At 43.8% G+C, this 72089-nt stretch overlaps 2 protein-coding genes across 3 annotated transcripts; both read right to left on the bottom strand.

The window, feature by feature from the left end:
- Positions 1-25318: 25318 nt before the first annotated feature.
- LOC123190259 (uncharacterized) lies at positions 25319-31121 on the bottom strand. Of its 2 annotated transcripts, XM_044602870.1 has the most exons (9): positions 30849-31121; positions 29870-30032; positions 28670-29707; positions 28482-28570; positions 27380-27553; positions 27187-27303; positions 26881-27060; positions 26735-26781; positions 25319-25895 (listed from the first exon to the last, which is right to left on the bottom strand). In XM_044602870.1, exons 1-9 carry the CDS (start codon positions 30894-30896, stop codon positions 25658-25660), a joined length of 2094 nt encoding a protein of 697 aa, XP_044458805.1. In that variant the 5' UTR covers positions 30897-31121; the 3' UTR covers positions 25319-25657. The 2 variants fall into 2 exon arrangements, with proteins under 2 accessions (XP_044458805.1, XP_044458804.1); XM_044602869.1 differs by having other exon boundaries at positions 28482-29707.
- Positions 31122-31703: 582 nt separating this feature from the next.
- Positions 31704-40820, bottom strand: LOC123190257 (putative DNA ligase 4). Its single transcript, XM_044602868.1, has 27 exons — positions 40389-40820; positions 39808-39899; positions 39643-39728; positions 39406-39542; positions 39119-39193; positions 38894-38985; positions 38716-38787; positions 38265-38344; positions 38143-38180; positions 38042-38048; positions 37499-37654; positions 37184-37259; positions 36957-37081; positions 36823-36857; positions 36534-36592; positions 36152-36235; positions 35944-36030; positions 35804-35852; positions 35571-35658; positions 35235-35438; positions 34986-35111; positions 34800-34899; positions 34620-34725; positions 33380-33510; positions 33137-33295; positions 32902-33057; positions 31704-32801 (listed from the first exon to the last, which is right to left on the bottom strand). The coding sequence occupies exons 1-27, from the start codon at positions 40722-40724 to the stop codon at positions 31853-31855; spliced, it is 3705 nt and encodes a 1234-aa protein (XP_044458803.1). The 5' UTR covers positions 40725-40820; the 3' UTR covers positions 31704-31852.
- Positions 40821-72089: the final 31269 nt, after the last annotated feature.

Genomic DNA, 72089 nt, shown 5'->3' with positions numbered 1-72089 from the left:
TAAAGAATACTTCATCTATTTCCCTTCTTTCATTCATAAACATATCATTTTCATGGTCGAGCAAATATTGTTTTAAAGGATCATTAGGAGGCATGACAATAGAAGAAAGACCAATAATTTCATCTTTACTATGCAATTCTTTATCATGGGGTTGTCTACGAAATTTAGCAAAATTAAACTCATGAGACATATCCCCCAAACCAATAGTAACAACATCCTTTTTGCAGTCTATCTTAGCATTAACAGTATTCAAGAAGGGTCTACCAAATATAATAGGACAAAAGTCATCTTGTGGGGAACCATGAACAAGAAAATCAGCAGGATATTTAACTTTCCCACACAAGACTTCAACATCTCTAACAATCCCAATCGGTGAAATAGTATCTCTATTGGCAAGATTAATTGTAACATCTATCTCTTCAATCTCATCAGGTGCAATATCATGCATAATTTCTTTGTATAAGGAATGAGGTATTGCACTTGCACTAGCACCCATATCACATAAGCCATGATAGCAATGATCTCCTATTTTAACAGAAATAACAGGCATGCCTACAATAGGTCTATGTTTATTTTTATTGTCAGGTGTAGCAATTCTAGCAGCTTCATCACAGAAGTAAATAACATACCCATCGATATTATCGGCCAAGAGATCTTTAACCATAGCAATACTAGGTTCAACTTTAATTTGCTCAGGGGGTGCAGGTGTTCTAGTATTACTCTTACGAACCATAGTTGAAGCTTTAGCATGATCCTTTATTCTAACAGGGAAAGGTGGTTTCTCAATATATGAACAACGGGATCAACATTATAAGTGATAGTCTTTTCTTCAACTTTAATAGGTGCAACTACTTTTACTTCAATGGGAGGATTATATTTAAACCACTTCTCCTTAGGGAGATCAGCATGGGTAGCAAAGGATTCACAGAAAGAAGCTACTATCTCAGAGTCAAGTCCATATTTAGTGCTAAATTCATGGAAAACATCGGTGTCCATAAAAGATTTAACACAATCAAACTTAGGTGTTATACCTGACTCCTTACCTTTGTCGAGATCCCAATCTTCAGAGTTGCGTTTAATTCTTTCCAATAAATCCCATTTGAATTCAATAGTCTTCGTCATAAAAGAGCCAGTACAAGAAGTATCGAGCATGGAGCGATTATTGAGAGAAAGCCGAGCATAAATTTTTTTAATAATAATTTCTCCTGAGAGCTCATGATTGGGGCATGAATATAACATTGACTTAAGCCTCCCCCAATCTTGAGCATGCTTTCTCCTTCGCGAGGCCAAAAATTATATATATAATTACGATCACGATGAACCAGATGCATAGGATAAAACTTCTGATGAAATTCCAATTTCAATCGGTTGTAGTTCCATGATCCCATATCATTACATAGCCTAAACCATGTCAATGCCTTTACCTTCAAAGATAAAGGGAAGACCCTCTTCTTGATAACATCCTCAGGCATACCTGCAAGCTTAAATAATCCACAAACTTCATCCACATAGATTAGGTGCAAATCGGGATGTAATGTTCCATCACCTGTGAAAGGATTAGCTAGCAGTTTCTCTATCATACCCGAAGGAATTTCAAAGTAAAAATTTTTAGTAGGTTCAGTAGGTTGAGGAGCAACTCTTTGCTCTACTGGTCGGGGTGAAGATACCCCGAACAAGCCCCTCAAAGGATTATGTTCCATAGTAACAAGTGACAGTAAATTTCAGCACACTATATAAATTTTTCCTTACCAAATTCTACCTACCAAAGGCACTTCACTCCCCTGCAACGGCGCCAGGAAAGAGTCTTGATGACCCACAAGTATAGGGGATCTATCGTAGTCCTTTCAATAAGTAAGAGTATCGAACCCAACGAGGAGTAGAAGGAAATGATAAGCAGTTTTCAGTAAGGTATTCTCTGCAAGCACTGAAATTATCGGTAACAGGTAGTTTTGTGATAAGGTAATCTATAAAGGGTAACAAGTAATAAAAGTAAATAAGGCGCAGCAAGATGGCCCAATCCTTTTTGTAGAAAAGGACAAGCCTGGACAAACTCTTATATAAAGGAAAGCGCTCCCGAGGACACATGGGAATTATCGTCAAGCTAGTTTTCATCATGTTCATATGATTCGCATTCGGTACTTTGATAATTTGATATGTGGGTGGACCGGTGCTTGGGTACTACCCTTCCTTGGACAAGCATACCATTTATGATTAACCCCTCTTGCAAGCATCCACAACTACAAAAGAAGTATTAAGGTAAACTTAACCATAGCATGAAGCATATGGATCCAAATTAGCCCCTTACGAAGCAACTCATAAACTAGGGTTTAAGCTTCTCTCACTCTAGCAACCCATCATCTACTTATTACTTCCCAATGCCTTCACCTAGGCCCAAACAATGGTGAAGTGTCATGTAGTCGACGTTCACATGACACCACTAGAGGAGAGACAACATACATCTCATCAAAATATCGAACGAATACCAAATTGTCAGGACCCTGATTCCAAGTCACATCGATCTAGCCGGTAACACCTCATATCACTTTGTGGCCTCACGCACAGTATTCCCACGGGTGTCACCTTACCATGGCACGGGACCGTTTGCGCCTTTTGGCTCACGTATATGATAGTGGCGCTAGCATCCATATGACAGAGAACCCAGGACGACATGACTAGTCGTGAACCCAAAGTGGCACTAACTTACGGGGACATGCATACATGAATCAACATCGAGCATGTCGGTCAGCAGCGTGCGAATCCGGGCTGTAGCACTGGGCTAACAGGACTTCCGTGAACCGGGCTGTAGCAGGCTAGGCAGGACTCCGGATGTCACCGCGTGACATTTCCCGAAAGGACAGACATAGGAACGAAGTGAATCACATGCCGGCCAGTCAAGTGTCTTGAGCAGTAGTGCTGGGCTAGCAGGACTCCAATGAACCGGGCTGTAGCGGACTACTATGGCTCATGGAAGCACTAGACTACATTTCCGCATAAGAGAGGCTGCCAAGGATAAACAACTAGATTGTCGGATCCCACACATACCAAGCATTTCAATCATACACACAATATACTCGATATGTGTAAATACAACATGGCATCACAACATAACTCTACGAATCAAGTATTTATTCATTAGGCTCCGAGGAGCGAGATATTAAAAACATGGGTCTCATGACCCAACATACAAAGCATACAAGCAACAAGCACATGCAGAAGCTTAATTTTCTGAGTATAGACAACTACAAATGAAAATGGTTGAGAAGCCTGACTATCTACAAGACCCTCCCAAGGGTACAAGATCGTAGCTGAGGTAACAAGCTAAACGTCGAAGTCCACGTGGAACTACTAGCTAGACTGAAATCTCTCTACAAAAACATAAATTAAGCAAACGTGAGTACAAATGTACCCAGCAAGACTTACATCAGAACTAACTACATATGCATCAGTATCAATAAAGGGGTGGTGGAGTTTAACTGCAGCAAGCCAGCTTTGACTCGGTGGCTATCCTGAACTACGACTTCAAGTAACTCTTTTGAGGTGGTGCACACGAGTCCACATATTCACCATATCAATACTCCACTATGGATCCGCTCCCATATCCCTACGAGAAGGCCATCCATAGCACTCACGCTTATCTTGCGCATTTTAGAGTATCCACTTTCACTTGTCTATGAACTATGCAAGGGGTCCAAGTTTCCATATCTGAGGAATCCGGCTATTCGAATAGATAATGATAACCCTGCAGGGGTGTACTTCTTCACACATGCTCTCGCCACTTATCGCCATGTACACGTCATGTACCTCGGCAACCTTCAAGCAGAAGCTGGGCGAGGGAGTCGACCACGACCTGACTAACCAACAAGTCTCTAGTCCAGGTTTATCGCCTATTTGGGTTCCATCCGCAAGGAGATCCGGCCGGGGTGTCGCTCACGGCCCCAAACGATGTGAGCGGGGTTCCCAAGCCCACCATCCGGGTGCCACTTGGTACACCGTGCCATTGTGCCTAGTCTGTCCCAAGCCCACCTGTACCGGGTGCCACTTGGTAGACTACTAACACTACCTACAAACACCAGAAACTAGTTGCAACTCCTGGACAGAGATCAGGTTGATTAATAAGTCGAGAGGGGCACTTAAGCATTCCAATGTGTGGTAGTAGCTGTTCATGGATCACAAACACAGAACTCAGTTCCTAAGGACGGCTGCAATGAGACAACCCACCATGTACTCCTACATGGCCTCTCACCGCTACCTTTACCAAATCATGTTCACACACTTAGCTCTCAACAGTAGGACATGTTCACCACATTCCAATTCATCCCCGATGAATCAGACCTGACTCAACCCTAAGTAGTAGCAGGCATGACAAACAAACATGAATGAGTAGGCACATAAGGGCTCAAACAACTCCTACTCATGCTAGTGGGTTTCATCTATTTACTGTGGCAATGACAGGTCATGCAGAGGAAAGGGGTTCAGCTACCGCAGCGTGTAACAGTTGAAACATTGTTGTCCTAATGCAGTAAAAGAGAGCAGGAGCGAAAGAGTGGGATTGTATCGGAATGAACAACGGGGTTTTGCTTGCCTTGCACTTCTGAAGATAACATTGAGTCAGCAGGTCAACAGGCGCCGTCCAGGCCAAACCTGACCAGTGGGGACCACTGGTCAGTGACACATCTAACTAACAGCGTTAGTTAGTGTTAGATCAAGCACTAATCTAGGTTAATTAGCTCTAAGTAAACCTAACTAAGAATTAACAGGGGCGGGCCCATGCATCAGTGACCCTGGGGGGTCAAACAAGGGTCAAACCCGGGTCAACTCGCTGGAGTTGACCCATGGCTCGTCGCCGGCGGAGCCAGAGACGCTGGAGGGCGCCGGGTTTTGCCCTCTGGCGACCAAAAGAGCGGCGGAGGGGCTCAACGAGACGCCCAGGCTCGCGCGCATCCATTGTGGCCAGCGGCAGCAGCTGGGGTGCACTACAATGACAGCGGCGATGGCAACTGCGGTGGCCGGAGCTACGGGTTCAAGCAGGGCGAGGCCACAGAGGACGGGAGGGCTGGCTAAGGGGCTCACTGAGCTCCTGAAGATGCTAGGAGCACGGTGCCGTGCTTGGTTTCGAGCCTCAGTGGCTGCAGTGACGGCGGCGGCATCGCCGGTGGCGTGGAATTCTCGGCCAAGACAGGGCTATGGCCTAGAGGTCGAAAGCGACCAGGGGAGAAGGGGGAGATGACTCAGGGGCTCACCGTGAGTCCGTTTGGAGGGTCAGTGGGCTCGAGGGCTGCCGGAGTGCAGCGAATCGACAGCGAGGGGCTCGGGTTCCCGAGGTTGAAGATGACCGCGATGACGATGAAGCAGGGCCTCCTGGCATCTATTAGCACGATTGGGAGGACTAGGAGGTTCTGGCGGTTCTTCTGGACTCGGCGGAAGGGTGAGGGGTGCCTGGTGGCCGCGGTGGTGCTCGTCGGCGGCGGCGGGTGTGTTCGGTGGTGCTGCACGGAGAAAGCAGAGGAGGGGAAGAGGTCCAGGGGGAGAGGGAAGAAGTGTAGGGGGTGCCGGGCGTCTCCAGGCGAGCAGCTGGACTCGCGGGGACGCTGTCAGCGCGAAGCAGAAGGTGGAGGCCTCCCAGCGCGCGCGTGCGTCTTCGCCTCTGCCTACTGGCAGAGGAAGACGACGAGCGAGGAGGTAAGTGGGCTGGGCCTAGCTGGGCCGGTCCTGTTGGGCCACCAGGTCAGTGGACCAGGTGAGTTCTGTTCTTTTTAATTTTTCTATTATGTTTCCCTTTTCATTTTATTTTTCCACTGTTTTCAAATTCAAAATAATTTCAAACAGTGTCAAAACATTCTGAGATATTTTATGTTACCTCTCTGGACTATTCCAAAAGTACATAAAACATTTCAAAGCATTTGAAAATATATTAATTATATATTATGAATATATCCCCAAATTCAAATAGATTATTGATTTAAATTCAGAGACCAAATAATTCCTTAAAAATGTTCCAGAATTTTGGTTTGATATATAACTCTTGCCAAAATTCACAAAACTATTTTTAGGGCATTTTGGATTCACAGAATGCAATTTAAAGGGTGCTTGCCCTTCTTTTAATCAGATTTCTGAGGTTTCAACAATCCTCAATTCAAGTTTCAGAAATTTAGACATGATGCAGGATGCTTATGAAACTAATTGCAATCAAATTCTAGGGCTGTGACACAAATTCACATGACTACTTATAGCAAGACTTCTCCCATGTCCTCAGGAACAAACGTAACTACACACAAATCATATTCATGTTCATAATCAGAGGGGTATTAATATGCATAAAGGATCTGAACATATGATCTTCCACCAAATAAACCAACTAGCATCAACTACAAGGAGTAATCAACACTACTAGTAACCCACAGGTATCAATCTCAGGTTTTGAGACAAAGATTGGATACAAGAGATGAACTAGGGTTTGAGATGAGATGGTGTTGGTGAAGATGTTGATGTAGATTCACCCCCTCCCGATGAGAGGATTGATGGTGATGACGATGGTGATGATTTCCCCCTCTCGAAGAGATGTTTCCCCGGTAGAACAGCTCCGTCGGAGCCCTAGATTGGTTCCGCCAAGGTTCCGCCTTGTGGCGCCGGAGTTTTGTCCCGTAAGCTTGCTTACGATTTTTTCTCAGACGAAAGACTTCATATAGCAGAAGATGGGCACCGGAGGCCTGCCAGGGGACCCACAAGACAGGGGGCACGCCCCCCACCCTCGTGGCCAGGGTGTGGGCCCCCTCTGGTTAATTCTTTTGGCAGTATTTTTTATATATTCCAAAACGTGCTCCCCTGAAGTTTCAGGACTTTTGGAGTTGTGCAGAATAGGTCTCTAATATTTGCTCCTTTTCTAGCCCAGAATTCCAGTTGCCGGCATTCTCCCTCCTCATGTAAAGCTTATAAAATAAGAGAGAATAGGCATAAGTATTGTGACATTACGTGTAATAACAACCCATAATGCAATAAATATTGATATAAAAGCATGATGCAAAATGGACGTATCAACCTGTAGTGCACCTTTATAGCCACCCAGTTACGTTGTGACGTTTGGTACACCCAAAGCATTCCTACGGTATCCGGGAGTTGCACAATCTCATGGTCTAAGGAAATGATACTTGACATTAGAAAAGCTTTAGCAAACGAACTACACGATCTTGTGCTACGCTTAGGATTGGGTCTTGTCCATCACATCATTCTCCTAATGATGTGATCTCATTATCAATGACATCCAATGTCCATGGTCAGGAAACCATGGTCAGGAAACCATGACCATCTATTGATCAATGAGCTAGTCAACTAGAGGCTTACTAGGGACATATTACGATATATGTATTCACACATGTATTATGGTTTCTGGTTAATACAATTATAGCATGAACAATATACAATTATCATGAACACGGAAATATAATAATAACCACTTTATTATTGCCTCTAGGGCATATTTCCAACAGTCTCCCACTTGCACTAGAGTCAATAATCTAGTTACATTGTGATGAATCGAACACCCATAGAGTTCTGGTGTTGATCATGTTTTGCTCGCGGAAGAGGTTTAGTCAACGGATCTGCGACATTCAGATCCGTATGCACTTTACAAATATCTATGTCTCCATCCTGAATATATTAACGAATGGAGTTGAAGCGACGCTTGATATGCCTGGTCTTCTTGTGAAACCTGGGCTCCTTGGCAAGGGCAATAGCTCCAGTGTTGTCACAGAAGAGAGTCATCGGGCCCGACACATTGGGAATAACTCCTAGGTCGGTGATGAACTCCTTCATCCAGACTGCTTCCTGTGCTGCCTTCGAGGCTGCTATGTACTCCGCTTCACATGTAGATCCCGCCGCGACGCTTTGCTTACAACTGCACCAGCTGACTGCCCCACCATTCAAAATGTACATATATCCGGTTTGTGACTTGGGGTCATCCAGATCTGTGTCGAAGCTAGCATCGACGTAACCCTTTACGATGAGCTCTTCGTCACCTCCATAAACGAGAAACATATCATTAGTACTTTTCAGGTACTTTAGGATATTCTTGACCATTGTCCAGTGTTCCATACTGGGATTACTTTGGTACCTCCCTACCAAACTCACGGCAAAGTTCACATCAGGTCTGGTACACAGCATGGCATACATAATAGACCCTATGGCTGAGGCATAGGGGATGAAACTCATCTTTTCTCTATCTTCTGCCGAGGTTAGGCATTGAGCCGTGCTCAATTTCACACGTTGCAATACATGCAAGAACCCCTTCTTGGACTGATCCATATTGAACTTCTTCAATATCTTGTCAATGTATGTGCTTTGTGAAAGACCAATGAGGCGTCTCGATCTATCTCTATAGATCTTGATGCCTAATATGTAAGCAGCTTCTCCAAGGTCCATCATTGAAAAACACTTATTCAAGTAGGCCTTTATGCTTTCCAAAAGTTTCTCTATAGATCTTGATGCCTGATATGTAAGAAGCTTCCCCAAGGTCCTTCATTGAAAAACACTTATTCAAGTAGGCCTTTACGCTTTCCAAAAGTTCTATATCATTTCCCATCAATAGTATGTCATCCACATATAATATGGGAAATGCTACAGAGCTCCCACTCACTTTCTCATAAACACAGGCTTCTCCATAAGTCTGCGTAAACCCAAACGCTTTGATCATCTCATCAAAGTGAATGTTCCAACTCTGAGATGCTTGCACCAGCCCATAGATTGAGCGCTGGAGCTTGCATACCTTGTCAGCATTCTTAGGATCAACAAAACCTTCCGGATGCATCATATACAATTCTTCCTTAAGGAAACCATTAAGGAATACCGTTTTGATGTCCATTTGCCATATCTCATAATCATAGAATGCGGCAATTGCTAACATGATTCGAACGGACTTCAGCTTCGCTATGGGTGAGAAGGTCTCATCGTAGTCAACCCCTTGAACTTGTCGATAACCCTTAGCGACAAGCCGAGCCTTATAGATGGTCACATTACCATCCGCGCCAGTCTTCTTCTTAAAGATTCGTTTATTCTCTATGGCTTGCCGATCATCGGGCAAGTCTGTCAAAGTCCATACTTCGTTTTCATACATGGATCCTATCTCGGATTTCATGGCTTCAAGCCATTTGTTGGAGTCCGGGCCCGCCATCGCTTCTTCATAGTTCGAAGGTTCACCGTTGTCTAACAACATGATTTCCAGGACAGGGTTGTTGTACCACTCTGGTGCAGAACGTGTCCTCGTGGACCTACGAAGTTCAGTAGCTTGATCCAAAGACTCATGATCAGCATCATTATCTTCCTCTCTAGTTGGTGTAGACACCATAGAAACATCTTCCTGAGTTGCGCTACTCTCTGGTTCAAGAGGTAGTACATCATCAAGTTCTACTTTCCTCCCACTTACTTCTTTCGAGAGAAACTCTTTCTCTAGAAAGGATCCATTCTTCGCAACAAAGATCTTGCCTTCGGATCTGAGGTAGAAGGTATACCCGATAGTTTCCTTAGGATATCCTATGAAGACGCATTTTTCCGACTTGGGTTCGAGCTTTTCAGGTTGAAGTTTCTTGACATAAGCATTGCATTCCCAAACTTTCAAAAACGATAGCTTAGGTTTCTTTCCAAACCATAATTCATACGGTGTCGTCTCAACGGATTTCGACGGAGCCCTATTTAAAGTGAATGTGACAGTCTCTAAAGCATAACGCCAAAATGATAGTGGTAGATCGATAAGAGACATCATAGATCACACCATATCCAACAAAGTGCGATTACAACGTTCGGACACACCATTTCGCTGAGGTGTTCCAGGCGGCGTGAGTTGTGAAACAATTCCACATTTTCTTAAGTGTGTGCCAAACTCGTGACTCAAATATTCCCCTTCACGATCTGAATGTAAGAACTTTATTTTTCTGTCACGTTGATTCTCTACCTCACTCTGAAATTCCTTGAACTTTTCAAAGGTCTCGGACTTGTGTTTCATTAAGTAGACATACCCATATCTACTTAAGTCATCAGTGAGGGTGAAAACATAACGATAGCCACCGCGAGCCTCAATGCTCATTGGACCGCACACATCAGTATGTATGATTTCCAATAAGTTGGTTGCTCGCTCCATTGTTCCGGAGAACGGAGTCTTGGTCATCTTGCCCATGAGGCATGGTTCGCACGTGTCAAATGATTCATAATCAAGAGACTCCAAAAGTCCATCTGCATGGAGTTTCCTCATGCGTTTGACACCAATGTGACCAAGGCGGCAGTGCCACAAGTATGTGGGACTATCATTATCAACCTTACATCTTTTGGCATTCACACTATGAATATGTGTAACATCACGTTCGAGATTAAACAAAAATAAACCATTGACCAGCGGGGCATGACCATAAAACATATCTCTCATATAAATGGAACAACCATTATTCTCGGATTTAAATGAGTAGCCATCTCGCATTAAACGAGATCCAGATACAATGTTCATGCTCAAAGATGGTACTAAATAACAATTATTGAGGTTTAAAACTAATCCCGTAGGTAGATGTAGAGGGAGCGTGCCGACGGCGATCACATCGACCTTGGAACCATTCCTGACGCGCATCGTCACCTCGTTCTTCGCCAGTCTCCGCTTATTCCACAGCTCCTGTTTTGAGTTACAAATATGAGCAACCGCACCGGTATCAAATACCCAGGAGCTACTACAAGTGCTGGTAAGGTACACATCAATAACATGTATATCACATATACCTTTGGCGTTGCCGGCCTTCTTATCCGCTAAGTACTTGGGGCAGTTCCGCTTCCAGTGACCATTTCCCTTATAATAAAAGCACCGAGTCTCGGGCTTGGGTCCATTCTTTGGCTTCTTCCCAACAACTGTTTTACCGGGCAAGGCAACTCCCTTGTCGTCCTTCTTGAAGTTCTTCTTACCCTTGCCTTTCTTGAAACTAGTGGTTTTATTCACCATCAACACTTGATGTTCCTTTTTGATTTCCACCTCCGCTGATTTCAGCATTGAATATAACTCAGGAATGGACTTCTCCATCCCTTGCATATTGTAGTTCATCACAAAGCTCTTGTAGCTAGGTGGAAGCAATAGGAGGATCCTGTCAATGACCAAGTCATCTGGAAGATTAACTCCCAGCTGAGACAAGCGGTTGTGCAACCCAGACATTTTGAGTATATGCTTGCTGACAGAATTGTTTTCCTCCATCTTACAACTGTAGAACTTGTCGGAGACTTCATATCTGTTGACCCGGGCATGAGCTTGGAAAACCATTTTTAGCTCTTGGAACATCTCATATGCTCCGTGCTGCTCAAAACGCTTTTGGAGCCCCGGTTCTAAGCTGTAAAGCATGCCGCACTGAACCAGGGAGTAATCATCACTATGCGACTGTCGGGCGTTCATAACGTCTTGAGTTGCTGGGAAAATGGGTGTGTCACCTAGCGGTGCTTCAAGGACATATGCTTTCTTGGCAGCTATGAGGATGATCCTCAAGTTATGGACCTAATCCGTATAGTTTCTACCATCGTCTTTCGGCTTGGTTTTCTCTAGGAACGCGTTGAAGATGAGGGCAACATTAGCGTGGGCCATTTGATCTACAAGACATATTGTAAAGACATTTTAGATTAAGTTCATGATAATTAAGTTCATCTAATTAAATTATTTAATGAACTCCCACTCAGATAGACATCCTTCTAGTCATCTAAGTGATACATGATCCGAATCAACTAGGCCGTGTCCGATCATCATGTGAGACAGACTAGTCATCAATGGTGAACATCTCCATGTTGATCATATCTACTATATGATTCATGTTCGACCTTTCGGTCTCTCGTGTTCCGAGGCCATGTCTGTACATGCTAGGCTCGTCAAGTCAACCTAAGTGTTTTGCATGTGTAAATCTGGCTTACACCCGTTGTATGCGAACATTAGAATCTATCACACCCGATCATCACGTGGTGCTTCGAAACAACGAACCTTCGCAATGGTGCACAGTTAGGGGGAACACTTTTCTTGAAATTTTAGTGAGGGATCATCTTATTTATGCTACCGTCGTTCTAAGCAAATAAGATGTAAACATGACAAACATCACATGCAAATCATAAAGTGACATGATATGGCCAATGTCATCTTGCGCCTTTGATCTCCATCTTCGAGGCACGACATGATCACCATCGTCACCGGCATGACACCATGATCTCCATCATCATGTCTTCATGAAGTTGTCTCGCCAACTATTACTTCTACTACTATGGCTAACAATTAGCAATAAAGTAAAGTAATTACATGGCGTTTTCATTGACACGCATGTCATACAATAAATTAAGACAACTCCTATGGCTCTTGTCGGTTGTCATACTCATCGACATGCAAGTCGTGATTCCTATTACAAGAACATGATCAATCTCATACATCACATATATCATTCATCACATACTTTTGGCCATATCACATCACATCGCATACCCTGCAAAAACAAGTTAGACGTCCTCTAATTGTTGTTGCATGTTTTACGTGGCTGCTATGGGTTTCTAGCAAGAACGTTTCTTACCTACGCAAAAACCACAACGGTGATATGCCAATTGCTATTTACCCTTCATAAGGACCCTTTTCATCGAATCCGATCCGACTAAAGTGGGAGAGATAGACACCCGGTAGCCACCTTATGCATCAAGTGCATGTCAGTCGATGGAACCAGTCTTACGTATGCGTACGTGTAAGGTCGGTCCTGGCTGCTTCATCCCACAATGCCGCCGAATCAAGATAAGACTAGTAACGGTAAGCAAATTGAACAAATCATCGCCCACAACTACTTTGTGTTCTACTCGTGCATAGAATCTACGCATAGACCTAGCTCATGATGCCACTGTTGGGGAACGTAGTAATAATTCAAAATTTTCCTACGTGTCACCAAGATCAATCTAGGATATGCTAGCAATGAGAGATAGAGAGAGAGAGTACATCTTCATACCCTTGAATATCGCTAAGCGGAAGCGTTACAAGGAACGCGGATGATGGAGTCGTACTCACGGCGATTCAAATCACGGAAGATCCGATCCAGCGCCGAACGGACGGCGCCTCCGCGTTCAACACACATACAGCCCGGGGATGTCTCCTCCTTCTTGATCCAGCAAGGGGAGAGGAGAAGTTGAGGGAGAGCTCCGGCAGCACGACGACGTGGTGGTGGAGCTTGCAGTTCTTCGGCAGGGCTTCGCCAAGCACTACGGAGGAGGAGAAGGAAGTGTTGGAGAGGGAGAGGGGCTGCGCCAGGGGAAGGGTGTGGCAGCCCTCCCACCCCCACTATTTATAGGGGAAGGGGAGAGCCCCCCCAGATCCCATCTACAAGGGGGGCGGCGGCCAAGGGGTGAACTTGCCCCCCAAGTCAGGTGGGAGGCGCCCCCACCCCTAGGGTTTCTAACCCTAGGCGCCTAGGGCCCCTTGGGAGGCGCACCAGCCCACCAGGGGCTGGTTCCCTCCCTTGTTCAGCCCACTTGGCCCACCGGGGCAGGTGGCCCCACCCGGTGGACCCCCGGACACCTTCCGGTGGTCCCGCTACAATACAGATAACCCCCGAAACCATTCCGGCGACTGAAACTGGACTTCCCATATATAAATCTTCACCTTCAGACCATTCAGGCACTCCTCGTGACATCCGGGATCTCATCTGGGACTCCGAACAACCTTTGGTAACCACATAATATTTCCCATAACAACTCTAGCGTCACCGAACCTAAAGTGTGTAGACCCAACGGGTTCGGGAACCATGCAGACATGACCGAGATATCTCTCCGGCCAATAACCAACAGTGGGATCTGGATACCCATGTTGGCTCCCACATGTTCCACGATGATCTCATCGGATGAACCATGATGTTGAGGATTCAATCAATCCCGTATACAATTCCCTTTGTCTATCGGCATGTTACTTGCCCAAGATTCGATCGTCGGTATCTCTATACCTCGTTCAATCTCGTTACCGGCAAGTCTCTTTACTCGTTCCGTAACACATGATTCCATGGCTAACTCCTTAGTCACATTGAGCTCATTATGATGATGCATTATCGAGTGGGCCCAGAGATACCTCTCTGTCATACGGAGTGACAAATCCCAGTCTCGATTTGTGCCAACCCAACAGATACTTTCGAAGATACCTATAGTGCACCTTTATAGCTACCCAGTTATGTTGTGACGTTTGTGAAGGAAATATGCCCTAGAGGCAATAATAAAGTTATTATTTATTTCCTTATATCATGATAAATGTTTGTTATTCATGCTAGAATTGTATTAACCGGAAACATAATACATGTGTGAATACATAGACAAACAGAGTGTCACTAGTATGCCTCTACTTGACTAGCTCGTTGATCGAAGATGGTTATGTTTCCTAACCATAGACATGAGTTGTCATTTTATTAACGGGATCACATCATTAGGAGAATGATGTGATTGACTTGACCCATTTCGTTAGCTTAGCACTTGATCGTTTATTTTGTTGCTATTGCTTTCTTCATAACTTATACATGTTCCTATAACTATGAGATTATGCAACTCCCGTTTACCGGAGGAACACTTTGTGTGCTACCTAACGTCACAACGTAACTGGGTGATTATAAAGGTGCTCTACAGGTGTCTCCAAAGGTACTTGTTGGGTTGGCAAATTTCGAGATTAGGATTTGTCACTCCAATTGTCGGAGAGGTATCTCTGGGCCCTCTCGGTAATGCACATCACTTAAAGCCTTGCAAGCATTGCAACTAATGAGTTAGTTGCAGAATGATGTATTACGGAATGAGTAAAGAGACTTGCCGGTAACGAGATTGAACTAGGTATTGAGATACCGACGGTCGAATCTCGGGCAAGTAACATACCGATGACAAAGGGAACAACGTATGTTGTTATGCGGTCTGACCGATAAAGATCTTCGTAGAATATGTGGGAGCCAATATGAGCATCCAGGTTCCGCTATTGGTTATTGACCGGAGACATGTCTCGGTCATGTCTACATAGTTCTCGAACCCGTAGGGTCCACACGCTTAACGTTTCGATGTCGGTTATATTATGAGTTTATGAGTTTTGATGTACCGAAGATTGTTCGGAGTCCCGGATGTGATCACGGACATGAAAAGGAGTCTCGAAATGGTCGAGACATGAAGATTGATATATTGGACGACTATATTCAGACACCGGAATGGTTCCGGGGGTTATCGGATATATACCGGAGTACCAGGGGGTTACCGGAACCCCCCAGGGGTTATTGGGCCTCATGGGCCCAAAGTAGTGGAAGAGGAGAGGCAGCAGGAGGTGGTGCACAGCCCCCCTTGCCCCAATCCGAATTGGGAAAGGGAAGGGGGTGCGGCCCCCCTTCTGCTTCCTTCTCTCCACCTCCTCCTTCCCCCTTCTCCTAGTTGGAATAGGAAAGGGGGGCAAAACCTACTTGGAGTAGGATTGCCCCCCCCCCTTGGGCGCGCCTCCTCCTCTTGGCCAGCCCCCTCCTCCTCCACTCCTTTATATACGTGGCCAGGGGGCACCCCATAGACACAACAATTGATCTCTTGATCTCTTAGCCGTGTGCGGTGCCCCCTTCCACCATAATCCACCTCGATCATATCGTAGCGGTGCTTAGGCGAAGCCCTGCGATGGTAGAACATCATCATCGTCACCACGCCGTCGTGCTGACGGAACTCTCCCGTGAAGCTCTACTGGATTGGAGTTCGCGGGACGTCATCGAGCTGAACGTGTGCTGAACTCGGAGGTGTCGTGCGTTCGGTACTTGGATCGATCGGATCGTGAAGACGTACGACTACATCAACCGCGTTGTGCTAACGCTTCCACTTTCGGTCTACAAGGGTACGTAGACAACACTCTCCCCTCTTGTTGCTATGCATCACCATGATCTTGCGTGTGTGTAGGAATTTTTTTGAAATTACTACGTTCCCCAACAGTGGCATCCGAGCCAGGTTTTATGCGTTGATGTTATATGCACGAGTAGAACACAAGTGAGTTGTGGGCCATATAAGTCATACTGCTTAGCAGCATGTCATACTTTGGTTCGGCGGTATTGTTGGATGAAGCGGCCCGGACCAACATTACATGTACGCTTACGCGAGACTGGTTCTACCGACGTGCTTTGCACATAGGTGGCTGGCGGGTGTCAGTTTCTCCAACTTTAGTTGAACCGAGTGTGACTACGCCCGGTCCTTGCGAAGGTTAAAACAGCACCAACTTGACAAACTATCGTTGTGGTTCTGATGCGTAGGTAAGAACGGTTCTTGCTAAGCCCGTAGCAGCCACGTAAAACTTGCAACAACAAAGTAGAGGACGTCTAACTTGTTTTTGCAGGGCATGTTGTGATGTGATATGGTCAAGACGTGATGCTATATTTTATTGTATGATATGATCATGTTTTGTAACCAAGTTATCGGCAACTGGCAGGAGCCATATGGTTGTCGCTTTATTGTATGCAATGCAATCGCCCTGTAATGCTTTACTTTATCACTAAGAGGTAGCGATAGTCGTAGAAGCATAAGATTGGCGAGACGACGACGATGCTACGATGGAGATCAAGGTGTCGCACCGGTGAAGATGGTGATCATGATGGTGCTTCGGAGATGGAGATCACAATCACAAGATGATGATGGCCATATCATATCACTTATATTGATTGCATGTGATGTTTATCTTTTATGCATCTTATCTTGCTTTGATTGACGGTAGCATTATAAGATGATCTCTCACTAAATTTCAAGATAAAAGTGTTCTCCCTAAGTATGCACCCTTGCCAAAGTTCGTCGTGCCCAGACACCACGTGATGATCGGGTGTGATAACCTCTACGTCCATCTACAACGGGTGCAAGCCAGTTTTGCACATGCAGAATACTCAGGTTAAACTTGACGAGCCTAGCATATGCAGATATGACCTCGGAACATTGAGACCGAAAGGTCGAGCGTGAATCATATAGTAGATATGATCAACATATTGATGTTCACTATTGAAAGCTAATCCATTTCACGTGATGATCGGTTATGGTTTAGTTGATTTGGATCACGTGATCACTTAGAAGATTAGAGGGATGTCTTTCTAAGTGGGAGTTCTTAAGTAATATGATTAATTGAACTTAAATTTATCATGAACTTAGTACCTGATAGTATCTTGCTTGTCTATGTTTGATTGTAGATAGATGGCCCGTGCTGTTGTTTCGTTGAATTTTAATGTGTTCCTTGAGAAAGCAAAGTTGAAAGATGATGGTAGCAATTACACGGACTGGGTCCGTAACTTGAGGATTATCCTCATTGCTGCATAGAAGAATTACGTCCTGGAAGCACCGCTGGGTGCCAGGCCTACCGCAGGAGCAACACCAGATGTTATGAACATCTGGCAGAGCAAAGCTGATGACTACTCAATAGTTCAGTGTGCCATGCTTTACGGCTTAGAATCGGGACTTCAACGACGTTTTGAACGTCATGGAGCATATGAGATGTTCCAGGAGTTGAAGTTAATATTTCAAGCAAATGCCCGATTGAGAGATATGAAGTCTCCAATAAGTTCTATAGCTGCAAGATGGAGGAGAATAGTTCTGTCAGTGAACATATACTCAAAATGTCTGGGTATCATAATCACTTGACTCAACTGGGAGTTAATCTTCCTGTTGATAGTGTCATTGACAGAGTTCTTCAATCACTGCCACCAAGCTACAAGAGCTTCGTGATGAACTATAACATGCAAGGGATGGATAAGACGATTCCCGAGCTCTTCGCAATGCTAAAGGCTGCGGAGGTAGAAATCAAGAAGGAGCATCAAGTGTTGATGGTCAATAAGACCGCCAGTTTCAAGAAAAAGGGCAAAGGGAAGAAGAAGGGGAACTTCAAGAAGAACAGCAAACAAGTTGCTGCTCAGGAGAAGAAACCCAAGTCTGGACCTAAGCCTGAAACTGAGTGCTTCTACTGCAAGCAGACTGGTCACTGGAAGCGGAACTGCCCCAAGTATTTGGCGGATAAGAAGGATGGCAAGGTGAACAAAGGTATATGTGATATACATGTTATTGATGTGTACCTTACTAGAGCTCGCAGTAGCACCTGGGTATTTGATACTGGTTCTGTTGCTAATATTTGCAACTCGAAACAGGGACTACGGATTAAGCGAACACTGGCCAAGGACGAGGTGACGATGCGCGTGGGAAATGGTTCCAAAGTCGATGTGATCGCGGTCGGCACGCTACCTCTACATCTACCTTCGGGATTAGTTTTAGACCTAAATAATTGTTATTTGGTGCCAGCGTTGAGCATGAACATTATATCTGGATCTTGTTTGATGTGAGACGGTTATTCATTTAAATCAGAGAATAATGGTTGTTCTATTTATATGAGTAATATCTTTTATGGTCATGCACCCTTGAAGAGTGGTCTATTTTTGATGAATCTCGATAGTAGTGATACACATATTCATAATGTTGAAGCCAAAAGATGCAGAGTTGATAATGATAGTGCAATTTATTTGTGGCACTGCCGTTTAGGTCATATCGGTGTAAAGCGCATGAAGAAACACCATAATTATGGACTTTTGGAACCACTTGATTATGAATCACTTGGTACTTGTGAACCGTGCCTCATGGGCAAGATGACTAAAACGTCGTTCTCCGGTACTATGGAGAGAGCAACAGATTTGTTGGAAATCATACATACAGATGTATGTGGTCCGATGAATGTTGAGGCTCGTGGCGGATATCGTTATTTTCTCACCTTCACAGATGATTTAAGCAGATATGGGTATATCTACTTGATGAAACATAAGTCTGAAACATTTGAAAAGTTCAAAGAATTTCAGAGTGAAATTGAAAATCATCGTAACAAGAAAATAAAGTTTCTACGATCTGATCGTGGAGGAGAATATTTGAGTTACGAGTTTGGTCTACATTTGAAACAAAGCGGAATAGTTTCGCAACTCATGCCACCCGGAACACCACAGCGTAATGGTGTGTCCGAACGTCGTAATCGTACTTTACTAGATATGGTGCGATCTATGATGTCTCTTACTGATTTACCGCTATCGTTTTGGGGTTATGCTTTAGAGACGGCCGCATTCACGTTAAATAGGGCACCATCAAAATCCGTTGAGACGACGCCTTATGAACTGTGGTTTGGCAAGAAACCAAAGTTGTCGTTTCTTAAAGTTTGGGGCTGCGATGCTTATGTGAAAAAGCTTCAACCTGATAAGCTCGAACCCAAATCGGAGAAATGTGTCTTCATAGGATACCCAAAGGAGACTGTTGGGTACACCTTCTATCACAGATCCGAAGGCAAGACATTCGTTGCTAAGAATGGATCCTTTCTAGAGAAGGAGTTTCTCTCGAAAGAAGTGAGTGGGAGGAAAGTAGAACTTGATGAGGTAACCGTACCTGCTCCCTTATTGGAAAGTAGCTCATCACAGAAACCGGTTCCTGTGACGACTATACCAATTAGTGAGGAAGTTAATGATGATGATCATGAAACTTCAGATCGAGTTATTACTGAACCTCGTAGATCAACCAGAGTAAGATCCGCGCCAGAGTGGTATAGTAATCCTGTTCTGGAAGTCATGCTACTGGATCATGATGAACCTACGAACTATGAAGAAGCGATGGTGAGCCCAGATTCCGCAAAATGGCTTGAAGCCATGAAATCTGAGATGGGATCCATGTATGAGAACAAAGTGTGGACTTTGGTTGACTTGCCCAATGATCGGCAAGCAATTGAGAATAAATGGATCTTCAAGAAGAAGACTGACGCTGATGGTAATGTTACTGTCTACAAAGCTCGACTTGTTGTGAAAGGGTTTCGACAAGTTCAAGGGATTGACTATGATGAGACCTTCTCACCCGTAGCGATGCTTAAGTCTGTCCGAATCATGTTAGCGATTGCCGCATTTTATGATTATGAAATTTGGCAGATGGATGTCAAAACTGCATTCCTGAATGGATTTCTGGAAGAAGAGTTGTATATGATGCAACCAGAAGGTTTTGTCGATCCAAAGGGAGCTAACAAAGTGTGCAAGCTCCAGCGATCCATTTATGGACTGGTGCGAGCCTCTCGGAGTTGGAATAAATGCTTTGATAGTGTGATCAAAGCATTTGGTTTTATACAGACTTTTGGAGAAGCATGTATTTACAAGAAAGTGAGTGGGAGCTCTGTAGCATTTCTGATATTATATGTGGATGACATATTACTGATTGGAAATTATATAGAATTTCTGGATAGCATAAAGGGATACTTGAATAATAGTTTTTCAATGAAAGACCTCGGTGAAGCTGCTTACATATTGGGCATTAAGATCTATAGAGATAGATCAAGACGCTAAATTGGACTTTCACAAAGCACATACCTTGACAAAGTTTTGAAAAAGTTCAAAATGGATCAAGCAAAGAAAGGGTTCTTGCCTGTGTTACAAGGTGTGAAGTTGAGTAAGACTCAATGTCCGACCGCTGCAGAAGATAGAGAGAAAATGAAAGATGTTCCCTATGCTTCATCCATAGGCTCTATCATGTATGCAATGTTGTGTACCAGACCTGGTGTGTGCCTTGCTATAAGTCTAGTAGGGAGGTACCAAAGTAATCCAGGAGTGGATCACTGGACAGCGGTCAAGAACATCCTGAAGTACCTGAAAAGGACTAAGGATATGTTTCTCGTTTATGGAGGTGACAAAGAGCTCATCGTAAATGGTTACGTTGATGCAAGCTTTGACACTGATCCGGACGATTCTAAATCGCAAACCGGATACGTGTTTACATTGAACGGTGGAGCTGTCAGTTGGTGCAGTTCTAAACAAAGCGTCGTGGCGGGATCTACATGTGAAGCGGAGTACATAGCTACTTCGAAAGCAGCAAATGAAGGAGTCTGGATGAAGGAGTTCATATCCGATCTAGGTGTCATACCTAGTGCATCGGGTCCAATGAAAATCTTTTGTGACAATACTGGAGCAATTGCCTTAGCGAAGGAATCCAGATTTCACAAGAGAACCAAGCACATCAAGAGACGCTTCAATTCCATCCGGGATTTAGTCCAGGTGGGAGACATAGAAATTTGCAAGATACATACGGATCTAAATGTTGCAGACCCGTTGACTAAGCCTCTTCCACGAGCAAAACATGATCAACACCAAGGCTCCATGGGTGTTAGGATCATCATAGTGTAATCTAGATTATTGACTCTAGTGCAAGTGGGAGACTGAAGGAAATATGCCCTAGAGGCAATAATAAAGTTATTATTTATTTCCTTATATCATGATAAATGTTTATTATTCATGCTATAATTGTATTAACCGGAAACATAATACATGTGTGAATACATAGACAAACAGAGTGTCACTAGTATGCCTCTACTTGACTAGCTCGTTGATCGAAGATGGTTATGTTTCCTAACCATAGACATGAGTTGTCATTTGATTAACGGGATCACATCATTAGGAGAATGATGTGATTGACTTGACCCATTCTGTTAGCTTAGCACTTGATCGTTTAGTTTGTTGCTATTGCTTTCTTCATAACTTATACATGTTCCTATGACTATGAGATTATGCAACTCCCATTTACCGGAGGAACACTTTGTGTGCTACCAAACGTCACAACGTAACTGGGTGATTATAAAGGTGCTCTACAGGTGTCTCCAAAGGTACTTGTTGGGTTGGCGTATTTCGAGATTAGGATTTGTCACTCCGATTGTCAGAGAGGTATCTCTGGGCCCTCTCGGTAATGCACATCACTTAAAGCCTTGCAAGGATTGCAACTAATGAGTTAGTTGCAGAATGATGTATTACGGAATGAGTAAAGAGACTTGTCGGTAACGAGATTGAACTAGGTATTGAGATACCGACGATCGAATCTCGGGCAAGTAACATACCGATGACAAAGGGAACAACGTATGTTGTTATGCGGTCTGACCGATAAAGATCTTCGTAGAATATGTGGGAGCCAATATGAGCATCCAGGTTCCACTATTGGTTATTGACCGGAGACATGTCTCGGTCATGTCTACATAGTTCTCGAACCCGTAGGGTCCGCACGCTTAACGTTTCGATGTCGGTTATATTATGAGTTTATGAGTTTTGATGTACCGAAGGTTGTTCGGAGTCTCGGATGTGATCACGGACATGACGAGGAGTCTCGAAATGGTCGAGACATGAAGATTGATATATTGGACGACTATATTTGGACACCGGAATGGTTCCGGGGGTTATCGGATATATACCGGAGTACCGGGGGGTTACCGGAACCCCCCCGGGGGTTATTGGGCCTCATGGGCCCAAAGTAGTGGAAGAGGAGAGGCAGCAGGAGGTGGCGTGCAGCCCCCCTTGCCCCAATCTGAATTGGGAAAGGGAAGGGGGCGCGGCCCCCCTTCTCCTTCCTTCTCTCCACCTCCTCCTCCCCCCTTCTCCTAGTTGGAATAGGAAAGGGGGGCAAAACCTACTTGGAGTAGGATTGCCCCCCCTTGGGCGCGCCTCCTCCTCTTGGCCGGCCCCCTCCTCCTCCACTCCTTTATATACATGGCCAGGGGGCACCCCATAGACACAACAATTGATCTCTTAATCTCTTAGCCGTGTGCGGTGCCCCCTTCCACCATAATCCACCTCGATCATATCGTAGTGGTGCTTAGGCGAAGCCCTGCGACGGTAGAACATCATCATCGTCACCACGTCATCATGCTGACGGAACTCTCCCGTGAAGCTCTACTGGATTGGAGTTCGCGGGACGTCATCGAGCTGAACGTGTGCTGAACTCGGAGGTGCCGTGCGTTCGCTACTTGGATCGGTCAGATCATGAAGACGTACGACTACATCAATCGCGTTGTGCTAACACTTCCGCTTTCGGTCTACAAGGGTACGTAGACAACACTCTCCCCGCTCGTTGCTATGCATCACCATGATCTTGCGTGTGCGTAGGAATTTTTTTGAAATTACTACGTTCCCCAACAGTTTGGTACACCCAAAGCATTCCTACAGTATCCGGGAGTTGCGCAATCTCATGGTCTAAGGAAATGATACTACATTAGAAAAGCTTTAGCAAACGAACTACACGATCTTGTGCTACGTTTAGGATTGGGTCTTGTCCATCACATCATTCTCCTAATGATGTGATCCCGTTATCAATGACATCCAATGTCCATGGTCAGGAAACCATGACCATCTATTGATCAACGAGCTAGTCAACTAGAGGCTTACTAGGGACATATTACGATCTACGTATTCACACATGTATTACGGTTTCTGGTTAATACAATTATAGCATGAACAATAGACAATTATCATGAACACGAAAATATAATAATAACCACTTTATTATTGCCTCTAGGGCATATTTCCAACATCTGGGACGGTGACACCATCCTCCTTCGTCCCTCGGAGATACGCACTCACGTAGACGGCTTCTATAAGGCCTTATTCTCCGCCAACCCTCGGGGTGGCGCCTCGCTGGCCCTGGACACTTGGTCGGGCTGCCAGCTGGTCTCGGACACGGATAATAACGCCCTTATGGCCCCTTTCGGTGAGGAGGAAGTCCTCGCCACGATTAAGGGTATGAACCCGTCTTCAGCTTCGGGATCGGATGGCCTCCCAGTGAAGTTCTTTCAAACCTTCTGGCAAATTATCAAGCCCGAGGTTATGGCACTATTTGATGAGTTTTATGTGGGGCCATGGGCCTGCCAAAAATCCCACCCGAACAATTAAATATCTTCAGGGACTGAATTTTTTTTGCCCACTCGGATTCTTTGTCCAGGTACTGCAGAAGTCTTGAAAACAGCATTTCTTCTGACTGCTCTGATGTACATCGTCCTAGATGTAGCAAAAACATGGTAACTCTCCCAAGATGCCCATGAGTCAGTTTCTTATATGTTGGCCTGAGATTTGCGCTAAGGGAATCAGTTATCAGATCATATGCAGTTGGTGATTCAGGCATACACAAGAGGGGCTTCACGGTCCCATCCCTCCAAACATGAGAAACAAACTCTAAGAAGCGCCTTTCGCACCAAACAAAGAAGCTTCTTAACTTTATGGTGCTTATGGGAAAACCAAACTCTGGCTCCTTCAGAAACATTGCAATTTCGTACATGATAAGGATACTTCTCCCAAGGGCGTATGAAGATGCCTGCTGTGGAGAGAACTGAAGGCAAGATAACTTTTTGAGTACAGCCAAACTAATTGAAAATAGCTCCTTTATCCAGAAATTCTGAACAAATGAATGAAATTGAATAGAATCCAGCCAACGTATGTTGTCATCTTGCTGCAAAGAGCTTCTGTCTAGGTTAGAAAGCACCCTTGAATTCATGTTAAGAACCACATATCGGTCATTGTCACCATCTTTTCTCAACCTAAAGTATCTAGCACAAAGATCATCATACCTAACTGCACAATCATTTGATTCTTGGCCAACGGAGTGACGAAGATGAGATAGGACTTTAACTCTTATTGACCTCCAATTGTTCCAGACATACAATATAGTTTCAGGTGATATCTGGTTACAGGCCAGCATAGCATCACAAGACGATTCATCTTCTGATCCTCCCGCTAATCCCAAGTTGTACCCAGAAGCTTGAGGCTGGAGATAAGCATTAAGAAGAAAATGGGAAGCAACAAGTTCTATTAACAACTTTCCACATTTTCTGCCCACAAGGAAGGCACAACTTAAAATGGCAAGGGATTTTGGCACACATTTCAGTGCATGTGCTCCTAAGGGCATGTACAATGGTGCTATCTTAGGAGTGCCACCTAAGATAAATGATGAGGTGGAGGAGAGAGAACTCATAAGAAAAGACTTGTCTTCTCTTATTTAAGAGAAGGCAAGAGATGATCTCTTAGCACAATTTGTCTCACCATGTTTTTAGGAATAGCTAGTTTTTGAAGATAAGACTAAGAGATGACCCATTGTAGACATTCTTTTTTTGTCATCTCTAAATTACATGCAAAATTTAAGATAAGACTATCTTATCAACCACTGTACATGCCCTAAGTAATCAAAGAGGAAGCAGCAACCGCCGACTTCATTTGTCGTTTCATTGGTTTTTTCATAAAGTCGATTTGCCACTGCCGTCTACCGCCCCGCCATAGGCCTCCCCTGCTCTCACCCTTCTTATTCTATGCTAGCTTTACTCAAGTTTTCAAACAAAAATATCAACCAAATAAACCAATAACCAGCTCAAGCACGGGCGCGGCGTTGCGCTGCGCCTTCGCCTACTAGTCATAATCATATGTCGGGTGTGTGCTCATGATGTTTTTATTCTCTTGATCCGACATTGTGAGTTAATAAAAAGCGCCCTGTATCGGGGAAAAGGTAACATGCATACATTTGAATCACATTCTTTGCCAATATATATGTATAAACTTGACTACGAACAAACATAGGCACATAACTTCATGTTTATTTACATGATAGATAGATTACAACCAAGTTTAATTACAACAGTAAACACTGATATATGTCCATCGGCACATCTGCATATTTACAAAGCACGAGAGCCAAACACCTGAATTGTTTGGAGGTTCAGTCTTCCGACAGTAGCAGTTTGGTGCATGAATCTGCCGTGTGCACTAGTGGGGCTGTACATTCTGCTGCTTGGCACATAAATTTTGGATGAGCCAAAATGATGTCCTCTTATTGACCAAGACATATTTGAACAGTGAACTGAATCACTCTAGGCTTAATTTGCTTCCAGCACCTCCCATTCGTCATCGTCATCATCCGAAGACGTCGTATGGTCCTTAGCATGGTTCCTCTGAGGCAGATCATCTCTGTTTTCATTGCTCCCCAAGGGCCGGTCTGTGTCAACTGACGCACTCTTGCAGTCATTCTTGTGGGAAGAATTAGCTGAGCTGCTAGTCGTCACCAAGGCTGATTTAAGCTTGCTTACACGGGCCTGGATGCTTGCTATTTCTCCCCTACGAAAGTAAAACAAGGGCATTCATATTCAGAGGTTGTATCGATAATACAAGAGCTAACTATGGTTGGCCAAAGAGCTAGAAGACAGTATACAGCTCAATTGAAAGCATGGCTTAGTAATCTTCACTAGTTACGAATTTTCTCCTTTTTAGCTCTGTTTTTTTTTACTTTGTTTGACACTTGTTAATCATATAGTATTGATTTATGTTAACAATATAAAAATTGCAGTGGGGAATTCCTCACTGTTATGCTAAAAAAAAGTGTCATCTCGCATGCAGCACCAAGCTCAATTTCTACAGGTTCTTGATGCCGAGGCCCCCCAGCTCGACCGGCCTGCAGTCATCGTACCATGCTACTGAGCAGTTGCCACCATTAGCATCGAGGTGATCAGTTCAGAAGAACTTGCGCAACCACTTATCGATGGCCTCGAGCAGTCACTTGGGCATCTCTGTTGCCATCATGGTGTGGATGGAATCGCGGGCAGAATCGTTTTCACCATGACGAGCCACCCTCCTTTGATGATCATCCCGCTCAACAGCCACAAACTTGTTACCAGTTTTGTCCAACAAAGGTTGGTAGTCAGCTACCAGATGGAAAGGCAAGGTTGTTAACAAGATTTTTCACTACGAAGAAGACACAAGTCACCCAAGTTTTGGATGAAGAGTTGGGTGGTTGGGGAGTGCACCCACCCTCCTATCGAGATAGGCTCCAAAACAAAAGGATGTACACGACATAGTATGGCAGAGCCTCATTTTAAAATTATACACACTAACACCGGTCAAATAAATGCATGTATGAATGAGCAGTAAGCCTATATTAGTGGGAGAGTGTAACATACTGCATGATATCAATGATGTGACCCTGGTCCAGCAATTGTTCTCTCAGCTGCAACGAGAAATTTTTGAATCCATTAATACAAGGTATGCAAGAAGAGCAACAATTGAAAGAAACAGTAAAATCTACAAACTAAATTTTGCCTATTACCAAAATGTTCTCTTCGGCTTCCTTTTGGAGCTTTCTTGACTCCTCCATTATGCTCCCCATTGTAGCTTCCTTCTCTTTACGTAACAATAGAGCTAATTTATCTTCTTGAATAATTTGCTCCATTGCTGCAGCCTCTTCCTCCATCGAAGTTGCTAGACGTGCATCTAGTTGAAATTTAATCTGTGCACTCGAATTGGGCATGAACATAAAACATTACTATCAATTTCTTACTCACAAAATAACAGCATCCTTGTTCAATGTTATTCTGTTGGCACTTCGCTCTTAATTAAGTTTAGCTGTTGTTACCTCCTGAACAGCTGTAAGCGCTTCATTTCTTTGAGCAGCCAATTTGGTAAGCTTAGACTGAAGGTCCTGAGTTAGAGCCACCAACGAACAATTTTCTCCACACAATACTTGAGCTTGCTATTTATGAATGAATGAATAGTAAGCCTCATTTTTCAATACATATGAAGATACCAGAGCATTAAGAACATGGTACCTTATCATTTGACTCTTTCGAATTCTCAATGAGCTGGTTAAAGTGCTCTGCCATGGCAAGAAAATTTTGATGTGCCTTGTCAGCATTTTGTTTTGCTAGTCGAGACTTTTCCTCCTGAAGCTCAACCTCTTTCATTTTCATGATTGTTGATTCATACAAACAGCTCAATGATTCCTGCAACGAGCTTTATGTGAACTTTCTACAAAATTCATGATCAAACTATTGTGTTCTGTATATTTAACCAAATTTTCTTATGTATATTACAGAATAGTTTAAATTTTATTACAAAATTCGGTACCATAATTTGGCAAGTGTTGGCATGCAAAATCTTGGCTTACCAATGACTAATCTGGAAAATTCAGGCCTTAAACAAAGCAAAAAATTCAATAAACATTGGCTTGGAAATTTTTGGTGCCAATCAAGCAGGACCCATTTTATTAAGATAATGGAAGCTTTTTAACCCCGGCCTCTGCATCATAGATGCATGCAGCCACACTTATTACAGAGTTTATTACATCAACAAGAAAAATAATCTCGACTAAAGAAGAAGAGACCAAAATATCCTGGCCAATAACAACCAAGAGCTATTATACCCACAGCAAGACTACTCTATAAACTAAGAAGTCTATCAGTGGCACGCCATCCAAATCGGGACATAAAGCAGGACCCATATGTTTCTCAATTTTTTTGAGAATCAGAACATATGTTTCTCAATTTGTTTCAGTGTATTGTCCTAATGCTTTCAAGTGAGAAAAAAGAGAAATTACTGGCTGCATGCATGCCAATGACTGATAAAAGATTAAACTTCACAGTTTACAAAAACATAACTAGGTAACTGATAATTTGTGATTTCATAATTAAGAGTAAGGATTGAATCAAAAGCAATCCCATTGACTTGGCTTTGTACCGTATTTTTAGACTAATAAGCATGTTTTTTTTCGATAAAGGGTAATATATTAAAATCAAACTGATATAAAAAACACCTGGCCTGAGACTAATAAGAAGATACGAAAAAACATACTGAGCTTTTAAAGTGGTTTATTGACAAGTAGGATTAAAAATATTGTTTCTAAGGAGAAAGCCTTAGTCGTACAACAGTTACCTTGCTTTTAGTGATATCAGAAATATTCTTGTTTATTTCAGTGATATGAAATGACTGAGTGGAGTTATCAAGAAATCCCTCACTTTTATCTGCACCAGGCATCATCCATTCTTCATTAGGCTGATCTGCATCAAGCTCAACCATCGGGCATAAGGAGTAGTACTTATCACCATCGAAATTGCACGTACTAGTAAAAGTTCGGCGATTATTGAAATTGAGATGTATTGAAGGTAGCTCCTCATTATGAACTGTCTCGGAACCACCCTTTTCTTGAAAGGGTTGTAATGAATTATCTACGATTTTGGATGAGGCAAATAAGTCAAATAGCTTGTGTTGATTGTCTAGCTTAACAAAAGACTGCTCATTTTTCTCCTCAGTAAAATTCAATGGTACTTTTGTTGTCTCGTCAACTGTGCATAGATCGCCAAATAAATTGTAGAAGTTGCCATCATTTGCTGACTTGTGGAGCTCGGGGGTATTTTCTGCAGTACAGAGTGCACCCAACTCTTCTCCAGCATTATCTTTGTTTTCAAACAGAACTTGTAAGTCATTATTATCCTTTGGGTTGGAGAGCGTATGGACAGTTGGAGCATTTGGCAAATTCTTTGATGTCTGTTTGTCTTCCTTTGAGTGAAAATTCACAAGTAAGGTTTCCAAGTAACAGTTATCTTCTGACTTGTCGAAATCATGTTTACTTACCTCATCAGAAAGTTTCAGAGGCACTTGCCCTCCATGTTTCACTGCACAATCTGAAGGGCTCTCCTTAAATAATGGCAACATATTCCCAGAAGAGGCAAGCAAATCTGATAGCTCATAATTATCATTACAGTGTTTGTGGTTGCCTATTTCAGTCTCTGGAGTCACTTCATCTTTTTCAGCTGCACAATGATCATTACATCCTCCTGAATCAGACTGCTCATACTCCATCATATGTGGCTCCGCTGCAGATGTCGATGACGATCCAAGCAGAGCATAATGCTCCTGAAGAAGGCTGTTCATTACTGTTGTAGGAATTCTTGTTTCATTTATCACCACTTTATCCTCGATCTGGGAACATTTTTCTATTTTGTTCTTACTCTGGAATGGTCCATCATAATCTGAAAACGGATCACATTCACCAACAGTGCCACTGCTCTCAGCTGACGTACCAAATAGGGCACTGGTATCCTCTCGAGCTCCTAGATCCACCAATGATATCCCTCCAGAGTGCAAGTTAGATTTCCTGGCTAACATTTGGAAACAAACAAGCATGAGACTGAAGGCCCCATTGAATAAACAACTAGCAGATGCACATATTTGATTGCTACAAGTATTTCCATGTAATGGATGAAAACAAACAACAGGAATGAAAAAAAACGGTGCAAAACACAGTGCACAAAGTTACTTACAATCAGTATGGTCGTGTTCTGCATAATCAACATCTTGGAGTGTAAAAACTGTTTCAGTAGGTTCGCTTACTGCTGGAATGACATCGGAAAGAACAAATCCAACAGCTGCATCAACATCAGAGGAATACTGACTGGCTACAGCCTTCAATATTCGAAGATCAACCTGTAACACAAATACAAAGGGGAAAAAATAACCTTAAATATGCCATGTTTTCTTTATCTTGATGTACAGTTGCACATATATTAGAATTGGTCGCGTAAATACAGTAGGAGGTGGTTCATGTTAATGAATCCAGTCTCCAGGATGAAGTAAACCATGTTTGGCATTGGTTGACAGGGAAATCCATAATCCAGCAAGGCCGCACAATGAATGTCAGAATTTTATATTTATTTTTTGGAAAGGTTGAATAATGTCAGCATAAATGACTTGATACTTGTGCATTTTATTTGGCTGTTGGCTCCTTGCATCTTCTGTCACTATTTTTTACTGTATTTCCCTATAATTACTTGGCTGGACTTATATTATGCACGTGCAGACCTACTACTGATGTCCCTTCCATATATGATTGTACATACTGAGCAGAGCATTCTCTCTCAATAGTATTATAAATTATCCTTTATTGGCCTAAAGCAGAAATTTACCTCCCTCCAAGAAACACTGAAATGCTCCCGGGAGTCTATCAACAGATCTTTTGAATTGTCCTATTAATAGATTTCATCAAACAGTTCGTCGGCAACCCATACGGTGGTGCCTTGTAGGAGCTAGAGCACGCCCAGGAAAATCCAAAATGCAGAGGACCGAAAATAAGATTCTCCAAATAGAATCTTCGCGTGTAAGCTAGATGAATTACTCCATTTTTTATTTTATTTTTGCTAAATAGGACTATTACATATTTACATAGAAGAAATTGACCTTGAGGTATTCCAAACAAAAACATGAACAAATCTTGTGGAGCCAGCCAGCCGGACCAATCCATACCTGCGGGAAGACCTCTCGCAGGGCGCAGAAGACCTGCTTGAATGCCATCGCCGACGCCTCCAGAAGTGGAAAGGGGCTGGATTTTTGGTCAAGGAGAAGGGGGCTGACATGAAGGTTGGGGGAGTGGAGAAAACCAGTGAGACAGAGAGAGGGGTGACGGATGGAAAGAAAGAAGTCGAGGGAGACGACAGGTGAGGAGGAAAAGCTCGGATGGGGACGCGCCAGTTACTCGCGAATATTCATGGCGTATAGAATGGCAACTGGGGCCGCATTAGCCGTGGGGGCCATACGGTCAGTGAGTGCCACGGGGGGCTGCGCTTGGCTCCAACCTTCCTGGGAGGCTGGGGCGCGAGGAGACCGGCTTGTCAGTGACACGGATAGTGTGGCTCGTTGTCTCACGGTGGGTCGACTAGGACGGCAACCAGAGGACCTTTTTTTTAGAAAAAATACTAGACCTGTCCGGTGTTGCCGACACGGAGGCCGTTGGCACGTCAAGTTTCAATGTGGTCCACCCGTCACACATCGTGTGCATTTCTTTCACAGTGCTGCCGACCACCCGTCACGCCCACCGTGAGCCCGTGGTGTCGCGTCGTGCGTCTTCCGCTACACGAGGCCTCATCTGAGACCTGGACAGGCGGGCCGTCCTGGTGCGTAAGCGGTTCTGTAGTTGGCCGCCGGCTGAAGCGCACGACGGCATCGGCAATGGACGCGTCGACGCCTGACGGAAAACCAACCAATCCATAGGGCCGAACCAGGCTACCGACGCGGCTACGGTACACACTGCAGGCCACCGAGTGCTGGAAGCCATCACAGTTTGGTCCAGCATCAATTTTTTCAGGCACAACTCACAGTCTCTGCTATGCTCTCACTCCACGAGATAACTAGGGCCATGGTACGGACAAGGTTGATGGTTACAAGCATCTGTCATATTTACAGGACCGTGGAAACGGTGAAAAAGACGTACGGCGTACGTGCTACCCCGAGCCCACAGAGCCGAAGCACTCTCACCAATCTTTCAGAAACTCGTCGGCCAGATCTTTGTAGCTCACCTTTTTCTTCTTGGGAGCCGCGGGATTTGGATCTGGGGCTGGAACCCCCGCACTGTATGACGAACTTCCTGCCGGCGGTGCCGGAGCCACGGGATTGGATGCAGAACCACCTGTCTCAGGCACCGGAGCCCTGTTATCCGACATGGAACTTCTCACACGCGGCGGATCATGCTCGACTTTGGCTGGGGGATCGCTGCTCGCTTCTTCCCTAAGCGACGGTATCATGTCGAGGAGCATCGCGTGCAGAGGATCAACCATCTGTTCTATCTTCTCACCTGCCATGCTCTCTCCTTCACCAGCGTCTGTTCTTTGGGAAGTTCCTTTGCTTTCGAACTTTGGACTGCCTGTCTTCTCCTCTGCGGCACTCAGTTTGACGACTGTGGGCTCTCGATCGTCCAATGTGATGAACTGGGCCCCTGCAGGCGGTCCTTGGTTTTCATCCAGGCTATCTTCTTCCATCTTTACGACAGCATCTGTGCCAACCTTTTGATCTTCTTCACCTGTTTCACCAGGGCCGCTTTCGTCAGATTCACGATAGTCTATTTTCGCTTGCCGGGTTCCTCTTCTAGCACTTGTTCTTCGAACTGGTCTAGGAGCAGCTCGAGGTGGTCGTTGGTGCTTGTCACTGCTATCTTCTTCCATCCTGGAGATGGGATCTGTGTTCGACTTTTCATCATCTTGACCTGTTTCACCAGGACCGTCTTCTTCAGGTTCACCATCATCTATTTTTGCCTGCTTATTTCCTCTTCTAGCCCTTGTTGTTCGGACTGGCCTAGGAGCAGCCCGTACAGTTCTCGAACTACTGCTTGTCGCCCTGCCCCTTTTCCTTGCATGTTTAACATGAGATATTTCAACCTCCTCATTTTCAGCAGTCTTGTCATTAGAGGGCTGGGCCTTTTCCTCACTGAAATAAAACATCAACAATCAAAAGGTAAATAGTTGTTTTCAGAGATGATGAAATGGTGGATACGTTGAACCTTCAAATGTGAACATTCAACATATACCTCCTTTCGATTTGTATTTCTTCTAATGTATCCGGTTTAAGGTTGTAGGCGGTTTCAGGCAATTTCATTTGTTTCTCCACTGAATCTTCTAACCACTTGTTACTGACAACATGCAATCTTTTGTCGTGTAGGTAACGCCTCTCAGCTGGAGAGAAGCTGCATAAACAATAGACTCATTACTGTTCCTATTCCCTGTCACTCACATAATATACAAAAAAAAGCATTAAATCATCACCTCTTGTACAATATGTCAAAATTGTACACCTCAAGAACTGAAACTATAACCAAATGGGTAGCAGGAGCAAGGCTGCTGCAATACTGACCACCATGCATTGTAAGGTCCTGCTTCACCCTCTTTAGTGCAAGATCAGATATTACATTGTAGTCCTCGTTCCTTCAGGAAGAAAACAAAAAAAGGAGAAACAAATAAGTATTGACATTACATGGAAGATGATATTTGGCAGTAAATGAGACTTACACTAAAGGTGCATGATACAAGTAAACGCAGCAACCCTGGAAGAAGCAGAATCTTTCATCTGCATAATACTTCTTTTTGTACCGGTGTACCATGCTTGGATCGACAGTAACTTTGTCCATGTTGATGAATATCTGAACAATGAATCAATGAAAGAACTGAAACTATAACCATAAACTAGCCCTTATAAAAAGGGCAAAAAGCAACAATATTTCAAGTCACAGCCAGCAACACCTTTCCTGCCACTTGCTAGTCAGAGCAACCTTCTCAGCACAAGCTAAGAATTTTATGTGATAAAACCACTTTAACAACAAAATTACAATGCCAGGGGATGCGACAATACGTGGATCTATGGCGAAGTAACAATCCAAAATTATGTTTGTGCTGTCATTCAAACTCTAACAGTGCTCGCTGGGTGAGTTGTTTGATGGCCATTATTAGGGAGATTTAAATTGGTGAAATCTGTCGAAGATTTATGTGTCTGAAAGGGATATCGCAACATGATTTCTCTAGCAAAGAGATACTATCAAATAGTGCTTTCTCTATCTGAGGCTTTATTCACGGGATGTACATAAATGTGGCCTTCAGATATCCCTAAAGCTATAGCCTATTTCAGATTCATCTGTCCCAAGGCTCATGTTGAGGGGTTTGCAAATTGCTCATATATGTACTGTAGCAATCCCATGTAGCTTCCAGCTAGCTACAGGGTGTACTGTAGTATGTGGCTATGTGCACCTTCTACTATATAGCTGACTGAGAGAACTGAGCACCACTCAGTTTGTGGGGCCGCGTGAACATCAACCCACCCAGGGGCAGATCTAGGCCAAACAAGGCCAAGGTGCACAGCTCATGGGCTAAGGAGCATACACCAAATTGTGCAGAGCCCATGAAATACCAGGGTGCACACACCAACTTTTATGGGCTGATTGCAAGGAAAAAAGATGTTGGACCCTGGTGCATGTGCACCCTGGTAGCCCAACGTGGCTCCGCCCCTGAACCCACCCATTGGGGTTCAACTGTCATGGTATTGGTGCCTGGTGTCTAGGTCGTTCTTCTATAAACAATGCCATCAGCTTCTATAGCCTGCTGTCTACGTCATTCTTCTATAAACAATGCTATCAGCCATACTATAGCTGGTAGCATGATTAATTCAGACCCCCGTAACACATCTTGATTTTTGAAAAATTGTCACATGTGTTTAAGGAGATAAAGCATTTGCCGCATACAAAAATAAGCTCTGTACCTGCTTCAGGTCAGAAACATCGATGTCCCAGTAGTAAAAATCTGCATACGAGTCGATCTCTTCAGGAAATTTGTGCCTGGCAAAATCTGCAAGAAAGAGGATATACCTGCACAGCAAAATGCATTAGAATATGTTGGGTAAAAAGATTAGAGGAATATGTGATATAAGCAAAGGACGAACTTGGGTTGCAAACGAAGAAGTATTTTTTGCTTGCAACAGTCCAAGATCCAGGAATAATGAATGATCCTTCCGTGGCGTATGGCCGCCTGATATTTGATACCTGAGAGTGCAGCAAATAGCCTCAAACTGTATGTACTCAGCACCCAGGATAAGGAAAAGTAGCCCTGCACAACAAAAGTGGAATACCTTTCTTCTCCGCTGCTATGCAGTGAGTAACAGAGTCATTAAGATTCATCGAGAAAGATCCTCCATTCTCCACAACCAGTTTATGGAAATAGTCGAGGTTATATGACGGAGGGGTGTTGACAAAATCTAAGTATGATAAGGAATGTACCAGTCCGAATATATGGTGTGCTTTAAAAAGATGCAGATATAGTTGCTTGACCTTCTACACAAATGTGTAGGTAGTGGCATATATGCCAAAAAAAAGGATACAGAACATCGTGTTTGCAAATATCAGGGTTTCGCCCTTTAAGCCTGATATGTCAGTCTTCATAAGATGTGAAGGGATGATTGATACATTCTTCTTCTCCCCCCTTTTGTTTATTTTTGGGTTCTGTAAGTTGTCATTTTTCAGACTCTTATCATCTTCTGCCTTGTGCATTGACCCATTACTTGAGTGCACGATCTCCACAAATGCTGCAATGATCAATATTCCAGAGTTCATCTTTCAGATATATAATCAATATGCATGGCATCAGAAGCAATGTGCCTTACTGTGAGATATTCAAATTGAAATGAGGATATTGATACAGCGCAAAAAAGAATTACATTGCACATCAAGGCACTCGTGCCATGGCTTATCATATCTCACTCGTTGAATGCGGGGGAACCTCAAGCAGTATGGGGCAGCAAAAACCTTCAATATATTGGAAGCAATTGTCAAAAACCAACTGGAGAGCAAATCAGTGATTGGCTAAATTGGACAAGAAGAAATATTTCTTGAGCATAACTTTTTTGAAGACTGCAATACAACAAGTATTCGATTCTTTAAAATGAATTACCTCGGATTTAATTGTTCGAATATCACTTGTTATAGATAGTATGACTGACCTGCAATTCGTGATTTAGCAGATCAGATGCTTGCTACAGCTGAGGCTGGCTAGTAAGAAGCCAAGAACCCAAATGATTAAAGAAAGCTTACTTATCAGGGCTTTCTATCCAAACATCTGGCCGCTCCTTCGAATTGTTTGTTACTTCATAAAATCTGGGTGTTTTTTTGGGGGTTCCACTTTTGATGATTAAAAAAATAGCCATTCATGAGACGGAAATGGGGTGCCTTAACAAATAAATTCAAACATGTAGCATACTAAACTAATAATAATGCAAAAGCAGAAACAAAGACAATATACCTAAAGTGGGGCTTCAGTTTCGCGACTAGAGTGGCAAGTTCTTCATCGGAGAGACCAGTACCGACTCGACAAAATGAAAGAAATCTTGCAAGGATAGCAAAATACATAAAGGTAGGAAACAAAAACTTTGACAATCTGACCATATCAAAAACTCATAAGAAACACTCTGAGAACTATTAGAACATGAAAAACTGAATGATCAAAATGCTATAATTTTTTTACTTGCTTTTTTTCCTTTTGAGACCAGAACTTAGCTATTAAGAACGTCAATATAGTATTAGGAGAACCGAATTCCCTCTCTTAACCATATATCCACCTACTTTCCCCCACATTGGTAGATATAAAGGTACACAAACTACTGTAGGAGAAAAGGTTTGCTTACCTTTTGGGGTGACTATTATCATCTGAAGACACTGCAAGACCAACTAAAAACTGTGCAACCTATAAATCGGTTTCGAATGATCAGAATTCCTTCATAGCATCCACTTGGAAGAACAAAGATAATTTAAGTATAGTCTTAGCATTACAAGAAAATTGCAGTTGGTAAGTCATGAGTTGTTATGTAAGAATCAAGAGTACACATTCAAAACTTTGCACCTCAGCTAGTGTTAATGTTGAAACCAGAACAGTGAAAGAAGTATGTGAAATTCAAAACAAGCACATGTACACACCTCTCCTCCTCGACGCCCTGATCCATAATATCCACCTAAAAAATAAAGGAATGGACATACACTCAATCACTGCACTCAATCAACAGGTGGAAAAGTTTACTGTTAATACTTCAAGTAAGCATGATGATGCTGACCTATAATAATAACATCCAGATCAGCACCAGCATGTATATAATCAGGCTTTAGTTTAAGCCACTTTCCAGTTCGATCACCAGGTTCCCATTTGGAATCAAGGTCCTTTAGTACAATTCCCTCATCTCTAATCACAAACAATGGATTGAAAAATCAAGAGACCACATTTAGTTATTAGTGTTACAAACAGATTGCTACGTTGTTTTGTGTTTAGGAAGTGGAAACAAACCTGTTTTCGACAGTCTCCTTGAAGAATTTCTCAACGTCTTCAATATTGGGAGCAAAAATGGACCAGCATGGTTCATCTACAATTTGCAAGCATAACTACTGTTACATATTACTGAAAGGAAAAAAAAGATATAGCAAAAAAATCAAGCTCGTTATGCACTGCAGAAAATAAATTTGTAAACATAAAAAAAAACATGTCAAAGCAAAAGGACAGTTCTGTTAACACCCCTGTGGCAAATTTTTTGAAGATGCCATCTAGATTTATTTATTTGAATCAGATGTCAAGTTGAGACAGCATATAACTTTCAGGAGCTACCTGGGGGGCGATGGGTGTTTAGACCACCTGTTGGGACCAAAATCTCAAGACGACCCTTTAAAGGTTTGACAACCTTCCGCAGAATTTCGTGCCGCTCCGACAAACTTTGGTGGATAACACTAGTGTCTCCAGAATAAAGAATGTCAAAAGCAATATCTGTACATTCCTAGCGTCAAGCAAAACATGGCCAGCATGAAAAGAAAAAGTGATATGAAAAACTGAAGGGTGAAATAATGTTCCTCATAATTAAGTATTTGCGAACCAAAGGAAAATAAATTTCAGGTCATGTGTTAAATGCATATAGATCTACCCAAGCGAGAAACAAATGTCCTAGTGTTTTCAGGACACTGAAACCCAAAAGGTGTTTCATTACCAATTTGCCAGTTACTCCCTCCGTTCGGAATTACTTGTCGCAGAAATGGATGTATCTAGACGTATTTTAGTTCTAGGTACATCCGTTTCCGAGACAAGTAATTCCGAACAGAGGGAGTAGGTATCAATACAGAAAGCAAGATGCAAGAAGCAGTTAAAAGTGAAGGATACAGCACAACTGCAAGGGGAAAAAGGTAATTTCAGTTAGATAGGGACTGCCATACCAGGGTGAATCTAAAATGAACCTATAGTGAACAAGTTAATGATAAAACCTGTCGATTTGTCTCCAGCCCCTCACTAGCAGCCTTTGCTGTGAATAAAATAGTTTGAGTTCACTGTAAAATATTCAACAGAACACGCAAAATATTACTAATTCCAATGAAAGTTTAAAAACCTATTTCCTGGTTTGAGCCAAATTCAGCAAACCGATTAAGCGCAGTATCCCAAACAAGCATCTCCCCATCCAAAATACACCTGAGGATTCAGTTGAATTCATATCAGAGTTAAGAATGAGTGACCAAGTTGTATTGTGAAATAATCTACACAAAACATTGATATCATTCCCACAGAGAGCTTATATTGTCAAGGAAATAATATAAGGGGCAAGATGATCCCATAATAACTCAGCACATTCGGGTTTGTCTATCTAGCTAACTAGCCAAATAAGACCAACAAACTGACTACATGTTCCAATAATCACTGGAAAGATTTTGTCCATTTGTTTATTATGATAGGACTAAGCCCTGAGATGGACTTCTTTCATGCAAAGTCTAGCATCATTCTTATTAATGCTACAGTACCCCCAAAAAAAGAGGATACTACTGCTTAGTAATAATAAACAATACCTGTCAACCAGGATATTTTCCTTAATAAATTTGGACATCCCAGATGTATATTCAGAATGATCAAGAAAGGTCCTGACATACAGAAAACATTAGTGGGCCAAGATGAGGCTCTCTGTAAACTCAAAAACATATACGTTTCAGAAGAATGTGCAAGTAAATATGGAACAATTTAATTTACCGTGAGAAGAAATGAATCTCTTCCCCATTCTTGTGAATTTGGATACGATCGCCATCAAATTTGCACTCAGCAACCACTGGTTTGCCATGAAGCTGGAGACAGGGAGGTGGCAGTTTGACGAAGCAGATTCAGGTGATGCCAAAGAGAAATACAGAGAGGGTATTTCCTTGGCAATAGTTACAACATGCAGTGTCACACTAGGAGCTAGAAAAAACAAGGAAATACCTTCTTCCATGCAGATGAAGCGTTACCGACTCTCATAGCTAGCTGAGGCCTCACAGCCTTTCCGACTTCTATATCCTGATCATACAACATAGGAGTAACAGAAGTAATGAGAAAATTGTGTGTGCCTGAAAGATATTCAATGACCTATCCATCCAAAAGATGGCTCCATGCATAGACAAAAGAGCAAAAGGTAAGAGCTACGAAATAATACTACATTTTGAAGACTTTGACCGTTGAACCACGAATAGTATGTGTCAGAAAAAAAGTACAAGCAACAGCATAATCACCTGACGTTTATGCCTTTGACTTCGATCATTAAGCTTTTCACAGACCCATTTTAAGTCACAAGTGACATTGAATAAGTCCTCAGCGTCAGGATGAAATTCATGGAATATGCTCTTCTCACTGATCCCCAATTTCAAGTCTATGATGGTACAGGAACATCAAAAGAAATTCAGAAGTACTGTTGGAATGTGCATCAATTATTAAGCATAAAGAAACAATAGTCTGTAGAACAAGTTCACCTTTAATAATGATCATGAGAAGCCACTTCATTTCAAGGGCATTGGTTTTCTTGATCATACTTGAAAGAACCGAAGCCTTCTCAGACCTATATAAAATGAGGAGGAACTTCTGATTTCTGACTTTCAGTCATACACGAATGCGAAGGAAATAGATGCATAAGCTACCTAGTATCACTTGCAGATAGACGATCAAGTGCGTCATTAACCTCCTTTATTGTCAACCCACCAGAAGTCATTCCTTGCCTCCGCTGCAGCACCTGAGTAGAAAAAGGAAATTATGTCAAAAGCGGCCTGAAAAAAAAAAGGCAAGATAAGCTGCTACAACAAGCAGCATCTTGATAAATCAATACAGCCACATGCATTTTGAATTGAATCGGCGTTTCTTTATACATTTATAGTATCAAACCAATGACACCATATACAACTACCAATAAGGCTTCCAGCCTTCTACTTTCGAGCCATTAGACCATTTTTCGTTACAAGTTGTGCACCCGAATCACAGAGAACACACTGACGATAGCCAGTGGTACATTGCTAAGCATATGAAGAACATCATGTCAAGCACACAGCTGAAAGGTCAAACCCCTAAGTCAACCTCTAATCCTCAACGGCTAAACCCTACACAATTCAATCAGTTGGCACAATCCATCGAACCCCATACAACAATCCATCAACGGCGAGGCGACGCTGTGATTACGGAGAACGACAATGCTGAATGGTGGGGAAAAAAATGGTCCCGACTGTACCTCGGCGGCGACGAGGGAGAAGTTGCCCGCGTTGCGGCCGCCGCCCCCGCGGCGCCAGTTGGTGAGGCGGACGGCGTCGGGGGAGTCCTTGGCGATTCCGAGCGCTTCGACGAGCGCGGCGGCGAGGGCGGCCTCCTTGAGGCCGTAGGAGCCGCGCTCGCGGTCGAGGGACGGGAGGATGAGGCGGAGCGCGCTGAAGTAGTCGTCCCTGCCGCTGGCCCCGTAGGCGCGGTCGAGGAACGTGCGGAGGCGGCCCCGCTTCTTCGCGGACGTGCGGTCCCGCGTCATGGCCTGGAACATCGCCACCAGGAGCCCGAACCGCACCGTCGCCGCCATCGCCGGCGTCGTGGGTGCGGGGTGGGGACGGCAGAGGGTCGAACCAGGGGCCTCTCTGCAAAACTGCGCCGCCGCTATATTGTTTTTTTTTCCTTGGTTCCTTCTCCCGCACGAGCTCCAGAGGGTTCGGAGGAAATGACGTGGTTTACTTTTGTGTACAACAAGGCCCAACAGACAAACTACACTCGTTCGTTGGCCCACCTTTGCTTTCGTCCGTCACCGTACAAGGCCCGAAACAAAGGAGTGAGAGATATTTTTTATTGTCAAAAAAAAAGGAGTAAGAGATTTTTGTGTTTCAGTGTCTAGTTTATTTCACATTGTTGATTCTAGTCCAAAGCATCCCCGTTTTGTGCAGTCTGTTATTTGCTTAGAATAATACAATTTTTCTATTGATAATTGTATTAAAATACATGGATTATTTAGCAAGTACGTAGTTATGCATAGCATCTAACGACTTTGGGATATTTGACGACTGAGCATAGTTCCAACACTGGATTGGTCTCTAAATGCCAGGCAGCTAAACATAGCATTTGACAACTTGGATGTAGACACTTGCTCATAGGTCATACCATTGTGATTAGAGTTAAAATGGTCCCACTTTATCTTTTCCTTTGCATGTTCAAATGGATGAACATTATTCATGTTTTCCCATCTGGACATCATTGTCCGATATATGGCTCTAAATCTTATTTTGTCCGGAACACATATAGGTCCGCACCTCGTATATCCAGGAATTTTACTACCATACCACAACAAGACCTTTTCCCACGAAGTCATGTTTGTCTTTTATAAGTTTAGTGTGACCATTTTTTCTCTCCCGCACGAGCTCGAGAGGGTTCCGAGGAATGCCGTCGTTCAATTTTGGGTAGAAGGACCGAAGGGCGCGTCTATAGCTCACGTGTAGCGAGCGTGAGCCAAACAGTATTTGGAAAAATGTTCTGGATGTATCAAAAAAAGTTCCAGATGTATAAAGAAAATTGATAATGTGTATGAGTAACATAGACATGTATTGAAAAATTATGAAGGCCATAAAATTAAAAACTGGTAAAGAAACACATAAAACTGAAGCCTAGATACAAAAGCCATTGAAAACTTACACAGAAACACACACATGAAAAAAAAGAACCTGATTTTCATGCTTCTAAAACCCGCTTCCTAGGAACCCAAATAGGGTTGGACCATATAGCGATTGCCTACTGTATTGTAGTAGCCGAGATACAACCTTGGCGAGGCATGAAAGGTCGAACAACTAAGGATGTATTTGATTTGAGAATGAAGTGGAACGCAACGCCATGGTTCCGTTCCACTGGAATGGGTTGGTTTCGTTCTCGAGTTCGGTAAGAGCAATTCCGAGAAATGGAATGGTTACATTTTGGTGTTTGGTTTGAGAGATGGAATGAAATGGAATTGTTCATCTCATACACTGAATGCATATTGAATTGGATTTGGACAGAAAACTAAACTGACAGCTACATTAGTTCATGGGGGGTGTAAGTGCATCTAGTGCCACCCCTAGTTGGTTTTGGAGTATTGACGACAAACCTAGTTGAGGGACTAATGTGTTTGTGAGAATTGCAGGATAACACAGGTAGAAGTCCCTCATTGATTCGGTTTTCCTACCAGAGATGACCCCTAAAAATGTAAGAAGACATTGAAGTCAAAGGTGGTATGTGAAGACATTCACATTGAAGACTATGACAAGAGAAGACATCGCATGAAGACTATGGAGCGCGAAGACTTAGTTCTTTCGTTGTTCTTTTTCTTCTTTGTTGAGTCATAGGAACCACCATACTGTTAAGTGGGGTCCAAGTGAACCAGTTAGAATGACTGAAGTGATGCTTAACCAAAATCCTATGTCTTCGAGTGAAGACTATGAGAGCAAATCTTGTCCAGAGTTGGATAAGTCAGCTTTGCTTGTAGCTCAAGTAAAGCTGCCGTGTGTGTTTGAAATCTGACCATTGGAACACGTGTTAGTTCCTTAGTGACCAAGTGTCATTTCGGACAAATCAGGTCGGGTTGCCTAGTGGCTATAAATAGCTCACCCCCTACAACCACAAACGGTTGGCTGCTCAGAGTTAGTGCACGGCTTTTGTCGTTTGAGAGCAACCCACCTCGAAGCCTTTGAGAGAGAATTCCTTGCGAGGATAAAGCCCTAAACTCGCAGAGCCAAAGAGTGTTAGGCATCACTTAAGCCTTCCTGTCTGTGTGATCCGGAGACTTATTACACTTGAGGACTGTGAATCCTCCAGCCGGTTAGGCGCCGCGTTCTGAGCATCCAAGAGTCATTGTGGATCGCCGGTGAACGAAGTCTGTGAAGGTTTGGAAGTCTACCTTAAAGACTTACCAGAGTGATTGGGCGAGGACTGGGTGTCCTTAGCTCAAGGGGAATAAGGTGAAGACGAGGTCTTCTGAGTTGAATCTCAGCCTCCCTAACCAGACGTACAGTTGTCACAGCAACTAGAACTGGTCCAACAAATCATTGTCTTCAACGAGTCACTGGTTTCATCCTTCCCTTCCCTTTACTTACTGTTGGTCCTTGTGAAGTCATTGTATGATTGCTTTATCTTTTGTCTTCACTGAGTGACTGCTTGTTCTGATTGGCTTCACAATATCTTCCTACCTGATCTTTACTGCCTAGCTGCTATTAGTCATTGTGCTTTCACTCCATTGAATACTTGACTATGGTTTGCCTAGTGTAGTCTACCTTCCACTACATGGTAATAGGTTTATTTCTATCGTTTGTCTTCGAAACTTCCATGTTTTGAGGACTTTCATAAAAATCGCCTATTCACCCCCCCCCCTTTAGTCGATCACTAGCACTTTCAATTGGTATTAGAGTAAGGTACTCCCTTGTTCTGTGTGATTCGATTTAACCACCTGGAGTTTTAGCTATGTCGACTGCAGGGATAATCAAAGTCTCCGTTGCGTGCCCAGTCTTCGATGGAACTGAATATCACTACTGGAAGAATAAGATGCGCATGCATCTTGAAGCCATTGATGTCGACCTATGGTATGTCGTCGAGAATGGAGTTCCCAAGGCTGGTGAAGGTGTCACCGCTGCTGATGTCAAGAAGTTTGTTCAACTGGACTTCACTGCCAAGAACATCATCTGTGGTCATCTGACCAAAGGACAGTATGGCCGCGTGAGTGCTTTGGAAACATCTAAGCTAGTCTGGGACTGGCTCTCCAAGGTCAACGAAGGCGTTTCAACCCAGAGAGATCAGAGAATCAGTGTCCTTCGCAACCTCTTGTGAAGAAGTTCCAAAAATTCACCAAGAAGAAAGGCTTCAGAAATTCCTCACGGTCAAGCTCAAGGAATGATGAAGTTTCTGCTCATGACTACAAGAAGAGAACATGCCACAAGTGCAAGAAACCTGGCCACTACATCTCTGAGTGTCCGCAGTGGGACAATGAGAACAAGAAGAAAAAAGAAGAACAAGGAGTATGATTCTGATGACAAGAAGAAGAAGAAATACTCAAAGTCTTCTTCTAAGTCCTCCTCAAAGTCTTCATCACACAAGAAGAGCTCATCTGGCAAGGCACGTGCGTTTGTTGGCAAGGAAATGGATTCAAAGGAGGAGTCCACTTCTGAGGAGGTGGAGGTGGAGTCTGAGGACGAGTCCGATTCTGGCGTTGCGAGTCTGGCTACAGCATACGTTGCCAAGTCCATCTTCAACACTGAAGACAATGACTCCGTCACCGACACCGATGCAAATGACAAGGACTACTCCGCTCCTACCTACTGCTTCATGGCACGCGGTGCCAAGGTAAACACACGCACTACTCACTATCAAACTTCCAGTGAAGATACTTTGATTGTGGTTCCAAACCCAGCTACAAAACACTAGCTAAAATTGCAACTGAACAACAGAAAGCTATGGAACATATACAAAACCTGTTAGACAAAAGCGATGACCTGTTAGACGCTGAAATGACTCGATCTCAGTCCTTAATTGAAGACATAAAAAATCTTCACGTTAAGTATGAGGAACTTGAAAGTCGTCATGAAACGCTCTCAACAACTCATGAAAAGCTTTCCTATGATTATCTTCAAAGGAAGCAAGATCTTGAGAAATTGAGAGCGGCTCATGAAGATCTTCAAAAGGAAAACGAGTCACTTCGCGCCAAACAGATCAGTTCCGCTCAGGAAGGTTTTGAACCACCATGTCTTAAATGCATTGAGCGTGATAACGCTACTTCTGTTGCTGAATGTTCTACTGCTGCTACTGTTGCAATATCTTCAACTGTTGATGCGATAACTAACCCCTCTGCTGAGGATGCCACTGCTATTGCTGATGAGAATGCTAGGTTGAAGACATTGCTTGAAACAGGGATGTTCAAAAGTCTCAAAGGGCATCAAACACTATGTGATGTCCTCAAAAGGCAGATCCTGAACCGAAACCCTAGGAAAGAGGGTGTTGGGTTCGAAAGGAAAATGAATGCTGATGGCTCTTACTGGAAACCTGAGCAGTACCCCAAAACCACATGGGTTGCTGCAAAGGGACCTTTAGTGGATCCATCCACCCTATCTGGCTTCACTTGTGCTAATCCCATTGTTATTGATGAATCCTTTGATGCAAACTATAAACTATTTAAGAATCAGAACGGTGAAGTGTTTGCCAGGTATATTGGTACTAACTACAGGAATGGGCCGCCTATGAAGAAGGTCTGGGTGCCGAAAAGGTGTTTGGAAAATCTTCCTGTGAATGTCGTCATGACACCACAAGTGAAGAAGACAAGCCCCATACCACAGGCTTCATACGGCCCAAAGGCTTCATATAGACAGAGGACTCACCTGAGTCGCACTAATGCAAATGTTTTGCAGGGAAGCCATACTCAGGCCTATGAATATGAGCACGGTTCATCAAACCACCATGTTCATAAGACCAAGAACTATTCTGCTTATCCTTATGAGTACTATTGTCCACCTACAAGACTTTTTGCTAGGGCTCCAAAGCCAAAGTTCTCAAATGCTGCACTTAGACTCATTGCTTCGAAGCCACCCTTGAAGATGTGGGTGGCTAAGAAAGCTTAACTCTCTTTTGCAGGGAAAGGTCTCCATCCAAAAACCAAAATCGTCTGAAGCTATTGCTGGGGACCTTAAACATCTTGTAGGGCACAACATCAAATGCCCAAATGGTCTTATTATGTACTTTGTTCCTGAGTCGCTTGATACTTGCCCTATCAGTCCTAATCTCGATCTAAGCTTTCATAATTCACTGGCTCGTCAAATGTTTTTGCTTCACAATTCTCTTCGTGAAGCCTATCCCCCTAACTACACTGTAGGGTACGACACCAACTACTTCAGAATGGATTATTGATAGTGGGTGTATCAATCACATGACTGGCAAGCGAAGCCTTCTTATGGACTCAACCTTATGTCCATCTGACAAAAGTCACATCACATTTGCTGACACTGGTAAAAGTAAGGTATTGGGTCTAGGTAGAGTTGCAATCTCAAAGGATCAACACATGGATAAAGTCATGCTTATTGAATCCCTTGGTTTCAACTTAATGTCTGCATCAATGCTTTGTGATTTAAACATGATTGTGATGTTTGGAAAATATCGTTGCCTTGTTCTAATGGAATCTGACAAGTCTCTAGTGTTTGAAGGGTATCGGAAAGATGATTTGTACGTGGTAGATTTCTCAGCAGGACCACAGCTTGCCGTATGTCTTCTAGCAAAAGCTTCAGAATGCTGGCTCTGGCATCGGAGGCTAGGGCATGCTGGCATGAGGAACTTGCACACTCTTGCAAGAAAGAAGCATGTCATAGGCATCGAGGGCATCAAGTTCAAGAAGGATCACTTATGCGGTGCCTGTGAAGCAGGAAAGATGACGAGGGCCAAGCATCTCTCGAAGACAATCATGACAACGACTCAACTCGTCGAACTGCTCCACATGAATCTTTTCGGTCCCACTCATTACTCAACTCTTACTACTACTGCTTGTCTCTATGGCATTGTCATTGTTGATGATTATTCAAGATATACTTGGGTGCATATAATCCTCTACAAGATTGAAGTGCAGGATGTCTTCAGACGCTTCGCCAATCGAGCAATGAACAACTATGGCGTCAAGATAAAGCACATCAGAAGTGACAATGGCATTGACTTCAAGAACACTGGCCTAGATACATATCTTGATACTTTGGGCATCACACATGAATTCTCAGCTCCGTACACGCCACAACAGAATGGCGTCGTCGAATGCAAGAACAGAACACCTATTAAGATGGCTCGGACGATGCTTGATGAATACAAGACTCCAAAAAAATTCTAGCCTGAAGCCATTGATACTGCATGCCATATCATCAACCGTGTTTATCTTCACAAGCTTCTGAACAAGACATCTTATGAGCTCCTTACTGGCAAGAAGCCAAATGTCAATTACTTCAGAGTATTTGGTGCCAGGTGCTGGATCAAGGATCCACATCACACTTCAAAATTTGCACCAAAAGCACATGAAGGTTTTATGCTTGGATATGGAAAGGATTCACACTCCTACAAAGTCTTCAACCTCTTTCACTATAAATTGGTTGAAACTGTGGATGTGCGGTTCGATGAGACTAACGGCTCGCAAAGAGAGCACCTGCCAAATGTGCTAGATGAAGTTCCATCTAGTGAGTCAATCAAACTTATGGGAGCTGGAGAAATCATACCTTCTGAAGCTCAGCCTAAAGAGGAACTTATCATCTTTGCACCTGATCAACCTGAAGACAATGATCAACCTGAAGACAATCCTTCTAATGATGACAATGATCAGCAAGAGCAAAATCTTCGTCCTGTACATCCTCGTGTTGCAAATGAAGTACAAATTGAGAGAATAATTGATAGCATCAATGCACCAGGTCCACTTACTCGTTCAAGGGCAACACAGCTAGCAAATTTCTACGGGCACTTCACATTTGTCTCAATATCTGAACCCAAGAAAGTTGATGAAGCCTTCATGGAACCTGAATGGATTCAAGCTATGCAAGAAGAGCTTCAACAGTTTGAGCTGAATAATGTATGGGAACTGGTTAAGCGTCCCGATCCTCGCAAGCACAATATAATAGGCACCAAATGGATATATTGCAACAAGCAAGATGAGCATGGTCAAGTTGTTAGAAACAAAGCTCGTCTCGTTGCTCAAGGATATACTCAAGTTGAAGGGATTGACTTCGTGAGACATTTGCTCATGTGGCTAGACTTGAAGCCATATGCATACTGCTGGCCTATGCAAATCATCATAACATTCTTCTGCATCAAATGGATGTGAAGAGCGCTTTTCTCAATGGAAAGATTGATGAAGAAGTGTATGTTGCACAACCGCCTGGCTTTGAAGATCCAAAACATCCTGACATGGTGTACAAGCTCAACAAGGCACTGTATGGCCTCAAACAAGCCCCTAGGGCTTGGTATGACACACTCAAAGACTTCCTGAAGAGCAAAGGCTTCAAACCTGGTTCCCTTGACCCCACTCTCTTCACGAAGACATATGATAGTGAACTGTTTGTGTGCCAAATATATGTGGATGACATTATCTTCGGTTGCACCAATCAGAAATACACTGATGAGTTTGGATATATGATGCAAGAGCAATATCAGATGTCCATGATGGGAGAGCTGAAGTTCTTCCTTGGTCTTCAAATACGTCAGCAACGCAACAACATCTTTATATCTCAAGAGAAATACCTCAAAGATTGCCTGAAGAAATTTGGAATGCAAGATTGCAAAGGCTACACGACGCCAATGCCAGCCAAACATCATCTAGGTCCCGACGACAATGGTAAAGAGTTTGATCAAAAGGTATATCGCTCCATGATTGGTTCCTTACTTTATTTATGTGCATCTAGGCCAGATATCATGCTTAGTGTTTGCATGTGTGCCCGGTTCCAAGCAGCACCAAAGGAATAGCATCACTTAGCTGTGAAGCGAATTCTCAGATATTTGGCTCACACCCCAACACTAGGATTATGGTATCCAAAGGGCTCAGAGTTTGATCTAGTTTGATTCTCGGATGCTGATTATGCTGGTGACAAGGTGGATCGCAAGTCTACATCAGGCACATGTCATTTTCTGGGACGATCACTTGTATGTTGGTCTTCAAAGAAGCAGAACTGTGTATCTCTCTCCACTGCTGAATCTGAATACATTGCTGCTGGATCTTGCTGCGCTCAGCTTCTATGGATGAAGCAAACACTCCAAGACAATGGCATTCACCTAAAGCAAGTACCACTCTACTGCGACAACGAAAGCGCCATCAAGACTGCCAACAACCCAGTTCAGCACTTGAAGACAAAGCACATTGAAATTCGTCATCACTTTCTCAGAGATCATGTTGTGAAGGAAGATATTGATATCATACACGTCAACACTGAAGAGCAATTGGCAGATATCTTCACCAAGCCCTTGGATGAGAAGAGGTTTTGCAAGTTACGATGTGAGCTAAATATCTTGGAATCCTCAAATGTCCTGTGACCAGGCACACATCCTAACACTTATGCATGTTGATGACTTAGATGTGCAACACACGAAGTCAAGTATATCTTCAATCAATGAAGACTTACATTCTGAGTGTGAATACATTAACGTGGAATTTGACTTCGGAGCGCCACGATAATTGTGCGCCGTGTCTGGGTCTAATACTTCCTATACGGTGGGTAACGCCACCACCAAATTCTTCTATTTGAAGTGTTTTACCCATGGTGTTACATGTGCTATGTCTTCACATTTTGCTTGTCTTCATTTTCAACTTGTCTTCATGATTATCTTCACTATGTTGACTTGATTGTCTTCTGATATATACATACTAGTGTTCTGGCCTCTACAACATTCACTTATAGCTACGTCTTTCTTGTTGAATCTTTTGAACTAAGTGAATGTGATCGGACCCTAATCTCTCTATGCGTTCTATCTCAAACTCTATCTGTCCAAATCATATGCATTCTATTAAAACTGTCGAATGTCTTCTCTACGTCCTAGTCAGCAGAAGATACAAAGACAAACATTAAGTCCGTTTTCAATGCTAATTCCTTCACATGAAACCCAGAGAAGTGGGAACGACCACCCGACAATCCAGGCGTGCGTGGGAACATGGAACAACCTCCGATATGTTGCATGATGGCCACGTGTCCTTCAGATGTGAATCGCCAGGGGCACCTATGTAATAACACTGTGCCGTCCCTGTCCCTATAAATACACGCCTCACCACAGTCATTATCCTTTCTTCCACTCTCGCACAAACCCTAGCACCACCACTAGCCCTCGACGACGCCGGCGATGAAGCGCTTAGCTGCCGCGACCTCACTGACGCCATCTTCACGCCGGCCGCGGACATCGTCTTCTCCGCCGTCGCCGTAGGTGTCCTCTGTCGCCAAGTTAGGGCACGGACGATCGAACTGCTCGGCCTCCTCTCCCACTCCATCTAGCAGTTCTTCGTGTGGTAAATAAAACTTCCTTTTTACGGCCCCTTTGATCCTATAGATTCATCACTTTCTACCACAAGCAGTTTCTGTTCACACAAGTTGGATCTATTTCATACTGCATCTCATAATATGCCTAGTATGTTCACTTATGCTTCACAAAGTAGTTAGATTCCTCACTCGTACTTATTCCTGGATTCGTACAAATCTGGAACCAACTCTCTATCTATGAGTGAATGTCTTTGCAATATGAGGTCAATGTCTTCTAAACTGATTTATCTTCAAAATCTTCTGAGAATGCATATGACCTCTTCCCCTTCCCTCGCACCTTAATGCTGTCACATGTACATGTCCGTGGGAGAATCCCTTAGTTCTCATAGTCTGCATTCGTTTGCATAATTCTTACAGCATCACATTAACTCTCCCGAAGCCAGTTCCTGTTTGACCAGAAAGCGAAAGCCTTTGAAGCCTTTAAACGTGTTGAAGCCCTTTAAGCTTCATGGCACCGTAGAAACCTACAAGAAAGGGTGGCAAACAGCGTCGTGGCAACACCTCAAGAGATTTGCCTCCTGACCTCTATGAGTTGTACAAGACAGATCCAGAGGAGGACTACAATCAGCGAAAAACTCGAATCCAATGGATTCGAAGATATTGGGCAGAGCAATGGTTCAAGTATAGGTTTGTGACCTAGGAATATGCTGAGAAGAACGCCATCAAACGACCATGGGGAGACATTCTATACAGAAATCTTCAACCCAAGTCCAGAGCTGAAGCCATTGAACAAGGCTTCTATCCTTGCATGGTCCGTGGACCGCAGCCTGCGGATGCAGACCCATCTTCATTACTGTGGTGCCGCGATGATAATCTGTTCAAGCGCAACCTTCAGTTTGCCAGGAACTCGGCCAAAGAGAACAAGAAGTCACGAGGCTTAGACTTCAATCCAGCCCCCTCTGCTCCTCGTGCTGATGGCACACGCGAAGCTGAACCCAATCTTGTTGGGCCCTTCTACAACCTGGAAGGTCTCATCACTTATATCATGGTTCAAGGGACAGCTGTGGATGAGCCTGCAGATGACGCTGAATCTGATGAAGCGCCTGCACCGCCGAAGCCAAAGAAACTGAAGAAGCCTAAAGCTTCAAAGCCTGCTCCTGCACCAAAGGTCTTACAGGTGAAACCTCTGGCCACTGCACCTCCTGAACACAGTGTGCAATCTGAAGATTTGTCACGCATCTCCAAGCCCTCGAGAGTAAAGATGCCCTTGCAACCCACCAGCCAAGAACTGACTGCTTCTGCTATTCTGCGCAACGACGCCATTGATCTGTCCAGCGATGAAGATCTTGCAGATGACGCTCTTGAGCAACTGATCAAGAGCAAAGAAGAAGCAGAAATCTTCAATGATTTGCCTCTCTTTGACGTAGCAATCCTTCACAACTTCATTGATGAGTGGTTTGAAACCCCCAATCTCAGCTTTGATGATCTGCAACTTCTAATTGGCCTCAGCGTCGCTTTCACTGGCGCCATTGCTTCTGAGCTAGCTCTAGCTCAGCGCATCATTGAACTGAAGCAAAAGATCGACTATGAGAAAGCTCAGTTCAAGCAACACATGGCAAAGCTCAGAGTGCAAGATGTCAAGAACTTCAAGACTATGCTGCATGAGCTCAAGGAAGCCTTTCTCAAGAAACGCGAATAAGCTAAAGGTTCTCATGAGCGCATGAAGAGTCTGACTGACAAGTGCGTGCAAGCCTACAATGAAGCTGAAAAGTGCAAGGCTCTTGGGCGTCCTGGCATCGATCCCAGGATGGCTGCAACGAAGAAGAAGAAGCCAGCTATGGCCGAACCCGAAGCAACACGGCAGGAAGCACATCCCATTGTCTTCCCAGCCAGTATGACAGGCTCGAAGCCTAAGGTCCCCGCAGTGGCTTCAGAATTAAAGAAGACAAGGGTTGCCGCGGCTAAAGCCAGAAAGAGGAAACATCCTGAAGCTTCTGATGTTGCTCCCTCCAAGAAGAAGCGCAAAACCAAGAAAGATCGGACTGCTCCCACAGAGCCCCTTATTGTTGAGCCCATCTCGGTTGCTCGTCCTGCCTCTTCGCATCAAGAACGACGGATGGTAATTCATGAGCCTGCTTCCACAGAGGCTCCTGAAGTTGAAGACATTCCAGCAGTTGACCCCACCGCTGCTGAAGACATTGGTCACCATGACAATGTTGAAGATGATGAAGTCCTTCCTTAGATCGAGCACCAATTGGTATCATCGCATGTGCTTACGCACAGCGAACTCATTAGCATTGGTCGTCCTCTGACGCCAACTGCTCAGGATGCATCGTGGGCTGATCACCCACAGAGACAAGACACTCCAAGCTCTCCCCAACCGCAAGCTACCCCAACAGTGCAAAATGATGATGACTTTGTGGCCCAGCACACTCCATCTCCACAAGCGTCGCCCGCATTATGCAGGCTTCACAAAGGACCAAGGCCCCAAGTCACTCCCACAATGCACATGTCTGAACCCGAAGCCAAAATGGATGAAGACATTCCGGCTTCATCAGCCGATGAAGAAGAAGCCCCAAGAGACACAAGAGTTGCTACACCCTCGTCTCACCAAGATGTTGTTCTCGAGGAGAACGTGGCCAACCCTCCAGTTTCTGAAATGGAGGTTAACAACCCTGAAGTAACCACCAACATCACTGCTGACGCCAATGACGTTGTCATGGTTGACGCCAATATGGCGCCGGAAGCCAATGAGGCGCCAGAAGCCAATGAGGCACCAGAAGTCAATGCTGCAACACCTGAAGTCAATGCTGCAGCACATGAGGACCAAGTACCTGAAGCACATGTGGCCCCTGAAGCCCATGAAGACAATGCCAATGCCCCTGTTCCCCCTCCAAGACCTCACACAATGGAGCTGGCATTTGATCGTGGTCAGCCAGTTATGGTTCGGTGGCCCATTCTGACTCCTCCGCCTGCTGCTGGTACACAATTTGAGTACCACGTCGAGCACAGGCCTCAAGTCCAAAAGCCCAAGCCAAGACTTCCACGTTTCCCAGGCACTGCCACTTCACCTGGGGTCTTCAATGCGAATGGCTTCGTGGCACATAATACCTTCTTCAACAGCTCCAAGAACCCTTATACAAGACCGCGCATTTCCTCAGATCAGTTCTGGAGCTATCAGCAGCGCAACTACTATTCCTGTGTCCTATACAATCAAGGGCACATATTTCCACGTATGCGCCTCGACTCTGAAGCTATAGCTGGTCTGGCCTGCCTCGAAGAAGCATTGGACTGTTTTAGAGATGCTGGTCTGTTGCAGTTCATCACTGACAAGGAGCACTGGAATGAAGAATTGTTGCTTCAATTCTATGCCACTCTTCATATTCGAGGCTACAATAGGGATCCGAAGACTTGGGTCCTTGAGTGGATGACAGGAAATGTCCATCATGAAGCTAAAGCTCTTGATATCATTGAGCTCACAGGCCTGCACACTCCTGGTGAATACTATGAACCAGGTTGTCAACAACATCAAAATGCCTTGGAAAGCATCTTTCAGAAGCCAGAACCCAACATGAGTCAAATGCTGAGCATGATGAAGTCTCTGCCTCACGATGCTGAATACCCATCTGAGTTCTTTGTTGAAGACCTAGAGTACCTGCCTCGCACCATTTACCACATCATCAGGAAGACTCTATTGTCTGTCAAAGGACACTCATCTGTAGCGAAGCTTGAAGGAGCAATGAAGACTTTGGTTTTCTATATCTTCAATGGCATCAACTTCAATGCTCAAGACTTCTTCATCAGGCAGTTGGCCGCGTCTGGCTCCAACATCTTTGGGTTAAATTCTATGCTCCATGGGTCATGCGTCTGATCAAGCGTCACTCAGCCTTCAACTATCAGCCGTCTGCGCGCAATCATCTTATATTCTTGCCCGAGGTTGATCTGTCAGTTGAAGCCATTTACCCAGAGCCTGCTAAGGATCCCATTTATCTTCACAATGCTGATCACCAAAACTTCACCCAGCCCATTGAAGGAATTCCAGCAGTGTCTCATGTTTATCCCCTTGCTGGAAACACACGTGCCCCTCGTGCTCAAACTGATGCCACTGGTAGCACCATTGCGCAAAGGCCTCAAAGATGATCTTGTGTCCTCAATGATCGAGAGCTTCTCATCGCGCTGCATCAGAAACAGGACAAACATCACGACTGGCTTAAGCGTCAGATGCAAAGCCTCTTGGTGGATGTCAACCGCATTCGCAATCTTGCCACCAAGAGTGCCTTTGTCACTCATGAAACCTATCGGAGGTCGTGGAAGAGTTTGACCCTACTGAGTGCTGAAGCTGATCTGCACGACGATGGCTTCACCGAACGCTTCAAGTTTGACTCAACTCCTCCCAGAAATGCTCACTTGCGTCGGACTCCCTCACTTGAAGACTCTGAATACTCGTCCTCAGCTACGACCGTAAATGCCAGAGTCATCGATGACCAAGATAATGCAACTTCACCTCCTCCAACTTCAGCGCGTGACAACACTGCACCAAGTTTGTAAGTGCATCTAGTGCCACCCCTAGTTGGTTTGGAGTATTGACGACAAACCTAGTTGAGGGACTAATGTGTTTGTGAGAATTGCAGGATAACACAGGTAGAAGTCCCTCATTGATTCGGTTTTCCTACCAGAGATGACCCCTAAAAATGTAAGAAGACATTGAAGTCAAAGGTGGTATGTGAAGACATTCACATTGAAGACTATGACAAGAGAAGACATCGCATGAAGACTATGGAGCGTGAAGACTTAGCAGTTTCGCCGTTCTGTGTTTTTCTTTGTTGAGTCATAGGAACCACCGTACTGTTAAGTGGGGTCCAAGAGAACCAGTCAGAATGACTGAAGTGATGCTTAACCAAAATCCTATGTTTTCGAGTGAAGATTATGAGAGCAAATCTTGTCCAGAGTTGGATAGGTCAGCTTTGCTTATAGCCCAAGTAAAGTTGTCGTGTGTGTTTGAAATCTGACCGTTGGAACACGTGTCAGTTCCTTAGTGACCAAGGGTCATTTCGGACAAATCAGGTCAGGTTGCCTAGTGGCTATAAATAGCCCACCCCCTACAACCATAAACAGTTGGCTGCTCAGAGTTAGAGTACGGCTTTTGTCGTTTGAGAGCAACCCACCTCGAAGCCTTTGAGAGAGAATTCCTTGCGAGGATAAAGCCCTAAACACCCAGAGCCAAAGAGTGTTAGGAATCACTTAAGTCTTCTTGTCTGTGTGATCTGAAGACTTATTACACTTGAGGACTGTGAATCCTCCAGCCGGTTAGGCGTCGTGTTCTGAGCATCCAAGAGTCATTGTGGATCGCCGGTGAACGAAGTCTGTGAAGGTTTGGAATTCTACCTTGAAGACTTACCAGAGTGATTGGGCGTGGACTGGGTGTCCTTAGCTCAAGGGGAATAAGGTGAAGACGAGGTCTTCTGAGTTGAATCTCAGCCTCCCTAACTAGACGTATAGTTGTCACAGCAACTGGAACTGGTCCAACAAATCACTGTCTTCAACGAGTCACTGGTTTCATCCTTCCCTTCCCTTTACTTACTGTTGGTCCTTGTGAAGTCATTGTATGATTGCATTATCTTTTGTCTTCATTGAGTGACTGCTTGTTCTGATTGGCTTCACAATATCTTCCTACCTAATCTTTACTGCCTAGCTGCTATTAGTCATTGTGCTTTTACTTCATTGAATACTTGACTATGGTTTGCCTAGTGTAGTCTACCTTCCGCTGCATGGTAATATGTTTATTTCTATCGTTTGTCTTCGAAACTTCCATGTTTTGAAGACTTTCATAAAAATCGCATATTCACCCCCCTCTAGTCGATCACTAGCACTTTCAATTGGTATTAGAGCAAGGTACTCCCTTGTTCTGTGTGATTCGGTTTAACCACCTGGAGTTTTAGCTATGTCGACTGCAGGGATAATTAAAGTCTCCGTTGCATGCCCCGTCTTTGATGGAACTGAATATCCCTACTGGAAGAATAAGATGCGCATGCATCTTGAAGCCATTGATGTTGACCTATGGTATGTCGTCAAGAATGGCGTTCCCAAGGCTGGTGAAGGTGTCACCGCTGCTGATGTCAAGAAGTTCGTTCAACTGGACTCCACTACCAAGAACATCATCTGTGGTCATCTGACCAAAGGACAGTATGGCCGCGTGAGTGCTTTGGAAACATCTAAACTGGTCTGGGACTAGCTCTCCAAGGTCAATGAAGGCGTCTCAACCCAGAGAGATCAGAGAATCAGTGTCCTTCGCAACCTCTTCAACCGCTTCAAGAGAAATGACAATGAGAATGTCCAGCTCACGTTTGATCGACTCACTGACATCACAAATGAACTTCAAGCTCTCGGCGCCACTGAGATCACCAAGCATGAAGTCGTCAAGACACTCCTGAGATCACTTGACAGCTCGTTTGACACCCTAGCCCTGATGATTCAAGAACGTCCTGACTTCAAGACACTCGATCCATCTGACATACTTGAGAGGCTCAACACACACGAGTTTCAGCTTTCTGAGAAAAGAGACATCTACGGTCCCAACTATGGGTGAACCGTGTCTTGAAGGCAAAAGTTGTCTCCTCATCTGAAGAAGAATCTGACAGCAGTTCTGATGATCCTGAAGACATTGGAAAGGAGCTTGCTATGATTGTGAAGAAGTTCCAAAAATTCACCAAGAAGAAAGGCTTCAGAAAGTCTTCACGATCAAGCTCAAGGAATGATGAAGCTTCTGCTCATGACTACAAGAAGAGAACATGCCACAAGTGCAAGAAACCTGGCCACTACATCTCTGAGTGTCCGCAGTGGGACAATGAGAACAAGAAGAAAAAAGAAGAACAAGGAGTATGATTCTGATGACAAGAAGAAGAAGAAATACTCAAAGTCTTCTTCTAAGTCCTCCTCAAAGTCTTCATCACACAAGAAGAGCTCATCTGGCAAGGCACGTGCGTTTGTTGGCAAGGAAATGGATTCAAAGGAGGAGTCCACTTCTGAGGAGGTGGAGGTGGAGTCTGAGGAGGAGTCCGATTCTGGCGTTGCGAGTCTGGCTACAGCATACGTTGCCAAGTCCATCTTCAACACTGAAGACAATGACTCCGTCACCGACACCGATGCAAATGACAAGGACTACTCCGCTCCTACCTACTGCTTCATGGCACGCGGTGCCAAGGTAAACACACGCACTACTCACTATCAAACTTCCAGTGAAGATACTTTGATTGTGGTTCCAAACCCAGCTACAAAACACTAGCTAAAATTGCAACTGAACAACAGAAAGCTATGGAACATATACAAAACCTGTTAGACAAAAGCGATGACCTGTTAGACGCTGAAATGACTCGATCTCAGTCCTTAATTGAAGACATAAAAAATCTTCACGTTAAGTATGAGGAACTTGAAAGTCGTCATGAAACGCTCTCAACAACTCATGAAAAGCTTTCCTATGATTATCTTCAAAGGAAGCAAGATCTTGAGAAATTGAGAGCGGCTCATGAAGATCTTCAAAAGGAAAACGAGTCACTTTGCGCCAAACAGATCAGTTCAGCTCAGGAAGGATTTGAACCACCATGTCTTAAATGCCTTGAGCGTGATAACGCTACTTCTGTTGCTGAATGTTCTACTGCTGCTACTATTGCAATATCTTCAACTGTTGATGTGGTAACTAATCCCTCTACTGAGGATACCACTACTATTGCTGATGAGAATGCTAGGTTGAAGACATTGCTTGAAACAGGGATGTTCAAAAGTCTCAAAGGGCATTAGACACTATGTGATGTCATCAAAAGGCAGATCCTGAACCGAAACCCTAGGAAAGAGGGTGTTGGGTTCGAAAGGAAAATGAATGCTGATGGCTCTTACTGGAAACCTGAGCAGTACCCCAAAACCACATGGGTTGCTGCAAAGGAACCTTCAGCGGATCCATCCACCCTATCTGGCTTCACTTGTGCTAATCCCATTGTTATTGATGAATCCTTTGATGCAAACTATAAACTGTTTAAGAATCAGAATGGTGAAGTGTTTGCAAGGTATATTGGTACTAACTGCAGGAATGGGCCGCCTATGAAGAAGGTCTGGGTGCCGAAAAGGTGTTTGGAAAATCTTCCTGTGAATGTCGTCATGACACCACAAGTGAAGAAGACAAACCCCAGACCACAGGCTTCATATGGTCCAAAGGCTTCATACAGACAGAGGACTCACCTGAGTCGCACTAACACAAATGTTTTGCAGGGAAACCTTACTCAGGCCTATGAATATGAGCGTGTTTCATTAAACCGCCATGTTCATAAGACCAAAAACTATTCTGCTTATCCTTATGAGTACTATTGTCCACTTGCAAGACTTTTTGCTAGGGCTCCAAAGCCAAAGTTCTCAGATGCTGCACTTAGACTCATTGCTTCGAAGCCACCCTTGAAGATGTGGGTGTCTAAGAAAGCTTAACTATCTTTTGCAGGGAAAGGTCTCCAGCCGAAAACCAAAATCGTCTGACGCTATTGCTAGGGACCTTAAACATCTTGTAGGGCGCAAGATCAAATACCCAAATGGTCTTATTATGTATTTTGTTCCTGAGTCGCTTGCCACTTGCCCTATTAGTCCTAACCTCGATCTAAGTTTTCATAATCCACTTGCTCGTCAAATGTTTATGCTTCACAATTCTCTTCGTGAAGCCTATCCCCCTAACTGCACTGTAGGGTACGACACCAGCTGCTTCAGAATGGATTATTGATAGTGGGTGCACTAATCACATGACTGGCAACCGAAGCCTTCTCATGGACTCAACCTTACGTCCATCTGACAAAAGTCACTTCACATTTGCTGACACTGGTAAAAGTAAGGTATTGGGTCTAGGTAGAGTTGCAATCTCAAAGGATCAACACATGGATAAAGTCATGCTTGTTGAATCCCTTGGTTTCAACTTAATGTCTGTGTCAATGCTTTGCGACTTAAACATGATTGTGATGTTTGGAAAATATCGTTGCCTTGTTCTAATGGAATCTGACAAGTCTCTAGTGTTTGAAGGGTATTGGAAAGATGATTTGTACGTGGTAGATTTCTCAGCAGGACCACAACTTGCCGTATGTCTTCTAGCAAAAGCTTCTGAATGCTGGCTCTGGCATCGGAGGCTAGGGCATGCTGGCATGGGGAACCTCGACACCCTTGCAAGGAAGAAGCATGTCATAGGCATTGAGGGCGTCAAGTTCAAGAAGGATCACTTATGCGGTGCCTGTGAAGCAGGAAAGATGACAAGGGCCAAGCATCCCTCGAAGACAATCATGACAACGACTCAACCCTTCGAACTGCTCCACATGGATCTTTTCGGTCCCACTCATTACTCAACTCTTACTACTACTGCTTGTCTCTATGGCTTTGTCATTGTTGATGATTATTCAAGATATACTTGGGTGCATATAATCCTCTACAAGACTGAAGTGCAGGATGTCTTCAGACGCTTCGCCAATCGAGCAATGAACAACTATGGCGTCAAGATCAAGCACATCAGAAGTGACAATGGCACTGAATTCAAGAACACTGGCCTAGATACATATCTTGATACTTTGGGCATCACACATGAATTCTCAGCTCTGTACACGCCACAGCAGAATGGCGTCGTTGAACGCAAGAACAGAACACCTATTGAGATGGCTCGGACGATGCTTGATGAATACAAGACTCCAAGAAAATTCTGGCCTGAAGCCATTGATACTGCATGCCATATCATCAACCGTGTTTATCTTCACAAGCTTCTGAACAAGACATCCTATGAGCTCCTTACTGGCAAGAAGCCAAATGTCAGTTACTTCAGAGTATTTGGTGCCACGTGCTGGATCAAGGATCCACATCACACTTCAAAATTTGCACCAAAAGCACATGAAGGTTTTATGCTTGGATATGGAAAGGATTCGTACTCCTACAGAGTCTTCAACCTCTTTCACTATAAAGTGGTTGAAACAGTGGATGTGTGGTTCGATGAGACTAACGGCTCACAAAGAGAGCACCTCCCAAATGTGCTAGATGAAGTTCCATCCAGTGAATCAATCAAACTTATGGGAACTGGAGAAATCATACCTTCTGAAGCTCAGCCTGAAGAGGAACTTATCATCTCCACACCTGATCAACCTGAAGACAATGATCAACCTGAAGACAATCCTTCTAACGATGACAATGATCAGCAAGAGCAAAATCTTCGTCCTGTACATCCTCGTGTCGCAAATGAAGTACAAATTGAGAGAATAATTGATAGCATCAATGCACCAGGTCCACTCACTCGTTCAAGGGCAACACAGCTAGCAAATTTCTGTGGGCACTTCGCATTTGTCTCAATATCTGAACCCAAGAAAGTTGAAGAAGCCTTCATGGAACCTGAATGGATTCAAGCTATGCAAGAAGAGCTTCAACAGTTTGAGCTGAATAATGTATGGGAAATGGTTAAGCGTCCTGATCCTCGCAAGCACCATATAATAGGAACAAAATGGATATATCGCAATAAGCAAGATGAGCATGGTCAAGTTGTCAGAAACAAAGCTCGTCTCGTTGCTCAAGGGTACACTCAAGTTGAATGGATTGACTTCGATGAAACATTTGCTCCTGTGGCTAGACTTGAAGCCATACACATACTGCTAGCCTATGCAAATCATCATAACATTCTTCTGTATCAAATGGATGTGAAGAGCGCTTTTCTCAATGGCAAGATTGAAGAAGAAGTGTATGTTGCACAACCTCCTGGCTTTGAAGATCCAAAACATCCTGACATGGTGTACAAGCTCAACAAGGCACTGTATGGCCTCAAACAAGCCCCTAGGGCTTGGTATGACACACTCAAAGACTTCCTGAAGAGCAAAGGCTTCAAACCTGGTTCCCTCGACCCCACTCTCTTCACGAAGACATATGATGGTGAACTGTTTGTGTGCCAAATATATGTGGATGACATTATCTTCGGCTGCACCAATCAGAAATACGCTGTCGAGTTTGGATATATGATGCAAGAGCAATATCAGATGTCCATGATGGGTGAGCTAAAGTTCTTCCTTGGTCTTCAAATACGTCAGCAACGCAACGGCATCTTCATATCTCAAGAGAAATACCTCAGAGATTGCCTGAAGAAATTTGGAATGCAAGATTGCAAAGGCTTCACGACGCCAATGCCAGCCAAACATCATCTGGGTCCCGACGACAATGGTAAAGAGTTTGATCAAAAGGTATACCGCTCCATGATTGGTTCTTTACTTTATCTATGTGCATCTAGGCCAGATATTTGTTGGGGAACATAGTAATTTCAAAATTTTCCTACGCACACGCAAGATCATGGTGATGCATAGCAACGAGAGGGGAGAGTGTGATCTACGTACCCTTGTAGACCGACAGCGGAAGTGTTAGCACAACGCGGTTGATGTAGTCTTACGTCTTCACGGCCCGACCGGTCAAGCACCGAAACTACGACACCTCCGAGTTTTAGCACACGTTCAACTCGATGACGATCCCTGGACTCCGATCCAGCAAAGTGTCGGGGTAGAGTTTCGTCAGCACGACGGCGTGGTGACGATCTTGATGTACTACCGTCGCAGGGCTTCGCCTAAGCACCGCTACAATATTATCGAGGATTATGGTGGAAGGGGGCACCGCACACGGCTAAGAATATGATCACGTGGATCAACTTGTGTGTCTAGGGGTGCCCCTGCCCCCGTATATAAAGGAGCAAGGGGAGGAGGCCGGCCGGCCCTATGGCGCACCAAGGAGGAGTCCTCCTCCTAGTAGGAGTAGGACTCCTACTAGGAGGGGGAAGGAAGTGGGGAGGGAGAAGGAAAGGGGGGCGCCGCCCCCCCTCTCCTAGTCCAATTCGGACCAGGGGGAGGAGGCGCGCGGCCCACCCTGGTTGCCCCTCTCTCTCTCAACTAAGGCCCATATGGCCCATTACTTCTCCCGGTAGGGTTCCGGTAACCCTCCGGCTGTCCTGTTTTCTCCGAAATCACTCGGAACACTTCCGATGTCCGAATATAGCCGTCTAATATATCAATCTTTATGTCTCGACCATTTCGAGACTCCTCATTATGTCCGTAATCACATCTGGGACTCCGAACTAACTTCGGTACATCAAAACTCATAAACTCATAATATAACTATCATCGAAACCTTAAGCGTGCGGACCCTACGGGTTCGAGAACAATGTAGACATGACCCAGACATGTCTCCGGTCAATAACTAATAGCGGAACCTGGATGCTCATATTGGCTCCCACATATTCTACGAAGATCTTTATCGGTCAGACCGCATAACAACATACGTTGTTCCCTTTGTCATCGGTATGTTACTTGCCCGAGATTTGATCGTCGGTATCTCAATACCTAGTTCAATCTCGTCACTAGCAAGTCTCTTTACTCGTTTTGTAATACATCATCTCGCAACTAACTCATTAGTTGCAATGCTTGCAAGGCTTATGTGATGTGCATTACCGAGAGGGCCTAGAGATACCTATCCGACAATCGGAGTGACAAATCCTAATCTCGAAATACGCCAACCCAACATTTACCTTTGGAGACACCTGTAGAGCTCCTTTATAATCACCCAGTTACGTTGTGACATTTGGTAGCACACAAAGTGTTCCTCCGGCAAATGGGAGTTGCATAATCTCATAGTCATAGGAACATGTATAAGTCATGAAGAAAGCAATAGCAACATACTAAACGATCGGGTGCTAAGCTAATGGAATGGGTCATGTCAATCGCATTATTCTCCTAATAATGTGATCTCGTTAATCAAATGACAACGCATGTCTATGGTTAGGAAACATAACCATCTTTGATTAATGAGCTAGTCAAGTAGAGGCATACTAGTGACGATTTGTTTGTCTATGTATTCACACATGTATTATGTTTCCGGTTAATACAATTCTAGCATGAATAATAAACATTTATCATGAAATAAGGAAATAAATAATAAATTTATTATTGCCTCTAGGGCATATTTCCTTCAGTCTCCCACTTGCACCAGAGTCAATAATCTAGATCACATCGCCATGTGATTTAACATCAATAGTTCACATCACCATGTAATTAACACCCATAGTTCACATCGTCATGTGACCAACACTTCAAAGGGTTTGCTAGAGTTAGTAATCTAGTTCACATCTATATGTGATTAACACCCAAAGATCACTAAGGTGTGATCATGTTTTTCTTGTGAGAGAAGCTTAGTCAATGAGTCTGCCAAAATTCAGATCCGTATGTATTTTGCAAATTTCTATGTCTACAATGCTCTACACGGAGCTACTATAACTAATTGCTCCCACTTTCAATATGTATCCAGATTGAGACTTAGAGTCATCTAGATCAGTGTCGAAATTTACATCGACGTAACCCTTTACGACGAACCTTTTGTCATGTCCATAATCAAGAAACATATCCTTATTCCACTAAGGATAATTTTGACCGTTGTCCAGTGATCTATTCTTAGATCACTATTGTACTCCCTTGCCAAAAACAGTGTAGGGTATACAATAGATCTGGTACACAGCATGGCATACTTTATAGAACCTATGGCCAAGGCATAGGGAATGACTTTCATTCTCTTTCTATCTTCTGCCGTGGTCAGGATTTGAGTCTTACTCAATTTTACACCTTGTAACGCAGGCAAGAACTCTTTCTTTGATTGTTCCATTTTGAACTACTTCAAAATCTTGTCAAGGTATGTACTCATTGAAAAAACTTATCAAGCGTCTTGATCTATCTCTATATATCTTGATGCTCAATATGTAAGCAGCTTCACCGAGGTCTTTCTTTGAAAAACTTCTTTCAAAACACTCCTTTATGCTTTGCAGAATAATTCTACATTATTTCCGATCAACAATATGTGATTCACATATACTTATCAGAAATGCTGTAGTGCTCCCACTCACTTTCTTGTAAATACAGGCTTCACCACAATTCTGTATAAAACTATATGCTTTGATCATCTCATCAAAGCGCACATTCCAACTCCAAGATGCTTGCATCAGTCCATAGATGGATCGCTGGAGCTTGCACATTTTGTTAACACTTTAGGATTGACAAAACCTTCTGGTTGCATCATATACAACTCTTCTTTAAGAAATCCATTAAGGAATGCAGCTTTGTTTATCCATTTGCCAGATTTCATAAAATGCGGCAATTGCTAACATGATTTGGACAGACTTAAGCACAGATACGAGTGAGAAACTCTCATCGTAGTCAATATCTTGAACTTGTCGAAAACCTTTTTGCGACAATTCTAGCTTTGTAGATAGTAACACTACTATCAGCATTCGTCTTCCTCTTGAAGATCCATTTATTTTCAATTGCTTGCCGATCTACGGGCAAGTCAACCAAAGTCCATACTTTGTTTTCATACATGGATCCCATCTCAGATTTCATGGCTTCAAGCCATTTTGCGGAATCTGGGCTCACCATCGCTTCTTCATGGTTCGTAGGTTCATCATGATCTAGTAGCATGATTTCCAGAATAGGATTACCGTACCACTCTGGTGCGGATCTTACTCTGGTTGATCTACGAGGTTCAGTAATAACTTGATCTAAAGTTTCATGATCATCATCATTAACTTCCTCACTAATTGGTGTAGGTGTCACAGAAACCGTTTTCTGTGATGAACTACTTTCTAATAAGGGAGCAGGTACAGTTACCTCATCAAGTTCTACTTTCCTCCCACTCACTTCTTTCGAGAGAAACTCCTTCTCTAGAAAGAATCCATTCTAAGAAACGAATAACTTGTCTTCGGATCTGTGATAGAAGGTGTACCCAACTGTCTCCTATCCCATGAAGACATATTTTCTCCGATTTGGGTTTGAGCTTATCAGGATGAAACTTTTTCACATAAGCATCACAACCCCAAATTTTAAGAAACGACAACTTTGGTTTCTTGTTAAACCATAGTTCATATAGTGTCGTCTCAACGGATTTAGATGGTGCCCTATTTAACGTGAATGCAGCTGTCTCTAATGCATAACCCCAAAACGATAGTGGTAAATCGGTAAGAAACATCATATATTGCACTATATCCAATAAAGTACGGTTATGACATTCGGACACACCATTATGCTGTGGTGTTCCAGGTGGCATGAGTTTGTGAAACTATTCCACATTGTTTTAATTGAAGACCAAACTCGTAACTCAAATATTCGTCTCTGCGATTAGATCGTAGAAACTTTATTTTCTTGTCACGATGATTTTCCACTTCACTCTGAAATTCTTTGAACTTTTCAAATGTTTCAGACTTATGTTTCATCAAGTAGATATTCCCATATCTGCTCAAATCATCTGTGAAGATCAGAAAATAATGATACCTATCGCGAGCCTCAATATTCATCGGACCACATACATCAGTATGTATGATTTCCAACAAATCTGTTGCTCGCTCCATTGTTCCGAAGAACGGAGTCTTAGTCATCTTGCCCATGAGGCATGGTTCGCAAGCATCAACTGATTCGTAATCAAGTGATTTCAAAAGCCCATCAGCGTGGAGTTTCTTCATGCGCTTTACACCAATATGACCTAAACGGCAGTGCCACAAATAAGTTGCACTATCATTATTAACTTTGCATCTTTTGGTTTCAATATTATGATTATGTGTATCACTACGATTGAGATCTAACGAACTATTTTCATTGGGTGTGTAACCATATAAGGTTTTATTCATGTAAACAGAACAACAATTTATTCTCTTACTTAAATGAATAACCGTATTACAATAAACATGATCAAATCATATTCATGCTCAACGCAAACACCAAATAACACTTATTTAGGTTCAACACTTATCCTGAAATTATTGGGAGTGTGCGATGATGATCATATCAATCTTGGAACCACTTCCAACACACATCGTCACTTCACCCTTAACTAGTCTCTGTTTATTCTGCAACTCCCGTTTCGAGTTACTACTCTTAGCAACTGAACCAATATCAAATACCGAGGGGTTGCTACGAACACTAGTAAAGTACACATCAGTAATCTGTATATCAAATATACCTTTGTTTATTTTGCCATCCTTCTTATCCGCCAAATACTTGGGGCAGTTCTGCTTCCAGTGACCAGTCCCTTTGCAGTAGAAGCACTTAGTCTCAGGCTTAGGATCAGATTTGGGCTTCTTTACTTGAGTAGCAACTTGCTTGCCGTTCTTCTTGAAGTTCCCCTTCTTCCATTTGCCCTTTTCTTGAAACTAGTGGTCTTGTCAACCATCAACACTTGATGCTCTTTCTTGATTTCTGCCTTCATCGATTTCAGCATCACGAAGAGCTTGGGAATTGTTTTCGTTATCCCTTGCATATTATAGTTCATCAGGAAGTTCTACTAACTTGCTGATGGTGACTAGAGAATTCTGTTAATCACTATTTTATCTGGAAGATTAACTCCCACTTGATTCAAGCGATTGTAGTACCCAGACAATCTAAGCACATGCTCACTAGTTGAGCGATTCTCCTCCATCTTTTAGCTATAGAACTTGTTGGAAACTTCATATCTCTCAACTCGGGTATTTGCTTGAAATATTAACTTCAACTCCTGGAACATCTCATATGTTCCATGACGTTAAAAACGTCTTTGAAGTCCCGATTCTAAGCCGTTAAGCATGGTGCACTAAACTATCAAGTAGTCATCATATTGAGCTAGCCAAACGTTCATAATGTCTGCATCTGCTCCTGCAATAGGTCTGTCACCTAGCGGTGCATCAAGGACATAATTCTTCTGTGTAGCAATGAGGATAAACCTCAGATCACGGATCCAATTCGCATCATTGCTACTAACATCTTTCAACACAATTTTCTCTAGGAATATATCAAAAATAAAGGGAAGCAACAACGCGAGCTATTGATCTACAACATAGATATGCTAATACTACCAGGACTAAGTTCATGATAAATTAAAGTTCAATTGATCATATTACTTAAGAACTCCCACTTAGATAGACATCCCTCTAATCCTCTAAGTGATCACGTGATCCAAATCAACTAAACCATGTCCGATCATCACGTGAGATGGAGCAGTTTCATTGGTGAACATCAGTATGTTGATCATATCTACTATATGATTCACGCTCGACCTTTCGGTCTCCGTGTTCCAAGGCCATATCTGTATATGCTTGGCTCGTCAAGTATAACCTGAGTATTCCGCGTGTGCAACTGTTTTGCACCCATTGTATTTGAGCGTAGAGCCTATCACACCCGATCATCACGTGGTGTCTCAGCACGAAGAACTTTCGCAACGGTGCATACTCAGGGAGAACACTTCTTGATAATTAGTGAGAGATCATCTTAAAATGCTACCGTCAATCAAAGCAAGATAAGATGCATAAAAGATAAACATCACATGCAATCAATATAAGTGATATGATATGGCCATCATCATCTTGTGCTTGTGATCTCCATCTTCGAAGCACCGTCGTGATCACCATCGTCACCGGCGCGACACCTTGATCACCATCGTAGCATCGTTGTCGTCTCGCCAATCTTATGCTTCCACGACTATCGCTACCGCTTAGTGATAAAGTAAAGCATTACAGCGCAATTGCATTGCATACAATAAAGCGACAATCATATGGCTCCTGCCAGTTGCCGATAACTTGGTTACAAAACATGATCATCTCATACAATAAAATTTAGCATCATGTCTTGACCATATCACATCACAACATGCCCTGCAAAAACAAGTTAGACGTCCTCTACTTTGTTGTTGCAAGTTTTACATGGCTGCTATGGGCTTAAGCAAGAACCAATCTTACCTACGCATCAAAACCACAACGATAGTTTGTCAAGTTGGTGCTGTTTTAACCTTCGCAAGGACCGGGCGTAGCCACACTCGGTTTAACTAAAGTTGGAGAAACTGTCACCCGCTAGCCACCTTTGTGCAAAGCACGTCGGGAGAACCTGTCTCGCGTAAGCATACATGTAATGTCGGTCCAAGCCGCTTCGTCCAACAATACCGCCGAACCAAAGTATGACATGCTGGTAAGCAGTATGACTTATATCTCCCACAACTCACTTGTGTTCTACTCGTGCATATAACATCAACACATAAAACCTAGGCTCTGATACCACTGTTGGGGAACGTAGTAATTTCAAAATTTTCCTACGCACACGCAAGATCATGGTGATGCATAGCAACGAGAGGGGAGAGTGTGATCTATGTACCCTTGTAGACCAACAGCGGAAGCGTTAGCACAACGCGGTTGATGTAGTCATACGTCTTCACGCCCCAACCGATCAAGCACCGAAACTACGACACCTCCGAGTTTTAGCACACGTTCAGCTCGATGACGATCCCCGGACTCCGATCCAGCAAAGTGTCGGGGTAGAGTTCCGTCAGCATGACGGCGTGGTGACGATCTTGATGTACTACCGTCGCAGGGCTTCGCCTAAGCACCGCTACAATATTATCGAGGATTACGGTGGAAGGGGCACCGCACACGGCTAAGAATATGATCACGTGGATCAACTTGTGTGTCTAGGGGTGCCCCCTACCCCCGTATATAAAGGAGCAAGGGGAGGAGGCCGGCCGGCCCTATGGCGCACCAAGGAGTCCTCCTCCTCCTAGTAGGAGTAGGACTCCTACTAGGAGGGGGAAGGAAGTGGGGAGGGAGAAGGAAAGGGGGGCGCCGCCCCCCCTCTCCTAGTCCAATTCGGGCCAGGGGGAGGAGGCGCGCGGCCCACCCTGGTTGCCCCTCTCTCTCTCTCCACTAAGGCCCATATGGCCCATTACTTCTCCCGGTAGGGTTCCGGTAACCCTCCGGCTCTTCGGTTTTCTCCAAAATCACCCGGAACACTTCCGGTGTCCGAATATAGCCGTCTAATATATCAATCTTTATGTCTCGACCATTTCGAGACTCCTCGTTATGTCCGTGATCACATCCGGGACTCCGAACTAACTTCGGTACATCAAAACTCATAAACTCATAATATAACTTTCATCGAAACCTTAAGCGTGCGGACCCTACGGGTTCGAGAACAATGTAGACATGACCGAGACATGTCTCCGGTCAATAACCAATAGCGGAACCTGGATGCTCATATTGGCTCCCACATATTCTACGAAGATCTTTATCGGTCAGACCGCATAACAACATATGTTGTTCCCTTTGTCATCGGTATGTTACTTGCCTGAGATTCGGTCGTCGGTATCTCAATACCTAGTTCAATCTCGTTACTGGCAAGTCTCTTTACTCGTTTCGTAATACATCATCTCGCAACTAACTCATTAGTTGCAATGCTTGCAAGGCTTATGTGATGTGCATTATCGAGAGGGCCCAGAGATACCTCTCCGACAATCAGAGTGACAAATCCTAATCTCGAAATACGCCAACCCAACATTTACCTTTGGAGACACCTGTAGAGCTCCTTTATAATCACCCAGTTACGTTGTGACGTTTGGTAGCACACAAAGTGTTCCTCCGGCAAACGGGAGTTGCATAATCTCATAGTCATAGGAACATGTATAAGTCATGAAGAAAGCAATAGCAACATACTAAACGATCGGGTGCTAAGCTAATGGAATGGGTCATGTCAATCGCATTATTCTCCTAATAATGTGATCTCGTTAATCAAATGACAACGCATGTCTATGGTTAGGAAACATAACCATCTTTGATTAACGAGCTAGTCAAGTAGAGGCATACTAGTGACGGTTTGTTTGTCTATGTATTCACACATGTATTATGTTTCCGGTTAATACAATTCTAGCATGAATAATAAACATTTATCATGAAATAAGGAAATAAATAATAACTTCATTATTGCCTCTAGGGCATATTTCCTTCAATATTATGCTTAGTGTTTGCATGTGTGCTCGATTCCAAGCGGCACCAAAGGAATCGTATCACTTAGCTGTGAAGCGAATTCTTCGATATTTGGCTTACACCCCAACATTAGGATTATGGTATCCAAAGGGCTCAGAGTTTGATCTGGTTGGATTCTCGGATGCTGATTATGCTGGTGACAAGGTGGATCGCAAGTCTACATCAGGCACATGTCATTTTCTGGGACGATCACTCGTATATTGGTCTTCAAAGAAGCAGAACTGTGTATCTCTCTCCACTGCTGAATCTGAATACATTGCTGCTAGATCTTGCTGCGCTCAGCTTCTATGGATGAAGCAAACACTCAAAGACTATGGCATTCATCTGAAGCAAGTGCCACTCTACTGCGACAACGAAAGCGCCATCAAGATTGCCAACAATCCAGTTCAGCACTCGAAGACAAAGCACATTGAAATTCGTCATCACTTTCTTAGAGATCATGTTGTGAAGGAAGATATTGATATCATACACGTCAACACTGAAGAGCAATTGGCCGATATCTTCACCAATCCCTTGGATGAGAAAAGGTTTTGCAAGTTACGATGTGAGCTAAATATCTTGGAATCCTCAAATGTCCTATGATCAGGCACACATCCTAACACTTATGCATAATGATGACTTAGATGTGCAACACACGAAGTAAAGTATATCTTCAATTAATGAAGACTTACATTCTAAGTGTGAATACATTAATGTGGAATTTGACTTCGGAGCGCCACGATAATTGTGCGCCGTGTCTGGGTCTAATACCTCCTATACGGTGGGTAACACCACCACCAAATTTTTCTGTTTGAAGTGTTTCACTCATGGCGTTACGTTTGGTATGTCTTCACATTTGGTTTGGCTTCAATCTCAACTTGTCTTCATGATTATCTTGTTGGGTTTCGTAGTAATTTCAAAAAAATTCCTACGCGCACGCAAGATCATGATGATGCATAGCAACGAGAGGGGAGAGTGTTGTCTACGTACCCTTGTAGACCGCAACGGAAGCGTTGACGCAACGTAGAGGAAGTAGTCGTACGTCTTCCGATCCGACCGATCCAAGCACCGTTACTCCAGCACCTCCGAGTTCTTGGCACACATACAACTCGATGACGCTCCCCGCGCTCCGATCCAGCAAAGCTTCGGGGATGAGTTTCGTCAGCACAACGGCGTGGTGACGATGATGATGTTCTACCGACGCAGGGCTTCGTCTAAGCACTACTACGATATGACCGAGGTGGAATATGGTGGAAGGGGGCACCGCACACGGCTAAGGAACGATCACGAAGATCAACTTGTGTGTCCTAGGGTGCCCCCTGCCTCCGTATATAAAGGATCCAAGGGGGGGTGCGGCCGGCCTAGAGGAGGCGCGCAGGAGGAGTCCTACTCCTACCGAGAGTAGGACTCCCCTCCGGTTCCTTGTCCAACTAGGAGAGGTGGAGGGAGAGAAGGAAAGGGGGGGGCGCCGCCCCTCCCTCCTTGTCCAATTCGGACTAGGGGGAGAGGGGGCGCACGGCCTGCCCTGGCAGCCCCTTCCTCTTCTCCACATTAGGCCCATAAGGCCCATTAACCCCCCGGGGGGTTCCGGTAACCCCCCGGTGCTCCGGTTTTATCCGAAACTTCCTCGGAACCCTTCCGGTGTCTGAATATAGTCGTCCAATATATCAATCTTTATGTCTCGACCATTTAGAGACTCCTCGTCATGTCCGTGATCACATCCGGGACTCCAAACTAACTTCGGTACATCAAAATGCATAAACTCATAATAACTATCATCGTAACGTTAAGCGTGCGGACCCTACGGTTCGAGAACAATGTAGACATGACTGAGACAAATCTCCTGTCAATAACCAATAGCGGTACTTGGATGCCCATATTGGCTCCTACATATTCGACGAAGATCTTTATCGGTCAGACCGCATAACAACATACGTTGTTCCCTTTGTCATCGGTATGTTACTTGCCCGAGATTCGATCGTCGGTATCCAATACCTAGTTCAATCACGTTACCGACAAGTCTCTTTACTCGTTCCGTAATGCATCATCTCACAACTAACTTATTAGTTGTAATGCTTGCAAGGCTTATGTGATGTGCATTACTGAGAGGGCCCAAAGATACCTCTCCGACAATCGGAGTGACAAATCC

Source organism: Triticum aestivum, chromosome 2A (genome assembly GCF_018294505.1).
Source record: "Triticum aestivum cultivar Chinese Spring chromosome 2A, IWGSC CS RefSeq v2.1, whole genome shotgun sequence".
Lineage (NCBI taxonomy): Eukaryota > Viridiplantae > Streptophyta > Magnoliopsida > Poales > Poaceae > Triticum > Triticum aestivum.
The sequence above is the reverse complement of the archived record's forward strand: the minus strand, read 5'-3'. Positions and strand labels throughout refer to the sequence as shown.

What these genes read in the sequence shown, in the direction of transcription:
- LOC123190257 (XM_044602868.1), bottom strand. Translation starts at nt 40,724, where the DNA reads ATGGCGGCGACGGTGCGGTTCGGGCTCCTGGTGGCGATGTTCCAGGCC. An exon ending in AAACACCCATCGCCCCCCAG is followed by an intron (nt 37,260 to 37,498) that starts GTAGCTCCTGAA and finishes TGCAAATTGTAG; the next exon opens with ATGAACCATGCTGGTCCATT. An exon ending in TGGATAGAAAGCCCTGATAA is followed by an intron (nt 35,853 to 35,943) that starts GTAAGCTTTCTT and finishes CACGAATTGCAG; the next exon opens with GTCAGTCATACTATCTATAA.
- LOC123190259 (XM_044602869.1), bottom strand. Translation starts at nt 30,896, where the DNA reads ATGGCATTCAAGCAGGTCTTCTGCGCCCTGCGAGAGGTCTTCCCGCAG. An exon ending in TGCGAGAGGTCTTCCCGCAG is followed by an intron (nt 30,033 to 30,848) that starts GTATGGATTGGT and finishes TTTGTGTTACAG; the next exon opens with GTTGATCTTCGAATATTGAA. An exon ending in CGCTTACAGCTGTTCAGGAG is followed by an intron (nt 27,061 to 27,186) that starts GTAACAACAGCT and finishes TCGAGTGCACAG; the next exon opens with ATTAAATTTCAACTAGATGC.